Source organism: Heteronotia binoei, chromosome 4 (genome assembly GCF_032191835.1).
Source record: "Heteronotia binoei isolate CCM8104 ecotype False Entrance Well chromosome 4, APGP_CSIRO_Hbin_v1, whole genome shotgun sequence".
In the NCBI taxonomy this organism is placed as follows: domain Eukaryota; kingdom Metazoa; phylum Chordata; class Lepidosauria; order Squamata; family Gekkonidae; genus Heteronotia; species Heteronotia binoei.
The window spans coordinates 23,800,877-23,871,909 of record NC_083226.1 but is presented as its reverse complement, the minus strand read 5'-3'; the positions used below and the strand labels follow the sequence as shown (position 1 = coordinate 23,871,909).

The following is a 71,033-nucleotide window of genomic DNA, read 5'->3' as shown; positions in this document are numbered from 1 at the left end:
ATCACTTGATCGACCTGGATATTTGGACAGAAGTGGGGTAATGTACGTATTCCAAGTGTCCTGGTAAAATTTGCAATGTTCGATTGTTTCTACATGTCCAATTGTTTCTACCATTCCAGACTAACATGGGCAGTGACATCGTACATATGGTGGCATGTCAATATCTCCCTTCAAGAAGGGCAGGCGGGAGAACATTCAAACAGGTCAGAGTGAAGGCTCTGCAGTGTTTGGGGGGATTCCAATGTATAAAGCTAATTTGATGGAACAAAGTTTTTGTTACAGTTCCCTACTGCCAGGGCTTGAAGGGCAGTTCCCTATAGTCTCTGTTTGATTAGTGCTCTAGAAGCAGCAAGGCTGTACAGGAGAAACCAAATAATTGCAATTTGTCCTCTACTGCTCTCACCCACCTTGAGAGAAACTTGTCTGAGGGGATTAATGAAGTTAATTCAGCGGAGGGAGGAGAACTTGAGCCAGAAACATATAGCTTGGCATAAAATTCAAGTAGAACCAAGCCTGTTTCTAGTCTAAACAGGACACTGGGTACACAATGAGGACAGTGGTGGAATTCTAGCAGGAGCTACTTTGCATATTAGGCCACACACCCCTGATATAGCCAATCCTCCAAAAGCTTACAAAAAAGAGCCCTGTAAGCTCTTGGAGAATTGGCTACAGCAGGGGGGTATGGCCTAATATGCAAAGGAGCTCCCACTAGAATTCTACCCCAGGGTACTTCAAATAAGGGTAATAGGAATTTGGATTGCATTGCTTCTAGTTTATGATAATTATGGTACAGACATGTCTGTGAATCATGCATCAGCTGGGTTAGGGTTAGGGTTTCAATGCATATAATATGTAAGAATAGGCTTGCCAATCCCCAGGTCCCAGCAGGGGTTCTTCCACTTTCCCAGACTCCTTCCCGCCCCCAGTCAGCTGGCCGGCAGGGGGAAACTCCACCCCCAGAGGACCATGTGCCTTTGGAGGCTTCAGTCTCTGAATGAAAGGCTTCCTCTTGGGATGGTGTGTCTGTGTTACTTTGAAGAAGTTGGCACCAACTCATGAGTAGAGATGCCAATCCTCGCTTTGGAGTAGCCAGAAACGGGGTGGGGGGGGGAGGGAAATGTCTGCTGAGCACTTCATTATTCCCTATGTGGAGATCGATTCTCATAGGGTATAATGAGGAATTGATCTGGAGGTTTCAGGGGCTCTGGGGGAGCTGTTTTGTTAGGTAGAGGCACCAAATTTTCAGTATAGTATCTAGTGCCTCTCCTCAAAGTACCCCCCAAGTTTCAAAATGATTGGACCAGGCGGTCCAATTCTATGAGCCCCAAAAGAAGGTGCCCCTATTTTTCATTATTTCCTATGGAAGGAAGACATTTAAAAAGGTGTGCTGTCCCTTTAAATGTGACGGCCAGAACTCCCTTGGAGTTCAATTATGCTTGTCACACCCTTGTTCCTGGCTCCGCCCCCAATATCTCCTGGCTCCATCCCCAAAGTCCCCAGATATTTCTTGAATTGGACTTGGCAACCCTATGTAAGAACCCTATTTTTTGAGGAAAAAAATAGTCTCAAAGTTGCTGTGGCAGCTCTTTGGGCAGACTCAGTTGCAAGGGAAAGCTGAGTTGACCCTGAACCAGATGGTTGGAATACTGCACATAAATATCTGAACACTTTAACTTGTCTGATCTCATGGCCATTAATCTGCCACCTGTGTTTGATAAACCCTTTAAAAAAGTAAAGGTAGTATCCCTGTGCAAGCGCTGAGTTGTTACTGATCCATAGGGTGACATCACATCGCGACGTTTTCACGGCAGACTTTTTACAGGGTGGTTTGCCATTGCCTTCCCCAGTCACCTACACTTTCCCCCCATCAAGCTGGGTACTCATTTTACCAACCTTGGAAGGATGGAAGGCTGAGCCAACCTTGAGCTGGCTACCTGAACCCAGCTCCCACCAGGATCGAACTCAGGTCATGAGCAGAGCTTGGACTGCAGTACTGCAGCTTACCACTCTGCTCCACGGGCTCCCGGATAAACCTTTTAGGTAGGGCTTTTTTTGAGCAGGAACACACAGAAACACAGTTCTGGCTGGCTTGGCATCAAGGGGTGTGGCCTAAAATGCAAATGAGTTCCTGCAGGGCTTTTTTTGTAGAAAAAGCCCTGCTTTTAGAGAAAACAAGAACCAACCTTTAAAACAGAAAACAAGAATCAACCTTTAGAAGAGAAAACAAGAATCACCCTTTAAAAGGTTGATTGTTAAATGCTCCTCTTTGCAGTGAGCCGTAAATGCTTGGAGGGCTCTTCTGAGCCCTACTCCAGAGTAAGATAGAATAATTCTATCATCTGCATATAATAGTGTGGTCTATTTGCCATATTGCGCGGATGCAAGTTAGAATTGGGTAAGGTTTGCACCATGGATTTATATAGAAGTTAAATAATAAGGGAGCAAAGATGCAACCTTTCTTCAAACCTCTCCTGACTGGAACCATGTGGTACAGATGGCCTTGTGGGTTGTATCTCACTGACAAATAGTTGTTCTCACGTAGTCTGCATATAAGGGCCAAGAAGAGGACTTATTTCCCGACTGACTACTTCAAACGAGTGATCATGATGACAAACTTCATTCTAAACACCCCTACTATTTAAGCCGTGATAACTGCTACTAACTAAGAATACTCCTACCTTCCAACTCCAAACGAAGACATTTTCATCAGTGTTTTTAAAAGAGCCCCAAAGAGGACAGATTAAAAAAAAAAAGGGGGGCACATGTTACACCTGGCAACCCTAACTAAACAAAATGGACATGGGTTGATAAAGCAAAATGAATGTTCTTATGATGCATCTTACAAAACAGGAAAAGAGTCTGCATCATCAAGAATAGTCATCTGAGGTAATGAGCCTACATGTGAAAGAGGAAGGAACTGTGCAACTGAGAGAGAGAAGAACTGGAAGAATGTCATTCTCGGATGTCAGGCGTGTAGATCGAAATAGAAGTGCTACCCAAGTGAAGAAATCGTCACTAATTATATGGGTTGTTAATGATCCACTGATTAATTGATGGTATTTATTATTTAATTTTTCCTTTCTGGAATCTGCTAAGTTACATGTTGAGTTTTGTTCAGGGCTTTTTTGGTAGCAGGAACTCCTTTGCATATTAGGCCACATCCCCTCATGTAGCCAGTCCTCCAAGAGCTTACCGTAGCCCCTGTAGTAAGAGCCCTATCTATAAGCTCTTGGAGGATTGCCTATGTCAGGGGGTGTGTGGCCTAATATTCAAAGGAGTTCCTGCTACAAAAAAAGCCCTGGCTTTGTTTATTTGTTTATTTATGTGTTATTTGTTTATTTATGTATTTGGCATTTCTATGCCACCTTTTCACCCATTTCAGGGTCCCCAAAGTGACAAATATTAAACATTAAAAGAAGGCATTAAAATTACATACAATAAAAAACTTTAAAAATACACCAAGACAAACACACAGATAAGCTGGAAAGCCAATAAGAGCTAATGGGGAATGACAAAGAAAACAACAAGGTCTTCACACATTGGGAGAAGACAAAGATAGAGCGAGACAGATGAATCCCTTTTAGGAGGGTACCAAAGTCTGGGTATCCTGACTGAGGCATGCTGGGTATTGATGCTGTGGTTTTGGGGTAAAACTCAATGGCAGAATTAGCTACAAATCAGAGTTTTGCCCCCAAAACAGAACATTGCCACCTTATGTCCCTGACATACCTACATCACTTCCAGGTTAAGTAGGCATGTTATGGTTATTTCCAGCTTCTCAGAGTTAAGAGGGCATAATTTGGGGTAGGAGTAGGGTTGCCAAGTCCCCTCCACTCTCCGGTGAGGGACTTTCGAACGCGTGCGATGCAACAACGTCACCGTGGCTGCTCTAGGAGTTTCTGGGAAAACTCTATGGTTTTCCCAGACACTGTAGTCATTTGGGAGGGGAAAACTCTATGGTACCTATTGTGACGTCATTGTGCCAATGATGTCGGGGGAGGTTCCCCCCGCTGGCCCAATGTGGGCCGGTGGGTTGGGAACCTCTCGGGCAAGGAAACCCCCACCTGGATTGGGGACTTGGCAGCCCTAGGTAGGAGAGAGGAACACCCAAAAGCAGGAGACTCCCTACTCAGACCAGGGGATCTGGCAACACTGATCTTTATTGTGAGGAGATCAAGACAATTCCAAAACCCACCTGGAGGTTGGTAACCCTAGGCCAAGCTCTGGCAATACTTGGGAGTACCAGGGAGGCAGACTATGACATTGGTTCCACATCTAGGAATTTCCCAGTTCTCTATGGCTTTTACCATAGAGATATAGGGCATGGAGCATTACCCAGCACTGTGACCTCCAGTTATGCAATTGAAAGTGACACTGTGGCATTGCATCATGCCAGTTCCCTCCCCTCTTTCCTTCTCCCTGTGTTTGTCCAAGCAGGGTGTTAGCCAGAGCCAAGGGACCTGATGGTCTCCTGCCAAAGTGGGAGACCTAACAGCCATATTCCCGCACTTGTCCTTTTTTCCTTGAAAGCACTTATTTGAAGCTGTTTTACTGTTGCTGGGACAGGAACTCCATTCCTGGAGGTAGCCTAAACCAGTGGCAACCTTTTTGGCACCAGGGACTGGTTTCATGGAAGACAAGTTTTCCACGGACCAGTAGCGGGGGAGCTGCTGGGTTTTTTGCTATCCCAGGCTGCCTCTCACCACTGCTCTGTCCCTGCCCCCCACAGGGCTCTTTAAATGAGGGATAGGCAAAGGTTGCTGCCACATGGCAGGAGCTGGGCAGATGAAAGAGGTGGTGCTTCAAAATGAGGCCATGCTGCTTCTTTCATCTGCCCAGGTCCTGGGCGGGTGAAAGGGGTGGTGCAGCACCTCTGCCTCACTCCGTGACCTGGTTGCTAACAGGCCACGGACCGGAACTGGTCCATGTCCCGGGGGTTGGGGACCACTGGCCTACACTAGTGAACAACAGTTCAGGAGAAGCAGTTTTGGGGAGTAAAGCAAGGATGATGGAAGCTTCAACTTCCCTCTTGCCCCAGCCTTGTAGGGAATTGGTGTGCCTCACTTTGGATGCTGATGGAGCCGTGCTTCAGTGGTAGAACATCTAGGCTTCAGGTGCAGTAGTCCCTGATATCTCCAGTTAAAAGCGATGTTCCCTCTAAACCGCAGAGTCCTGTGAGCAAAAATTCTACTTTGTGAGCTACTGGCATTAAAGTTGCGAGCTCCTGCATAAATTATTGTGTTCTGGGGTCATCCTTCCAGAGCTAAAACAAAAATGTATGAACTGGAGGCTAAAAATCTGTTTAGAGGGAACACTGGTTAAAAGAATCAGGTAGTAAGTGATGCGAAAGTTCCCCGCCTGAGACCCTATAGAGCACCTGCCCATAAGGAGTGCGTTCACACTACACTAAATAATGTGTTTTGCAACTGCTTTTTTACTGTGGAAGAATAGCAAAAATCCACTTGCAAAACACATTATTTAGTGTCGTGTGAACGCACCCAAGAGTAGGCAGTCCTGTCTTGGATAGACCAGTGATCTCTGTAGAAGACAGTTTCAAGTGTGCTCACGGTGTTCAGCTGCATGCCCAGGAGGCAGCTTCACACATTTACCTAGTATGAGCAGAGATATGAATAAATATGATGGAAGAACTCACCCTCGGAAGGAAAAAGAAAGAAAAGCAGCTTTCTGAAAGGGACACTCTGTGTCTTTGTCTTCACGTCCTTGTTTTCTCCCTGTCCTCTTTGTGCAGATCTGGCTCTGTTTCGTGGGCCTTTGTTATTCTACTTCACTGAGGCCTTATTTTCTTCCTTTTGGTTGCGTGAAATGACAAACTGTTAGGTGTCCACTCCTTCCGCAGCCTGTTAATGACTTGGTGGGATGGTTACTCTTGTAGAGGCTGTCTTGAGAAATTCACCAGTCTGACTTCCTCATTTCATTGTACAGACAACTGTCTCAATTGTGGGGTGGCAAGGAGGGCGGGATGTTTTCCTGTATTGCTGCTTGCTCATTTTTTATAGAATCCTAAAAGAACATCAGGAATATTTGAAAATAGATATCTGCAAGTGGTGGCGGTGGGGATCTTGTTTCTCCCTGACCTTCTATTTCATCTTTCCCTTCCCTGAAAGCCCCCAATAGCCTTTCCACTTGTCCTGCTTACTTCTCTCCTCACGTACTGTCAGCTTACGTTTATCTGCCCCGTTTCCAGTTTTTTCTCTCTTCCCACCTTAGCAGCCTCCACCTAGGAAACCAATGGCACAGTTGTGTGGTGACAGCTATTGGGCCAGGCCAACTTTCATGGTAGAGAACCCTCAAGAACTTGTGCGGGGAGGATCTTGCTTTCCCCTGTAACCCCCTCCCTTGGGTACCCTGCACTATTTCCTCTTTCCCTCCTCCTGGGAACCCTCATATCCTCTCCCCTTTCCCTGCTTCCTTCTCTCCTTTTCAGCCATTCATTTTTATCTGCCTCCCATTTTCAGCTTTATCTGTTATTTATTGACTTCATTTATATCCCCATCATTCTTCACCTTTATCTGTCTTCAGCTTTTCTCCCCCATCATCTTCTATCTGCAGCTTCTTCTAACTATAGCCCAGTTAGGGGGGGAACCAGCGAGGATTTATGGGTAGGTTTGCCAGGTCTGGGTTCAGAAATTTTTGAAGATTTAATTAATTTAATTCATTAATATCCTGCCTTTCTACCTGATGGTTACTGTCATGATCCTGGGCCTAGCGAGGCCTGCAGGCCCCAGGGAAGCCTGCTTTGGAGTTACTGGGAAAAGCCTACAACTCCCAGGATCCCCTCTGTCCTCTGATTGGGTAGCAAGGGGTTTGGAGGAAAACAGGCCCAGAGAGGGGTGGGGCCTGGGAAGAGAATATAAAGGCCGAGCCCAGGAAGTGGGTGTTTTTTCCTTGGAAGGCTTAGCTGGGGGTAGGCTATAGCCTGTAGCTTGGAGAGCTGGAAACAAGAGAGAGGCCCTTACCCAAGGGAGGGGGGGGGGTAAGTGTAGTATTAGAGTAGGGACTGTAGAGATAGATGGGTTAAGTCTTTTGTATATTTTCTCTTCACCCTTTTACTGGTTAATGCACCTTGTTAATTTATATTGCACTAAAATAAACCTTTTTGTTGTTGTTCACTCTGCCTGGTCCTCACGCCCATTATTTGGCCTAAGCTAAGGTAGACCTGGGAAGGCTTGGGAAGGTACTCTGGGCCTTCTCAAGAGAGACCCTTAACCCAGAGTGGTGGCAGCAATTGGTAAGACCTCCCTGAGGCGTGACAGTTACTTAAGGTGGCTTACACCATTCTCCTGTTTTATCCTCACAACAACTCTGTGAGGTAGCTTAGGCTGAAAGAATGAGACTTGCCCAAGGCCACCAAGAGAGCTTCCATGACACGAGTGGGGATTTGAATCTGGGCCTCCCAGATACCAGTCCAGCACTCCTAACTACTACAACAGACTGGCTCTCATTCAGGGCTTTTTTGTAGAAAAAGCCCAGCAAGAACTCATTTGCGCATTAGGCCACACCCCCTGGCACCAAGCCAGCTGGAAGTCCATTCCTGTGCATTCTTGCTCAAAACCCTTCCCTGTTCTCATGAGATATGGGGACAGTGGGGTTTGGGGAGGGGATGAATCTCAGAATGTTATAATATCATAAAGCCCATCCTCTAAAGCAGCCATTTCCTCCATGGGAAATGATCTCTGTAGTTATAATTTTGGGAGATCTTGAGGTTCCCACCTGAAGGTTATCAACCTTACGTATGAGGGCACCTAACATTTCCCTATCCCTCTCTGCACATTATTTCCCTCCTCTTGGCAGAACCTGCATTTTTATAAGGGCAAGAGGGCAATAGTATAATGAAATGTTTCAGGAAGTTGATTTTATAAAAAGAACAGGACAGTAGTCAATGACATTGCTTATGGCAACTTCCCTCCCCAATCTGTTTTTCATATGAACATATGAAGCTGCCTTATACTGAATCAGACCCTTGGTCCATCAAAGTCAGTATTGTCTTCTCAAACTGGCAGTGGCTCTCCAGGGTCTCAAGCTGAGGTTTTTCACACCTATTTGCCTGGACCCTTTTTTGGAGATGCCAGGGATTGAACCTGGGACCTTCTGCTTCCCAAGCAGATGCTCTACCACTGAGCCACCGTCCCTCCCCTTGAAAGGAAAGCTGCCAGGGTTCTCCAGCATTCATAAGAGATGATCTCACTTCCAGGGGAAAATGGGAAGTGATAACATGTTGTTCTAGGAATTGTCAGAAACTCTATGGGTGACTGGTTCTGTTTTTCTTGTGGGTTACGAATAAATCATTCTCATTCCCCCCCTTTTATCTTGATGTTTAGTTATATGAAGTTTTTATAGTAGAGTTAGCTTTTGTCACTTTCTATATTGCTTGTAGTTTGCTTCTACATGGCTTTTGTGGCATTTAAAATGCTCCTTCTCGTTGTTGTTGTTGCCATCATCATGACTTTTTTGTAGGAGGAACTTCTTTGCATATTAGGCCAGACCCCTCTTATGTAGCCAATCCTCCTGGAGCTTACAAGGTGCTTATGACAGGGTCTACTGTAGTAGTGCCAAAAAGGAAGAAGATATTGGATTTATATCCTGCCCTATACTCTGAATCTCAAAGTCTCAGAGTAGTCACAGGCTGATTCCGCATTTGGCGTTTGCCTCCGTTTTGCTCCGTGGTTGTTCCATGCGGGCATGATTTCCTGATTCCGCACTAGAGGATTTCTCCCAGATTCAATTCCCAATCTGTTCCATGTGTTCTGATTCCGCATTACTGCTGCTCCTGGAGTTTCCCCCACAATCGTAGCAATTTCCCCCTCCCTCATACATTTCCTTACAACGTGATCGTCTTTGTTTGCATTACAACATAATGCCAGAGAGGCATAATACTGGCAAAGTCACGTGTTTTCCTTTCGCCCTGCCATTGGCAGGTTATCTAAACCCCAGGAAATCTGAGTTGATGATCCACCATTTTTATCCACACATGCTGAATGTTAACTACACAGTTTTCCATTAAAAGCTATAACAGATTACAAATAGATGCATGAAGGTGGAGGGAAGGGGAAAGAGATTTATGCCGAGGGGTTAAGGGAGAAAGTTTCCCCAACCTATCAAAAATATAAACCTATAAACATAATCAAATTCCTGTTCCCGTTTGAGGCCATACGAGGGGGGGGGGGGATCGATAAATGTGGCAATCGTGCATCTTTAAAGTAGTTCATGTAACATCGCTATTTATTTAGTTGCGTTGTAACTATCTTATTTTGAAAAAAAAATTATAATAGTGATTTAATCGGAGGGGGGAAGTAATCACAATGCAATGACACATTATCAAAATCACGTGAAATACCATAAAGAATAGGGGCGGGTGGAAGCAAGGGATGTATTCAGTAAAAGAAAATCGCATTACATCGTTATATATTTTTCGCGTTATAACGCGAAACGTGATTTGTTTAAAATATTACTTTATTTCAGGAAAATACTGGATAATTTTCATAAAGTAACATTAAGAAAGTATGAAGAAATAACTGGGTGGAATCATGGGCGTGGAGTTATGTGGGTGTGTTCTACTGATGCGAGAAGTTTGATGCTGCATTGGCGTGAGTTCCGCACATAAATTTCAAGCCCCAAAACCGCATCAAAAATAAACTTCTCGCATTTTGAGAATCTCCTAAATGCGGGGCGACATTGCTTTGGAGGTGAGTTAAACTGCCGCCCCAGGTCAAGATATGTGGAAACCCAACATCTGCCCTGGGGGAAACACAGTGCTGGAGCTGGAAAAAAGGCTAATGTGGAATCCGCCACAATCTCCTTTACCTCTCCTCCTCCACAACAGACATCCTGTGAGGTGGGTGTGGCTGAGAGAACTCTTCTAGCAGCTGCCCTTTCAAGAGAGCTATGGCTGACCCAAGGCCATTCCAGCAGCTACAAGTGGAGGAGTGAGGAATCAAACCCGGTTCTCCCAGATAAGAATCAGCGCACTTAACCACTACATCAAACTGGCTCTTAAGGGGCTGAGAAGTCCTCCTCATTGCCAAAGGGAACACCCCTGGAAACTAGTTATGAGCCCAATTGAGAACTGGTTGATGGCACTCATGTTAATAAATCACAAACTGCTTAGGCCTGAGATGAGTTTTATGATAGACTAGTTTCACCACAGTATGCAGATAAAGTTTCCTGCACAGGACCTATTGACATGAGCAGGAGCTGTGAAAACCAGCTCTCAAACCTCAGGTTGCCAGAGAGAACAGGGAGTGGAAAAGTACCAGGTTAAGAGAGAAGGTTACATGGTATAGCCTGATATCATCTGATCTCAGAGGCTAGGCAGGGTTGGTACTTGGAAGAGAGACCACCAAGGAGGTCTTTGCAGAGGAAGGCAAAGGTCTTTGCAGAGGTTGGTACTTGGAAGAGAGACCTTTGCTTTTCACTGCCTTGAAAGCCACTTGCTGGGGTCGCCATTGGTTGATTGCGACTCAATGGCACGCTTGCACATTAAATTTTGTTATAAATCATTTTCTAGTTTTTACAACTAATTTGTTTAAGTGGCCTTTTTTTGAGTAGATGCAAAAATGTATCTGTTATGAAAATCTGAACACACGATCCTTCAGCGGTTTGCATCTTCATCGCACAGCTGGACCCTTGGGTTCACACTGACATCTGCTTTGTATTTTGAAAGCGGTATCTTCTTTTATTTTGCAAAGCAGCGGTGGAGATTGCCTTATCATTCTTTCAGACTATTTACTTTAATTGCAGCCTACCTTTCCCACCAAGATTCATTTTGGGGAATTTGGGGTCTGGTTTGGAGACCCGGGTTTGGAGATTGCAGACTGTCCAGGAGGCTCGGCTAGAGGGTGCCTTTCTGGCGAAGACGTACGTCTGGGTTTGGGGCCCTCTGGTGCGTGCCTCCCTGCTGGGCCTGCATGGAGGGAACTGAGTCGCTCAGCTCTGGCTGGGGAACTGGGTCTCTTGCCCGTTAATGGCAGATGAGCGGTCGCGGTGACCCCTAGCCCTGACCAGGTCGCTGGTGGGGTACCCTTGCTGTTTATGCTGTTAGTTAATAAAGTGGCCCAATTTTTATTCCAATGCATTGTGTCTGACTCTTTATTCCGACCTTGGGGGGCAAAGGTCCCTTTTGCAAGCACCAGTCGTTTCCGACTCTGGGATGACGTTGCTTTCACAACGTTTTCATGGCAGACTTTTTACGGGGTGGTTTGCCATTGCCTTCCCCAGTCAGTTACACTTTCCCCCCAGCAAGCTGGGCCAGCTACCTGAATCCAGCTTCCGCCGGAATCGAACTCAGGTTGTGAGCAGAGAGTTCAGACTGCAGTACTACTGCTTTACCACTCTGCGCCACGGGGCCACTTTTATGTAAGAGGAACATAATAAACAATCAGATGTTTGAGAGCCACAAGACATGATCGTCAGATGTTTGAGGGAGGAAGGAAGGAAGGAACTTTAACTTGGTTTCAAGTGGAGGAGGGCAGAATCGAACCCAGTTTTCCAGATTAGAATCTGTCGCTGTTAACCCCTGTACCATGCTGGCTCCAGCACAGAAAACGATTACAGAGAGAGACAGACAAATCTTCTTCGGTTGCCCCCTATGGTGGGGCCACCTGAAGTAGGACCTCTGAAGATGACCAGAGTGGATGGATAGATTCATATGGAAGTAGGCTGGTCCCAAGCTGCATAGGGGCTTTAAAGGTCTATACTGGCCTTGGAAGCAAACTGGGAGCCAGTGTAGATGGAACAAGATTGAGGTTATGAAATCGGAGTTATGACCCACTCCGATCAACATTCTGACTGCAATATTCTGTACCAACTGTACCTGTAACTGTAGGGGAGGGACAGTGGCTCAGTGGTAGAGCATCTGCTTGGGAAGCAGAAGGTTCAATCCCCGGCATCTCCAAAAAAAAAAGGGTCCAGGCAAATAGGTGTGAAAAACCTCAGTTTGAGACCCTGGAGAGCCACTGCCAGTCTGAGAAGACAATACTGACTTTGATGGACCGAGGGTCTGATTCAGTATAAGGCAGCTTCATATATATATATGTCCATATGTACCTTCCAGATAGTTTTCAAGGGTTGCCCCACATAGTGTGCACTGAAGTAACCTAAGTTAGATTTAACCAGAAGATGCACCACAGTGATTACTTCTTCTTTTCTTCTTCCCATCATGTCAATTAGACTTGTTATTTATTATTTATTTATTACCTTTAATTTGTACCCCGCTCTCTCCGCAAGCGGACTCAGGGCAGCTAACAGTCAGTTCCAAGTTTCAGACAATAAATACAATCAAACAGTCAAACGTCAAACAATAAACACTATTAAAACATTTTAAAAACCATTTAAAAACCATTCTACGGTGCTGTTAAATAACTACCTAGGTGGGACTACCTGCCTGTTAAATAACTACCACTTCTGGTGACCTCCTAGTGGGGCTTGAAGGCAAGGGACATTCAGAGGTGGCTTGCCATTACTTGCCTCTGCGTCATTACCCTGGACTTCTTTGGTGGTCTCCCATTCAAATGTTAGCCAGGGCCCCGGCTCTGCTTAGCTTCTGTGATCTGATGAGATCAGGCTTGCTTGGGCTATCAGGTCAGGGTCACAGTTACAAGATCTTTTCTGCCCAGGAAGGGTCACAGTTGGCTTACCAGCTGAAGCTGCTGAAAGGCACCCCTGACCACTGCTGCCCCTCTTTTATCTAAGAGGAGGTCTGGGTCCAGGAGCACCCCTAAAGCTACTTTTTCTGGGGGTTCTCTCCTCTGATGTAGGCCTGGCAAGAACTGCTCACCTTCTGTGGGAACCAATATCTGGAAATAAAACAGCCTTACTGTGGTGATTCCTGTAAGAGGGTTGGATCTCAATCTGTTTAAGAACTTTGAGTCAAAAGAACAGTAAGATAAGAAGAATAAGGGACCTTAGTATCATTATTTGAGAGGAAATGTCAGCAACACCTATAATATTAACCACCAAATCATCAAAGGTTCAGCTTCTCAACTGTTGAAAAATCAAATAGACAAGGTTTCTGAAAATAGATGGAGGTATTGTGTTCTATATCTGTACGGATTTCATAGTTGCTTCAGGTGCCTCTTAGGAAAACCAGTAACTAGAGATTGCTACACATTTGCATTAATGAACCACTTATTTTAATCAATTGCCATCTGTGAGCATTTTCCACATTGAACCAGATAGTATAAAGTTCCATGTTCCATCCACAGGAACAGAAGTAAAATAGCATCACTATGGAATTTGTTACACCTAGAGAGCGGTTATTGGTACCCTCTTCGCTTGTGACTTTCTACCTTACTATTGCAGGCATTGCCTACCTCTTGGTCATCATGACCAATGGGTTTATCTTTGTGGTGAATCTCTCTGACTGGTCCAAAGGAAGAAGCTTGATGCCAAATGATGAGATCCTGTTGAGCCTTGTGCTGTCCAATCTTTCCTTCTCCACTTCGTTGATTATAGACTATTTTTGTTCGCTCATCTGGGATGAGTTCTACAGCATATTCTACAGTGTGCAAAGAGTCATTTTAACCCTCGATATCTCCACAAGCTTTTTGAGCTTCTGGTGTAACGCCTGGCTCAGTGTCTTCTACTGCATGAAGATCGTCAGCTTCAAGCAGCCACTTTTGCTGAAGATGAAATTAAAGTTTCCTGGCCTTGTGCGTTGGCTTCTCCTTGCCTCAGTGTTGGCTTCATTGGGAGCCGCGTTCCTATTTCAATGGGATTTTATGATAACATCACATCGCAAACCAGTCACAGACTCAACCAATCATACCACCAGTCTTCCCCCTGTCTCTAATTGTACAAGCAATCATTGGAATGCAAAAACCATACTTGTTCACTTGTCCCCTTCTTACAAAACCCTCATCATTATCCTTGGCTGTTCCATTCCCTTTATGGTGGTGGTTTTCTCTTCAGTTCTGGTTCTCTCCTCCCTTTTTAGGCACACCCAAAAACTGGAGCAAATTTTGTCTCCTTCCCACTTGGAAGCTCATGTCAAGGCAGCCAAGACTGTGATGTCTCTCCTGCTATGTTACGTCATCATGGTTGTTTGTCGGATGTTACTCAGAGTGGAGATCTACCGCAACTGGTACTATGAGTATTTTCTGTGTCTGATGGTGCAGCTGGCTACCTTACTGGCCCAAAACACCATCCTAATCCAAAGTAATCCCAGACTGAAGCAAAAGGCCACATACTTTCTTTCCTACCTGCCATGCCGACACAGAAAAGGGAACGGCCGAAGATCCGCAGAATTGCAGGAAGTATAAAGTGAAGATTTGTGTAATATTTCTGTAATGGTGGAACTGACATAGAAGAAACATTTAGTATGAATCAACTTTTTCTTCTCTAGAATTGCACTTTGAAATAACCTTTTCTTCATCTGCAATAAAAGCTGGCACTGATTCACCAGTACCTGTGGTGTCACCAAAACAAATTAATCCTCAGAGCCCTTTTGTGACTACTTTTAAAACTTTTTTTTAAACCTTGAAGGAAGGGGAATGAATGGATAGGCATAGATGTAGCCAGGGTTTTTTTCTCCCCTGGAAAAAAAGGTGCCGGAACTCTCAAGAGGGAAAGGAAAGAGAAACGCACAAGATTCTTTGCAACAATATTATTTTCATGCACTACAGGCTTTCCTCTACTTTAAAGCCGGTTCCAAACTTTAGACATGTCACCAACTTCCTCAGTTCTTTTTGAATCTTTCCTTTGGTGCCTAATGCTGAATGATGACCTTGAAGCAACCATGTTTTAACATACTTTGTTGGATCAAAGACTGTTATGCTCCTCTGGTGCCTTGCATGAACTTTAAGACTTTTTTTTTTTTTGAGAATTTTGTTTCCACAAAGAGGCTCCAGAACCCTGTTCTGGAGTACCCCCCCCCCCAAAAAAAAGGCTTGGATGTAGCATTAAAAATTAAATGGTAGGTAAAGGTCAAGATGGACGACTGATTGAGCATTTGGGTTAACAGAGTGGGACAGCCAGCCTAAGAAGGTCTACTCAAAAAGGTCCCAGTTTCTTCAGTGGTGGTTACTCCCAAGATAAGTGTTCTTACGATTGCAGGCTATACGTCAGTGGTGCCAGATGTGAAGTTGGGAGGGAACTGGGTTTATGATGCAAGCAAATATCATCTTGTGACTTCTTTCAAACATCACATCTATTCTCATCCTTAGAAAAGTTTCAATGGCATGGAACCAAGAGAAGCAGGCTTTACTGGCAGAATTGTTGCTAGGTTACATTGCTGTTTGCCACAAATCCACCCAGTAAAACAGAGTAATTTCCAGATGCAGATCTCAAGGCCCTGAAGATCAAAATGCTTTGTTTTGAGAGCTAGGCAATAGACAAAAACTGATACCCAACTAGCAATAGACAAAACCTGATACCCAGCTGGTTTTGCAAATGAGCAAATACCAGCTTTGCAGAAATCTCAGTCACCAATTGTACTGTGAAAACCTTTTTGAAAACTACTTGTGTACTTTAACATGGCATAGCTTTTAGACCATGGGATGAATTGCCTGAAGAGATGATGGTTTCCCTTCAGTTCACTATCCTCTGATCTCTAGCTTTTTACAATGTTAATTTGAATTAACCACATAGTCCCTTGTCTTGGACAATAGACCCACGAGCAGTGAGCAGCCAAAATGTAAGTTAAATATGAGAGATCACCTTGCAGGGTATCCCTGTTTTCATATGTTAAATGTTGTCGGGTGTGAATTAGCTCATTTGCAATGCAGTTTTACACAGAGTAACACTCACCTAGTTCCCATTAAAGCAAACCGATTTAGAACTGCAGTGTCAAGTCCCGCTTGAGATGAAGGATTCACTTAATCTGGCATTTTAGGGACCGAACTGATTCCTCTACGGTACTCACAAGGAAAACTTGATGCTGCTGACCTTGATCTGTATTTCCCCCTAACACCAGTATAATATAGTGGGTCCAATGCATTGCAGAGGCGAGGTGGTAGTGATAATCAGCTCTTTATTAGATACAGCACGGTAGAAGACTGCACTAAAGAAAAAACTGAGGAACGGGGCCAACTATATACAACCCCGGGCAAGCACGTTATTGGATCATACAAACCAGCAGGGGGCCTGTGATTGGAGCAGGGCAGTGGGGATTTGGATCCTGCTGCCCATTGTTCCCAAGTCCCCCAAGCTCAGTCCTTCTGGCTCCAATGAGCCAGGCAGGAACAGTCATAACAGTCTACACTTTGGTCTGCATACATAACATCCAGCTACTTAGAAGGCTATAAAAATGTCCTTTCAGTTATAAGAAATTTCTTAAACATGCCTTGATAGACATACTAGTAGCTTCCAGCTTCTTGACATGCATTTTTTTTTTTGCCAATTATATCTTTTGTCTCTGTTTTTTGAGCCATGTCGTTTGTTACTCCCAGGCATTTAATTTTCTTTTCTAAAAGTAGAGCCCACTGGTTATCATATTTCTCTGTCTGAATAAGACCGAGTACAGTAGACCCTCCTTCAGATTTTAAAATCTTTATTTTAAAAAGAAATGCCCTCATCCAAAAGATCAGAAGAGCTTTTACTCTGGCAAGCAAGAATGCCCTTCCCTCGGTGGTTTTGTAGATAGTACCATATGCAAATAGAACATGTAGATGTTCATACGACAAAGTAGAAACTATTGAGCATATGATTATAGAGTGCCCTGTATATGGTGAGTTGAGGGCTAATTTAATCACCCCTTACTTAAAAATACGGAATTGCTTAATATGAGACCCCAGGTAACATGACTACTATCAGACACAGATGATCTTGTCACCCTTTTGGTGGCAAAATTTATAGGAGCAAGAATTAAATATTAGGGAAATAATATTAAGTAAGGCTTTTTCTGTTTTAATTTTTTTAATTCTAATTTTTGCTTATGGTGATAGTTGTATGAGCAGTACTAGAAGATGATAGATAGATAGATAGATAGATAGATAGATAGATAGATAGATAGATAGATAGATAGATAGATAGATAGATGGGGAGAGAGAGAGAGAGATGCTCCAATAATCTGTGGGTAATTTGTGAAAACCACGAAACATTTTGAAGAACACCCTTATGACTTTCTTTGCCATTTGATAACAAATGTGTATGCAAACCTTCAGGGTTCATGTTCAGGACCATAAAAGTAAGGCAACAATATATCAAGATTGTGGAAATTGAGCAAAATGTTGAACTTCGTGCAGAATCTTATGTACAGAATTCACCTTTCTCAGAATTTCAGTTTTCAGAAATGGCATACAGATGACTTGCAGATGTGTGAGATATTTAAAAAAATGTTTAAGTTACACGAAAGAGGACTTGTGTTGGGCTACACTTGAATGGTTTATAATTGGGGAGGGATGGTGGCTCAGTGGTAGAGCATCTGCTTGGGAAGCAGACGGTCCCAGGTTCAATCCCTGGCATCTCCAAAAAAGGGTCCAGGCAAATAGGTGTGAAAAACCTCAGCTTGAGACCCTGGAGAGCCGCTGCCAGTCTGAGAAGACAATACTGACTTTTATGGACCAAGGGTCTGATTCAGTATAAGGCAGCTTCATATGTTCAATTGGAAACAAGCGTAATGGGGCAGGAGTGGTTCAGTGTCACTGCACTTCTTCCCAGAATGCACCACTTCATATTGCAAGAGCCGTCTCTAAGTGGTGATGAGCATGAGAAGCCACAGCTAACACTGCAGATTGACCTTTTTTGAAGACATCTTTTGAGGCCTGGAGGTAATTGGTGATGGGAAGTGCTGTCAAGTCACAGCTGACTCATGGGGACCCTGTACGTTTTTCAAGGCAAGAGAGGAACAGAGATGCTTTACCATTGCTTTCATCTGTGTGACAACTCTGGACTTCCTTGGGGTTTTCTTATCCAAGTTTAAACCAGGCTGACCCTGCTCAGCAGCTTCTGAGATCAGGCTAGCCTGGGCCATCCAGGTCAGGGTATGGTAAATAATGATCATCTTAAAATCCATCCATTGGCCCTGAAAAATGTGGCCATGTTATAGGTGAAGCAACCTTTTGATATTTGAAGCACGTTTCTTTGGCTGATTTTAACACTGCCTGAAAATGGCGTCGCTCTATAATGGATGAAGACAAAAATGTTAATGAAACGGAATGTTTGGCTGAAAATATGATCTGCCTTTATTATCATAATCGTTATTTGCATCATCAGTGTTCAGAGATTTCATTAGATTAATATTTTGATACGGTATAATAATAGTCAGGAGTGAAAGTAAGTTTAATTTCTTACTGTTTCTTCGGGGACTTGAAGATAGCAGGCAGTTCCTTACTAGTACTCTGTGTTGTCTCATTCTGGCTTACTTTCATCCCTGAATAATAATCATTTCATATTCTCTGTCAGAAAGGATTGCCGTATGTAATTAATACATAGCGTTTTTCCACATTAAAATTTTCCTCACTTGTGTGTTCCTGTTGCTTTGTTGCTGTTGTTTTCTGTTCTGCACATGTTTTGCTCCCTCTTGTGGTCAGTTTGATATGACATTGTTTTATGTCTGGCATAAAAACCTTCTGTTTAAATCTGCAGGGAGATATGCCGGACATAATGTAATGTAATACCAAATCAACCACTAGAGGGAGCAAAGCAGGTGCAGAAGAGAAAAACAACAACAACGCAACAGGAACACATAAGTGAGGAAAATGAGGATGAAGAAAAGCCCATAGGTTGCTTCCACATGGGTTTCTCGCTTTGATTTTGTATCCAAACTGGAGTGAGTACTTTTTTTGGGGGGGGGGAATCACATGACATTGCCCTCTAACCATCCAAATTCTAGGTATTCTCCTGTTTTGTTGGGATCTTTCAAAAACCATACCAGGTTTTCACTTCAGCTTAGCTTCTTACCTGCATTGCTTCCTCACCCACCATGCACAGAATCATTTGTTAGTCATTGGTCTCCTGTTGCCCCAAAAGTGGTCTGAAAAAATATAGGAAAACCTCAAAGAAAAAAACAGGTCAAAAAAGAAAAGAAAATGATACTGAATGTAAGGAAGGACTTACACCTATGCAGGTAAGATGAGAAGCTGGAGCAAAACCCCTGTGTGGAAAATCATGGTAAGATCTTTTTTGAGCAATCACAATAAAAGCACCATTTCAAGCCATGTGGAAGGAAAGGTGGGTTTTTTTTGTGTAGTTTCAAGCACATTGGCACAATTTTCCTCTGCCTCACTCCCAGTACCTATGGTTTCCCTCTGTGCCATCAGACAGCTTGTTTTCAGAGTTTTAAAAATGTTCTTGGCATATTGCCATAGCATAATAACTTTATTAAAAACCAATCTACTCTGAATCCCCAGTTTTTACAGTTTTTAAAAAGTAAATCTTTAGCCCTTTCTGTTCTGGAGCTGTAAGTGCTCCTTTCCCTTTATATCTCTGCCACAAAAGAACTAGAGACTTATTTTGTCAAAAGAAAAGAAATTCAGAGGAATGAGCAGATAGATCATTATAATGTTATTATGAGGTAATATACAGCAGACCCTTGCAAGGGGCCCACTCCCAGGATATATCCGTGCATATAAACCCACCAAGTTTCCTGCACGATTTAACCTGTGATACCTATAATGGCACAGAGGGAGTAAAAATAGCCTGGAGATTGCCTTCTACAACTGGATCATGGACTGAAGGGAAATGAAATTGTAAATGGAAAAGTCATACTGTAAAAAGGTAAAGGTACTAGGTAGTCCCTTGTGCAAACATCAAGTGATTACCGATCCATGGGGTGATGTCACATCATGACATTTTCATGGCACACTTTTTATGGGGTGGTTTGTCCTTGCCTTCTCCAGTCATCTACACTTTCCCCCCAGCAAGCTGGGTACTCATTTTACCGACCTCGAAAGGATGGAAGACTGAGTCAACCTTGAGCTGGCTACCTGAACTCAGCTTCCGCTGGGATTGAACTCAGGTCATGAGCAGAGCTTGGACTGCAGTACTGCAGCTTACCACTCTGCACCATGGGGCTCCTTAGGTCATACTATACCAAGTGCTTTTTTAAAAATCAAAAACTCCTTGGGTAGTGGGGTAGGACAGGCAAAGAAAGGCAGTGGAAACTGCTGTGCCACTGCTTTGTAGCCACTACAAGAGATGCATGGAGACTTGTTGCCATGTGGAAGCAGCCATATATCAATCTTTTCCTCTATGATAATTAGATCACACAACATTTAGAAAGTACTTTTAGATGATATTAATCAGGTAGACTATTAAGAATATTAATTGTCACAGATTTCAGTTAGAACTAAGAATGATCTTTCTACAACAGAAGGCGATTCCATTGGAAAAAAATTGATTTCCCCCCTTTCTGAAATAAATATAAACACAATGTAAATCAATATAACGTTTCATTTCATCTCAGAAGGCTATGGAATTTGTATAAATATTAAACACATTGATTGGAAGCTAAAATGATCCCAATTTGAAAATAAATATTTTGCGTTTGATCATGAGTTGCAACAACAACAACAAAATCTCTATTTTGTACCATGTTCAGTTTTCTAAATGTTCATTTCAATACAAAATCAAAATTTTTATTCTGATTCATAACCTGCAAAAATCAGTAAAGCAGAACAAGAAACTCTAAATCAACAAAGAGCTATTTTTGAGCAGGAATACACAGGAACACAGTTTTGGCTGGCTTGGTGGTAGGGGGTGTGGCCTAATATGCAAATGCATTCCTGCTGTGCTTTTTCTACCAAAAAGCTCTGTGCAAAACACTGGTGATGTCAGGGGTGTGGCCTTATATGCAAATGAGTTCCTGCTGGACTTTTTCCTAAAAAAAAAAAGCCCTGCCAAGTGCCAACAATACTTTCTCACTTTTCTCAGCTTGATTTCTGAAACACCCCAAAAGTCCCCTGTGCAAGCACCAGAGTTTCCAACTCTGGAGTGATGTCGTATCATGACATTTTCAATGCAGACTTTTTTACGGGGTGGTTTGCCATTGCCTTCCCCAGTCATCTACACTTTCCCCTCAGCAAGCTGAGTACTCATTTTACTGACCTCGGAAGATGGAAGGCTGAGTCAACCTTGAGCCCAGCTTCCGCCGGGATAGAACTCAGGTCATGAGCAGTGCTTAGACTGCAGTACTGCAGCTTACCACTCTGCGCCACAAGGCAGAATCCCAAAGACCTGCCCACACAAGTAGGTCTTATAATGCTTTGGAAAGTACCCAGGCTTGGGACTTTGGAGGATCTATAGTGGGAGGGAGTTCCATACTGGGAGAGGCAACCGACTGAGAGATCTCATTGTCCGATCTGACCCAATTGCATCAATACAAAGATGGATTTGGTGGATTTCAGGACACTTAATAGGAATATTAACTGTGCAGAGTTATTCCAGGCTGTTGATTTCTGCATGGCAATATACTGTACATGTAATTTTTTAACCATTTATATTATTTAAATATGTGAATTTCTCCTCTTAAAAATATATTACAGTTGACTAGCTATGAGTGGGTATTATCTTTCCTCTTTGTTTCCTGTACCCAAGTTTCTTCCTTGGATCAATTATTGCAAATGGTTTACTGGATTAATCTATAGCCTGTCCTTTTCAAACAATACTTGTCTACTTTTCTTTTGGTGGTGTGCTGATCATTTGATTTGCACCCTTGTGCATAGGCAGACATAGGACTCTGTGGAGATGTTCTTTCCCCCACCTTGCTGTAAGGAGCACTAAAGAGGAGAGTTTGCTAGACACAATCAAAACACATGTATAACCTGTATCTGAATGGGGCTTAAAGCCTATTCTGTTCCTTTCATTGGGACCTTTTCAGATTCAGTGTATCTCACCTTCATTATATGGGTTGGATCCAGCCAACTTTCCCACTCAGTCTTCCCCAGTGCTGCTCCATACTGCAAGCCCCATCCCACATAGGTTTTATCCATGCAGGTCCTATGGTTGCCAGGTGGTCAGAGGAACCTTCTCCTTTTTTCGCCAGCAGAAAAGCTGATTGGATCCAACTCTATGTACTTCCAAAGAAGTAAGTTTAGGAGTTTAGGATAGCACAGGGGGATGGAGGTAGGTACAGATTCCATCTAAATGGGCACCTTGTTCCTCAGCAGGTCATGAGTGAAAATTGCAAATCCAGGACAACCCAACATGTGCTAAGACTCCTGCCATGGGGAACCAGGTACACACAAACGGGTACACACACCTTGCAACACAGAGGAGGAAGCTTCAGTTCCTCAGATAATCCATAAAACAAGTTGGGTGGACTGAGGTTCATGCATTGGACCATAATTCCAGGGGATCACCCTAGCCATGACCCTAACAGTAGCTGAAGAACAAGAAAAGCTTGCTCTTATACCTGCTGTTCTCTACCCTAAAGAATCTCAAAGCAGCTTACAATCTCCCTCGCATCCTCTCCCCACAACAGGCACCTTGTGAGGTAGTTGGGACTAAAAATGTTCTGAGAGGACTGTGACTAGCTCAAGGTCACCCAGCTGGCTTCATGTAGAGGAGTGGGGAGTCAAACTCAGTTCTCCAGATTACAGTCCACTAGTCATAACCACTGCACCATGTTGGCTGCACAGTCATGAGCATATAGGTGAGAAACTGAAGGTCCAGGGATACAGAAAATGAGGCTGGGTGGGCCAAGTGTTTAAGAATGACACTCAGGACCAGTCCACATTCTACAAAGTCCTTGTGTCCGCTCCTGTGGTGCCCTGTCAATCAGATATTCTCTGGGAGTCCCATTTGCAGATCTTTAGACCTAGACTAGAGCTGTCAGAACCCCTGGTGAAGGCGGAGGTCCCCCGCTGCAAATCCTTTCCCCCCCAGCAGCTGATCAGCTGGCCAACAAGGAATTACCAGGAGATGATGGAGGCCCAGGTCACATTGCCAGTGTCATGCAGGAAGTGATATCATCACAGGCAACACTCTGATATTTGATTGAAATCATTTTTATCATAGAGTTTTTGTCTAAATACCAGAGCATCACACAGATGTTGCAGTGTGATGATATCATCAATCGTCATCATCATCATCATTTCTGGCATGACTCCAGTAATGTGGCCTGGACCTCCTTCTTTCTCTTGGTAAATCCCCTCCATCCCCTGCCAGTTGCCAAGAGGGACTTGGCAACCATAGCCTAGGCACAAACAGGGTCCATTTGGATTGGAATGAGGGGAGACGGGGCTTATTCCATCCTCACTGCACTAAAACACTCAACCTAAAATGTCCCCAGGAGGCCGCTACTTGCCTTGTTGGAGGAACATACGTTGAACACAACAGAATATGTAAATGTCCCCGATGGGGAAAGAGCCAGTTTGGTGTAGTGGTTAAATGCGTGGACTCTTATCTGAGAGAACTCGGTTTGATTCCCCACTCCTCCACTTGCAGCTGCTGGAATGGCCATGGGTCAGCCAGAGCTCTCGCAGGAGTTGTCCTTGAAAGGACAGCTGCTGTGAGAGCCCTCTCAGCCCCACCCACCTCACAGGGTGTCTGTTGTGGGGGGAGAAGATATAGGGCAGGGGTGGCCAACAGTAGCTCTTCAGATGTTTTTTGCCTACAACTCACATCAGCCCCAGCCATTGGCCATGCTGGCTGGGGCTGATGGGAGATGTAGGCAAAAAACATCTGGAGAGCTACCATTGGCCATCCCTGATATAGGGGATTGTAATCTGCTCTGGGTCCCTGATTCAGGGAGAAGGGCGGGTATAAATCTTTAATTCTTCTTTGTGGGGGCTGTTTAAGAGAGGGGGAAAGGTGATGGTGGGGAAGCTTAAATCTTCTTGCCCCACCATCCCAATCTGGATTGGGTCAATGTGTGGCTGGGAATTCAGTTTTGAGCCCAAACTCGCAGAGAAGGTCTGCCCAACAGGACTTGTGGCAGCCACATGGGGAACACAAAGACTTTGTAAAGTATGAACTGACACAGTGCTAAAACACTGTTGCCCAGCTGGGTCACTGCTGGATGCCGGACAGAATCTGTCCATAGGTACAGCGATCTGGCTGCTGCGGTTTCCATCTCTCAGAATTCTGCTGTTGGGTGAGCAGAGGAGAGGAAGTTCTGTAGGATTCTCCAGCTGCCCACCCACTTCTCCCAGGCTGCAATAGTTTATCTGGGGTAAGGTTGCTGACCATTGGTGAGATCTGAGGTGGCAGGAACATCGGGGGCTCCATCAGCCAATGGGGATTTTTAAAACTTCTCTCACCACCCACCAAAGCAGTGGCAGGAAATAAAAGCTGTGGGTGGGTGGGGGGGGGGTCCTCTCCTGGTAGGAACATGGCACCCATTATCTGGGGAGTTGTAGTTTCCCTCTCTCTGTTGGTGAGATCTGTTGGGGTGTGTGCGTGCTTGCTCATTCCCTTCAGCAGGATTGCATCAAAAATGAAAAGCAAGACCAGTCATCTCTAAATCCAAGGGATTGTAAGCAACCATAGACAGCTTCAAGAGGGGATTGGATAAACATGGAGCAGAGGTCCATCAGTGGCTATTAGCCACAGTGTATTGATGGAACTCTCTGTCTGGGGCAAGTGATGCTCTGATTCTTGGGTGCTTGGGGGGGGGGCACAGTGGGAGAGCTTCTAGCATCCTGGCCCCACTGATGGACTTCCTGATGGCACCTGTTTTTATTTTTGGCCACTGTGTGACACAGAGTGTTGGACTGGATGGGCCATTGGCCTGATCCAACGGCTTCTCTTATGTTGGATTTCTTCCCAGCCCTGATTGGCTTGCCCTGGGTCTCCTTTTGCTTGGAAATATATTCCCACCCACTGGACCACTTACATCTAAGAAAAAGGAGAATGCACGAGCCACTGTTAAAAAAGCAATCCTATGCATGCTTACCTAGGAGTAAACCCCATTGAGTCAAGCGGAATTTAATTTTGAATAAGGATGCATAGGATTGCGCTCCTGGTAAACAGGTGAGGATATCCTACCTATGGCATTAGTGCCAGAGATTCAGAGCACACGCAGGAAGAAAGTGAGGAGCCAAGGAAAGCCCAAGTGTATGAAAAGCAGGGCAGGAAACGGCAGGACGGCCTTGGTGCTGAGAGTGCTGCTGGATGTGACAGCTGCCTGGAACTTGGCTTGTCCTTCTGGCTCTGCTGACGACTCATTTTGGATACTATTTTTGCAGGGCATTGGCCCAGATTCGATATCTCGGATGAAGCCAGTTTCATTAACAACCACCTCCTGGAGAGGAAGAAAGGAACACAATAAAAGATTTGTTTGCTTATTGGGCAACCTGGATGACTGGGTGACAGTTTGGGCTTCTTGGCCTGGTGAGGACAAAGGTATTTCTTGATTAAGTCAGGAAAAAAGATGGATGTGGTTCAGAAGATGTGAAAGTGTCTTGCCTTTAAAGAAAACTGAGAGCCAGTTTGGTGTAGTGGTTAAGTGTGCAGTTAAGTGGTTAAGTGTGCGGACTCTTATCTGGGAGAACTGGTTTTGATTCCCCACTCCTCCACTTGCAGCTGCTGGAATGACCTTGGGTCAGCCATGGCTCTTGTAGGAGTTGTCCTTGAAAGAGCAGCTGTTGCAAGAGGTCTCTCAGTCCCACCCACCTCACAGGGTGTCTGTTGTGGGGGAGGAAGGTAAAGGAGATTGTGAGCAGCTCTGAGATTCAGAGTGGAGGGCAGGATATATGCACCCAATGGAGCAAAAGATAAGTTTTCCACCTTGAGCCATTTGAGCAAGTCGCCTTTTGTAAAGTACATACAAAAATCTCTGACCCCAGCTAAGAAAATCTTCAGAGGAGTATATAGCTTCATTGCTTTATGTGAGTATGACTTAACGATATTTTTGCAAATTACCTTTGTGCCTTTTGAATAGTTTTGAGATTTGAATTTTTATTTTAGTAATCCCTTGCCTGATGAAAGAACACTGAAACAAGAGCCAAATTGACATTCTTGTTGCGACAATTATGTGATTATAACACGTTTGGAATGACAACTATAAAACTGACTTTTAAAGAATTTATTTGTCAGAGAATTGACTACTCTGGAAGAAAACAAGGACTTTGCACCTGTCTTCTGGATTCTCTGATGTTCATATTATACTATCCATGATTAAGTTCTGTTGGAATTGGATCTTGGAATTTTGTACTTGTAATATTATGTACTTTGTTAGTTGTATATTTTTGCAGGGGTGGAATTCTAGCAGGAGCTCCTTTGTATATTAGGCCACAAACCCCTGATGTAGCCAATCCTCCTACAAAAAAGAGCCTTGTAAGCTCTTGGATGATTGGCTATATCATGGGGGTGTGGCCTAATATGCAAAGGAGCTCCAGCTAGAATTCTACCCTTGTAGTTTTGGGTGTAGAAAATTGAAGTATAATTTTATATTAGTAAATACTGTCACAGTGTCATTTTTTTTCTACACATCTTGCTGTGATGGCTCTCATATTGTTGTAACTTCCAGGTAGCACCTGGAGATCTCCTGCTTTTACCACTGATCTCCAGGCAACCAAGATCAGTTCCCCTGGAGAAAATGGCTGCTGTGGAAGGTGGACTCTATGGCATTGGACCTCATCGAAGTCCCTCCCCTCCTCAAACCCTGCCTTTCCCAGACTCCATCTCCCAAAACTCCAGGAATTTCCCAACCTTGAGCTGGCAACCCTATGGGATGAGCATATCACATGGGAAATAACCATAGCAACATGGAGAAAAAAATGGCTATGTCATCATTTCTGGGAAAAACCTGGAATTAGGCCAGTAGGACTGCCAACTCCAGCTTGGGAAATTCCTAAATATCTGGGAGCCCAAAGTTGGTGGAAGGGATGGAAGCAAAATAGGGATGTGCCACAGAATCCACCCTCCAAAGCTGCCATTTCTGCCAGAAGAACAGGTCTATGAAGGCTGGAGATCAGGTGTAATTCTGAGAGATCTCCAGGCCCCACTTGGAGGTTGGCAACCCTAGATCCACTTCCTCTTCTTTGGGCCTGAGTAGAGTGAGAGAAGGCACAGGCTGAGAGAACTCGGTAAAAAAAGTTATTCAAATAAAGCTCAATGTTTGTTTGAAGACAGGGAGTCTTTCTGTAAAGACAGAAAGAGAATACTTCGAACAGTAACTGGCCTCCCTCAGACCTTGAGCTGTGCCGCTCAGCTGTCATAAAATCATAGAGTTGGAAGCGCCCATACAGGCCATCTAGTCCAACCCCCTGTTCAATGCAGGATCAGCCTACAGCATCCCTCACAAGTGTTTGTTCAGCCTCTGCTTAAACACTGCCAGTGAGGGGGAGCTCACCGCCTCCCTAGGGAGCTAATTCCACTGTTGAACAACTCCTACTGGAGAAAAAGTTTTCCCTAATGTCCAGCCGGTACCTTCCCACCCTTAATTTAAATCCATTATTGCAAGTCCTCTCCTTTGCTGCCAACAGGAACAGCTCCCTGCCTTCCTCTAAGTGACAGCCCTTCAGATACTTCAAGAGAGCAACCTCCTTGTCTCCAGACTGAACATTCCCAGATTCCTCAGCCGTTCCTCATAGGGCTTGGTCTCAAGAACTATATCCTTGTTGGCCTTCAGAACTGCACACAATACTGTCATTGCATCTCTTTATAGAGGGAGGATCCCCATATAAATGTAAACCTCCAGTATGTCACTGCTCAACTGTCATTTCTCCAAGCAAAAAGCCCTAACATCTTCCTCTTCCGTTTCCTGCCTCCCTCCTCTATGAGGCGATTGCCACTCCAGGACTTATTGCCATCTGGTTTAGGCTGCTGTGTTTTTATGTGTTATTTTAATATTGAAACTGTTTTGGTAAGATCTGTAATTTTATCACTGTTGTGTGCCACCCTGAGCCCTGTCTCTCAGGGGAGGGCATCCTAATAGTTGAATTTAACAAATAATAAAATGGAAATAAACAATAGGTCCGGGAAGTGCTGGATTAAATCCTGTGGAGGCCCTAGGCAGTCAAAATCTCGCGGGCCCCCTCACAAATTATTTGCTATGAGGGCAGGATCTGACATAAATGAGACCTTGTCGGGCCGGGCCATGTCAGGCCGGGCCAGTTATGTACCTACTTAAGATTAGGTAGCAGAGATATAAACTTTATAAAGGACACAAACAAGATTTTAAAAAAATCTTAAAACATGCTTAAAACATTAGCACTTGTTGGTCTTAAAGGTGCTGCTTTGTATCTCTCCTGTGAGATCCAGGGAACTGGGCAAAGGAAGCTCTGGCTCTTTCCCTCCCTCCCCAGGGGACCAGGAGGGAGGGAGTCTCAGCCAGTAGAAGGAAGAGAGGCTTGGCTCAGTAGCTCCGCTGTGTGATTGAGAGAACTTGGCCAAGCAAGCTCTGTGTTCTCCCCTTCCTTCCCAAGGGGGTAGCCTCAGCCAGTGGAGAAAGTAGAGTTTTTTCTCTGTAGCTCCTGTGCAATTGAACAAGCCTGGCAAAGCAAGCCGTGATACAGAAGAACGTTAAGGGAGAGGGAGAAGGAAGCAGATGACAGCCAGTTGCTTGGGGGCCCGATAGGAGCCCTCTGGGGGCCTGATTTGGCCCCCGGGCTGCATGTTCCCACCCCTGCCCTAAGGCATGGGGGCCCATAGGCCAGTGCCTACGTGACCTAATTGGTAATCCGGCCTTGGGTCTGGGAGTCTCCCTGCTCCTGGCAGCAGGTGAGTTCCACTTACATCAATTGTTTTAATGACGACGATCTGATCGGCTTCCTTGCAGGCCTTCTCTGCTTGTTTGGCGGTTTCGTTGTTCCAGTCGACCATGTTAATGGCCATCATCCCTTCCATAGCACTGTGGAGGAGAAATCAAGGAGATTAATTACTAGGAGTGAAGAGACAGGCACTGGGCAAAGCATCGAAAGAGGAATGCATCTTCAGGTGAGGCTAACTCTGGGCAGAGAGAGAGAGATGCCTTCTAAGAATCAGTTCCATTTGTTTGCTTATTTAAAATATTTCTGTCTTGCCTGTCCATAAACCCAGGGGTGGAATTCTAGCAGGAGCTCCTTTGCATATTAGGCCACACCACCCCTGATGTAGCCAATCCTCCAAGAGCTTACAGGGCTCTTTTTTATAAGCTCTTGGAGGATTGGCTACATCAGGGAGGTGTGGCCTAATATGCAAAGGAGCTCCTGCTAGAATTCCACCCCTGCATAAACCTGCATAAATGTCACAGTCAGTGCTGATTAAAAAGCAATGAACAACAAACAACACTGTGAATGATGGCTAAAAAGGTAAAGGTAGTCCCCTGTGCAAGCACCAGTCATTTCTGACTCTGGGGTGACGTAGTTTTCATGGCAGACTTTTTACGGGGTAGTTTGCCATTTTCTTCCCCAGTCATCTACACTTTCCCCCCCAGCAAGCTGGGTACTCATTTTACTGACCTCGGAGTCAACCTGGAGCTGGCTACCTGAACCAGCTTCTGCTGGGATCGAACTCAGGTTGTAAGCAGAGTTTGACTGCAGTACTGCAGCTTTACCACTCTGCGCCACGGGGCTCTTGAATGATGGCTAAGTGTAACACACACACATAGAGTTTCACAACAACTTATTCAGTGACAAAGATATCCCCTCAACAGAGGTGAACCTGTAGCAAAGCTCAGAAAAGTCCCAGCTTTGTAATATAGCTAAACAGCTTCTGCAAGGAGTCTCAGCCTAACGAGCATTCAGATATAAGCCAGTTTTGTGGGGAATTTTTTTCAGGATTTGTTCTTAGTTGGTCCTCCTCTGGAGTAATATCCTCTTGTTTTTAATTTTGCATTCATAAAGCCATTTAAAATTATGTTGATATAGCTCAAACTGATTCTAACACCACTTGGGAAAAGGATGTGGAGGGGGAGGAAAGGCTGAAGCCCTTTATGTGTGCCACGGTCCTTTATGATTCCTGAAAAATATAGATATACTATGAACATGGCCCAATATCTTAAATATATAGAATACCCCCCCCCCCTTATAGTAAAAGTAGTTCCCTGTGCAAGCACCAGTCGTTTCCGACTCGGGTGACGTCGCATCATGACGGTTTCAGGACAGACTTTCTAATGGGGTGGTTTGCCATCGCCTTCCCCAGTCATCTACACTTTCCCCCCAGCAAGCGGGGTACTCATTTTACTGACCTCGGAAGGATGAAAGGCTGAGTCAACCTTGAGCCGGCTACCTGAACCCAGCTTCCCCTGAGATCGAACTCAGGCCGTGAGCAGAGAGCTCAGACTGCAATACTGCTTTATGACTCTGCGCCACGGGGCTCCTAATACCCCCCCTTATAGAAGGGCTTTTACTTTTGCCAGGCGTGATGTTATGCCATCTAAGGTAACAAAAAGGAGATATCAAAGGACCCCATACAGCGAAAGAATCTGTACATGCCCCATTGGTAAGGTGGAAACACTGGAACATATTCTTATTCGTTGTCCCCTCTATGAGGAAGTTAGGGACAAGACAATTCTCCCTATTTTGGAACATTATAAGGTGCTAACAGATAAGATATCTCTGGGGAAACTGCTGGTTGATGAAATACCAGCAATTGCTAGAGTGACAGCTAGGTTTTGTGCCAAAATGATCAAACGGAGGAACATTTTAATGTTGTATTATAGGGACATGTATTTTGGTAGTGCACCTTTGACAGAGTTGTACTTTTTATTACTGACAGATTTGTGCTTTTTACTGGTCTATGACTGTTATAATAAACACTGACTATCAGGGGTATCAAAGTCATTTGTTATGAGGGCTGGATCTGACATAAATGAGACCTTGTTGGGCCGGGCCATTTCGGGTTGGGCTGAGCCATGTTGGGCCAGGCCATGTGTGTACCTATTTAAGATTAGGTAGCAGAGATATAAACTTCATGAAGGGCACAGACAAACATAATTAAATATACTGGTATATATTTTTAAAAACTTAAAACATGCTTAAAATGTTAGCACTTGTTGGTCTTAAACGTGCTTTCTTTGTATTTCTCCCATGGGATCCAGGGAACTGGGCAAAGGAAGCTCTGGCTCTTTCCTTCCATCCCCAGAGGACCAGGAGGAGGAGGAGCCTCAGCCAATAGAAGGAAGAGAGCTCTGCTGTGTGATTGAGAGAGCCTGGCAAAGCAAGTTCTGCCTCCCCCTCAAGGGAGGAGCCTCAGCCGATGGACAAAATAGAGGTTTTGCTCTTTAGCTCCTGTGCAATTGAGCAATCCCTGCAAAGCAAGCTGTTATGCAGACGGAAGCAAGATATAAGGAGAAGGAAGCAGATGACAGCCAGTTGCTCAGAGGTCTGATTCGGCCCCCAGACTGCATGTTTGACACCTGTGGACTGTGTTCTATGTCTGGTCCTGATCTGAATCAGGCACCTCTACATGTGTGAACTGAAGAGAACTCACAGTTCACAAATGGCTGTTATGTCTGGCACAGGGCGGGGACCCCAGACCCAACCTGTGTACTCCACAAGGTGTGAATTGACCAAACTGAGATCACCACTGTTGTGAGGGGCGGTTTCATCAATCCAGAAAGATATGATGGTGGTGGCCATGACCGTGAGAGGTGAGGTGGGAAGCAGAGGCTGGATTAGGGGGAGAGGAATAGACAAAAAGCAGCAAAGGGAAAGAGGGGGCAGAAGGAGACAGGCAGAAATATTAGACAGGTGGACGAGTAGGGTGGGAGGGAGAAATGTGTGAGTGTGTGAAGGAGGGAAGTGGAGACAGAGCTGATGGAGGGGAGGAAAGTGGAACTAGAGTAAGAGTGGTCAATAGGGATGGCATTTGCCTGCTTTTAGTGGGCAAGCCCCAGCTGACCTTTCTGTTCTCCATCTGTTCTCAGATGAACAGGAGGAGGAGGAGGAGGAGAAGAGATTGGATTTATCTCCTGCCCTTCTCTTTGAGTCTCTGAGAGGCTTACAATCTCTGTTCCCTTCCCCTACCCACAACAGACACCTTGTGAGGTTGGTGGGGCTGAGAGGGCTCTGACAGAAAACTGCTCTTGAGAGAACAGCTCTGACAGAATTATGACTGACCCAAGGTCAGCAGTTGCACGTGGAGGAGTGGAGAATCAAACCCAGTTCTCCCAGATAAGAGTCTACGCTCCTAATCACTACACCAAACTGGCTCTCTCCTAACTACTACACTAAACTGCAGGGGGGGGGATATTGTCAATGGATCAGTATCATTTCTGGCTAAAACCCTGAGATAACATCACTAGTTCTGACCGCTACAATTTTTACCACAGATATCCGTTAAATCCTAGAATGTTGATGATGTCACTTCTGGGTTTCAGTTGGAAGAGATGTTGATACTACAGTGATGTTCCTTCCCCCATATCCTGTCCCCCAAAGCCTCCCAAGGGTTCCAGGCATGTGGAGGAAGCAGGGGCCGGTGTGTACATGTGGGAAAAATGGGACTTCACACCCCCTACAAATCATTGTGGGTTCTCCTTTTTCTTAGACCATTCCCACCATATTTTAGAATGACCGATTTCCCATTCACCTTACGCCACTCTCACATTCCTCTTCTCAGCGGGGCTTCCTTCCGATTTCACACTATCTGCAAGTAACGTTGGCATTTTCATGTGGCAAACAGAAACTTGTTTTTAGGGGTTTTGCCGATGTTACCTGCAGCCCTGGGGTGGATAGTGTGAAATCGGAAGGAAGCCCCACTGAGAAGAGGAATGTGAGAGCGGTGTAAGGTGAGTGGGAAATCAGTGAATGATTGTCTTCATTCCAGTTCTGATCTTAATCTGCAGGTTCCCAAGCACACCACTCACGCTGTTTGAGCCCAATCCAGGAACACTCACTCTGCAGCTGGCTGGCCAAGTGCATGGGCGACATATTGAATGTTTGGGTATCCCATGCAGCTGGAGATGTTGTTGCGAGGGTAATAGAAGAGGAAGGCCAGGCACATTTCGTTCAGAGTACTCGGCCCGCCCTGAGGAAAAGGGAGCAAAAAATGACCAATCAGCTAAGATACATTTGCTGCAAACAGCTGATTTCCGTGAGGTAAAGGCTCCAGAGTACCCGAGTACAGGCCTTTTCAACAGCGGCCCCCGCCCTATGGAATCAGCTTCCTGAGGAGGTGCGGGCCCTGCGGAACCTTGATCAGTTCCGCAGGGCCTGCAAAACCGCCCTCTTTAAACAAGCATATATTGACTGCTGCTGTTAATTAAGGACACGCCAACATGGTCCTGTCCAAGGACCTATGTCAATATGGAAATAATTATGCTGGCAGAAATTAGCATCAGAATGTCACCATTGCTGCCAGATTAAATTAAACTATGAATTTTAAATACATTAACGGGTTTTTATGATGTTAAGTTTAAGTTAACATCATTGTTAAGTTATTGTAAGCCGCCCTGAGTCCGCTTACGGAGAGGGCGGGATATAAATGTAAAGTAATAAATAAATAAATAAATAAATTTTATTGTTAATTTTAAGCTTTTATATTTATTGTATATGTATAGATGTTGTTAGCCGCCCTGAGCCCGCCTAGGCGGGGAGGGCGGGATACAAATAAAATTTTACCTTACCTTACCTTACCTTAGGTAAAGTGTTTGGATGCTGAGGGACAGAGGGGATTGGTGGGAGGTGGCCAAATGGCTTCCCTACCCCCACGCCTTTATCCCAGCCTGAAATGATTCTGTGGAACTGCTTTTTTCTACCATTAGGGAAAGCTATGTGGATCCCATCAATATACACAGAGCCCTCAGTACAGTAAACAGCCGTTCCTTGGGGCCATTTCAGTTCAGAAAAACAGCATTAGACAGAGAGCTGAAAAACCCTCTATTTGCATGGCATGGCTCCAGTCCAAATTGGGCCCCTGAATGCCTTGGAACTGAGTTTCCAGTGATGAACTGGCAGGGCCCCTCTGTCAAAAAGTCCTTGTGGCAAATCTGGACATGATACAAAGATTGCATAGCATAGGGGACCCCCATGTTGTACACATGGTACTTAGAGTTCCCTGGTTACCTCACATTTCCAGTGGGGGGATTTTTTTTGGGGGGGGGGTGTTCTGGAGGTGGGTAGGTACATCGTGCAATGTCCTTAATGTGATGATGAACTGGCAGAGACTGACCAAGAGAGAGATCTTGGGGTCGTGGTAGATAACTCACTGAAAATGTCAAGACAGTGTGCGTTTGCAATAAAAAAGGTCAACACCATGCTGGGAATTATTAGGAAGGGAATTAAAAACAAATCAGCCAGTATCATAATGCCCCTGTATAAATCGATGGTGCGGTCTCATTTGGAGTACTGTGTGCAGTTCTGGTCGCCGCACCTCAAAAAGGATATTATAGCATTGGAGAAAGTCCAGAAAAGGGCAACTAGAATGATTAAAGGGCTGGAACACTTTCCCTATGAAGAAAGATTGAAACGCTTGGGACTCTTTAGCTTGGAGAAACGTCGACTGCGGGGTGACATGATAGAGGTTTACAAGATAATGCATGGGATGGAGAAAGTTGAGAAAGTAGTACTTTTCTCCCTTTCTCACAATACAAGAACTCGTGGGCATTCAATGAAATTGCTGAGCAGACAGGTTAAAACAGATAAAAGGAAGTACTTCTTCACCCAAAGGGTGATTAACATATGGAATTCACTGCCACAGGAGGTGTTGCCGTCCACAACCATAGCCACCTTCAAGAGGGATTTAGATAAAAATATGGAACAGAGATCCATCAGTGGCTATTAGCCACAGTGTGTGTGTATATATATATATATAATTTTTTTTTGGCCACTGTGTGACACAGAGTGTTGGACTGGATGGGCCATTGGCATGATCCAACATGGCTTCTCTTATGTTCTTATGTCATCCAAAAGTGACATCATCATGTCAAGTATGTTGCATGGGGACACTCTGGTATTTGGGTGAAACTCTATGGTTTTTTCCATCCTCAAAACCATAGAGTTTGCCCAGATACCAGAGCGTCCCCATGTAATGTCCCTGTCTGGGGATGGTGTCTTTTCCTGCCAGCCAGTTAGCTGGTGGTGGATCAAAGCCACCAAAAGCTGGAGATCCTTAGCTGAGATCTCAGGGCTGGCAACCCTATTTATGCCATTGTACCCATTAGTGTGTTTCATACTGTACACTTGCCTCTTCCCCAAAGCAACTCTTTCCCAAAGCAGAGAACCATGCCTCCATCTCACTAGAGTATGAGGTGTTCCAGAAGAGCCTAGGAGTCTTATCTCTGAATCTCCCATTTAGAAATTTAAGAACATAAGAACCTAAGAGAAGCCATGTTGGATCAGGCCAATGATCTATCCAGTCCAACACTCTGCGTCACACAGTGGCAAAACCCCCCAAGTGCCATCAGAAGGTCCACCAGTGGGGCCAGGACACTAGAAGCCCTCCCACTGTGCCCCCCCCCCCAAAGCACCAAGAATACAGAGCATCACTGCCCCAGACAGAGTTCTAACGATAAACTGTGGCTATTTCTGCCTCCATAGTGGAACCTCCCAAGGTTTTACAATTGGTCCCCCGATGGCAGCCATTTTATGGTGGTTACCATTACCAATTTTCTAGATCCCCACAGTGTTCACAGGCTCAGCAAGGCTGGAAACCCTGGCATGTAGCAGGACCCTTAGAGCACATCCTCAGAAGCGCTTGCAGTTTATGTTATAGTAAGCTGGTAGTGGCAAGACTTCTTATCAAGCCGGGAATGTATTTTCACCCAACCCCTTCCCCTCCATGCTCAGCCTCTCTTTTTCCTTCCTTCATTGCCGTTAATGGAATTGGGTAGTTGTGGACTGCAAGCAGCTATTAAGATATTTGTAGATGACACGAATCAACACTTTGATTTTCTGATTTGCCCCCATCATTTTTTAATATACATAGATGAATTAAAGACTTACAAATGTCAGACTTGTCCGATCGAGTGTTTCATAGCGGCATTCCACCAGGAACTCATCCCCCTGTTAGACAAAGCAGGCCACAAGTGAGAGCTCTGGGAACTGAAGACTATCACAACAAAAGGACATGATTTGTAGATTTATGTGTATATTTCCATTGTTATTGCTATTGTATTGAATCTGTTATACCCTTTTGCTTTACTTTATACTTTGTATGCTCATTGACTTCTAGTTTGCTTTTCCTTGAGGTTTTTGTAGACTTGTAACAGTCAATGGTTAATTACAATAAACGAACTGAACGAATGAACGAACAAAAGGACATTGCAAACTCATATACCGCTTTGAGAGTGACGACTTCCTTCAAGCCTCTTGTCTCCTGAAGGTTGAAATCGTACTTATTATCTTCACAGAGGATTCGTAACTGCTTTCCGTCCCTGGAGGTAGAGACGCAACAATTGGCAAGTGTGTCAAGTGTGTCATACTGAAGAGCCTAGCTACATGTTACGAAGCCCTGGTGTTTTTGCTGGTGGATGACACAAGAGTTTTGTATCAGGCATGCAATGGGAATATTGTGACTCCCAAATGCACATCAACCCTTTTCTGATCATGACAGCATAATGCAGAAAGAATTGGCTTCAGTCTAGGGTGCTTTTTTTTGTAGAAAAAGCCCAGCAGGAACTTATTTGCATATTAGGCTACACCCCTTGTTGCCAAGCCAGCCAGAACTGTGTTCTTGTGCATTCCTGCTAAAAAAAAAAAAAAGAGAGAGTCCTGCTTTAGTCCCACCTCTCATGTTTTGTCCATGAACCACCCAGTGAAGCTGCTATTGGGTCTGTTGCAAAAATTATGCATAACTTTGGGAGTAATGTCATTTTCCCCTTAGGGAATTTATAGATTAGAATGTATATCTCTCGTCTGGAGACATTACATATAGTCAATCACCCCCCTTCATAGTCAATCATCCCACTTCAAAGAAGAAGAAGTTTAAGAGGAGAGGGATGGTATTTAAAGGCTGAGTTTCATTCAATTACTCTCAGCATTCCACAATTAAGGATACATCTGCCCATCCATCTCCAAGGCTGACATATTTCTTTCCTTCACTGTTTTCCCCTGGAATTAAACCCAAACAAATGGTGACCATATAAACTTAGCTTGTTATTCCTGTTTGGTCCTTGAATTTGTTCAAGATCTTCATTATGTTGCATGCTAATTTATTGCACACCCTGTACCTATATGGATGGACTGGTAATTTCCATTTCATTGTATCTGAAGAAGTGTGCATGCACATGAAAGTTTATACCTTGAATAAAGCTTTGTGGGTCTCAAAAGGTGCCACGGGACTCAGACTTTGTTCTGCTGCTTCAGACCAACACGGCTGCCCACCTGAATCTATGCAAGGATAAGTCCCTAAGGAGCCAGTGGTCTCCTGTTTCATTTTGCTGTTACAAATTGACACAGCTACCCCTCTGTAATGTGCCCAAGAAGGTGAACAAGCAGCTAAATTTGTGAAGGAAGGAAGGAAGAGAAAGAAAGAAAGAAAGAAAGAAAGAAAGAAAGAAAGAAAGAAAGAAAGAAAGAAAGAAAGAAAGAAAGAAAGAAAGAAAGAAAGAAAGAAAGAAACAGACATAGGAGAAATTGTAAGGTGTAGCCGAGCCTTTAGCTTAAACCCCATGAGTGACCTTGACTTAGAAAGAATGACTGCAGGGGAGATATGCTGGAGGTAGAGGAGGGTTCTGCTCAGGCCCAAAATCATGGGAGGGGGTCCCAAGGGCGATGCCGCCTCCCAAGTTTGCAACACCCCATTGCTTCCTGCTTCCGTGGCCCATGCAATCCTTTGCCATTTTTTTGTTTAAAAATTCATAGCTCACTTTCCCATTGTGGCTCAAAGGGGCTTACAATTCCAAAACTGAGAACATAAAACATAACCCCATTTACCCCCCAAGAAAAATGCCAACAGCATAACCCCCATTTTATTATAATCATACCCCCCCTCCTTTTCTTTCTAATCTATTGGGGCCATTCTGTAATGAAATGATGGCTGCTCTCTCTACATATAAGTAGTCTTTCTTACCGGTACTGGACACCTCTCACTCCTCGTCCAGCCAAGTGAGTGTGGAGCAGGTAACCAAAGACGTACATATCAGGCACGGGGGTCCCATTCAACTATGATTCAAAAGAAAGAAGAAGGGTTTGTTAAGGGAAACTTGGACAGTAACAAAGGCCAGTGATTGTCATTCATGCACATGACAGAGGCTGCTATAACACATGGACACATTTTCTCTTTTTTTGGTTTTTAATTGTTTTTAATGTGCATTTATGTGTGCATGTTTGTTTGTGTGTGCTTGCTAGGGTTGCCAAGTCCAATTCAAGAAGAAGAAGAAGACATTGGATTTATATTCCGCCCTCCACTCAAGAGTCTCAAAGCGGCTCACAATCTCCTTTATCTCCCTCCCCCACAACAGACACCCTATGAGGTGGGTGGGGCTGAGAGGACTCTCGCAGCAGCTGCCCTTTAAAGAACAACCTCTCCCAGAGCTATGGCTGACCCAAGGCCATGCCAGCAGGTGCAAGTGGAGGAGTGGAGAATCAAACCTGGTTCTCTCAGATAAGAGTCCGCACACAATTCAAGAAATATATGGGGACTTTGGGGGTGGAGCCGGGAGACTTTGGGGGTGGAGCCTGGAGCAAGGTTGTGACAAGCATAATTGAACTCCAAAGGGAGTGCTGGTCATCACGTTTAAAGGAACTGCACACCTTTTAAATGCCCTCCCTGCATTGGAAATAATGAAGCATAGGGGTAGCTTCTTTGGAGGCTCATAGAATTGGATCCCCTGGTCCAAACTTTTTGAAACTTTGAGGGTATTTTGAGGAGAGGCACTGGATGCTATGCTGAAAAGTTGGTGCCTCTATCTTAAAAAAACCCAGTCCACTAGAACCTCAGATACCCACAGATCAATTTTCCATTATACCCTATGGGAATCAGTCTCCATAGGGAATAACAGAGTGCCCAGCAGACAGTTCCCCCCCTTGCTTTCTGATGACCCTGAAGCAGGGGGAGGGCCTCCAAAATGGAGGATCCCCTGTCCCCACCTGGGGATTGGTAACCCTAGTGTGACCTGGAAGTCATGGCAACCTCTGGTGGCTGACCCCTTCTGGGGGCTTGGAGGATATTCAGGGAGGTGGCTGAAGAGAGCCTGTCCCTGTCCTCCTGACTGCTGGTATTCCTTGAAGGTCTCCCATCTGAGTACTTGCCAGAGTCAACCCTGCTTAGCTTCTGAGATCTGATAAGATTGGGCTTGCCAGGGCTATCCAGGTCAGGGCTTCACACGCACACTTTCCTTGTGCACTGTCCATATAACCTTAACAACTTCCCAAGACTTGTTAGGAAAGCCATCAGCCCGGTTATTAGCAATGAGGCCTATCCAGGCACGGATGCATCCGGTGGTATGCGAACTGCACTGGCTACCCGTGGAGTACCGGATCCGTTTCAAGGTGCTGGTCCTTACCTTTAAGGCCCTTTACGGCCTGGGGCCTGCATATCTCCGGGACTGCCTCTCCCCATACGAGCCTCCCTGGGCCCTGAGGTCAGCTGCAGAACATCTTCTTGTGATCCCTGGTCCTAAGGATGCCTGATTGACTTCAACAAGGTCCAGGGCCTTTTCAGTCTAGGCCCCCACCTGGTGGAATGAGCTCCCACTGGAGATCTGGGCCCTGCAGGACTTATCCAAGTTTCATAGGGCCTGTAAGACAGAGCTCTTCCACCAGGTTTTTAATTGATCCAGCGGGTGTTCCCTGAAGTCATCGCTTCCCCCAGCACCTCATCATGTTGTAAGCCGTCCTTAATGTTGTAAAATTAATTAAATCAAATTAAATCAGCACCTTACCATCTAGGTGCTTAAGTTATGTTGGATACTATTTTGCTAATTCTGTGATTCTGTTATTTTACAGATTTTGTAATTACGATATTGTCTAGTCTGGATGTGGTTCGTTTAATGCTTCTGTAAGGTTTTTAATGTTGTAAGCCACCCAGAGCCCGCTTGCGGGATAGGGCCAGGTATAAATCAGAAAATTAAATTAAAATTAAATTAAATTAAATCAAATCACCATATTATAGAATGATTTCCTCCCTCTTTAAAACATTAGTGACCACAGCCTTCCATGGCGCTCCATTCTATCCTATGGGCCCATAGTATAGAATTGATTATTAGTGTTGGGGGGGGGCACAAGTAGAGTGCCAAACAGCCTAGAGTGCCAAACAGCCTAGGTCCAGACCTGGGAGAGATGGAGAGATTGGGCCGCTGCAGCAGCATGACACTAGAGGAGAGATTGGGCCACTGCTGTGGTCTGACCCCAAAGAAGAGGTTGCCCCGGAGATCTTTTTCTTGCTTTTGCACAATTACATCCAAATACTTAGGTAGACCCATTGATTTTTATATTTCTTGTCTTCTTGCTTATTGTTGTAATAAAACTACCCTCAAGATTTTGTGCACGGGTGTGTTCTTAAGGAAGCGACTGTTCTGGTATTTTGATCATTTTATTGTTATCGTTAATGGGTGAATTGCAAAGAACACTGGTTTTAGGTATCTTATGTGTACCATGCATTGTTGGGTTTTTAAAAATATTGTGTGTGTGTGTGTGTGTGCATGTGTGTGTGTGCCTAGAAGTCATGGTGACTTCTGGTGACCCCTAGTGTGGCTAGGATGTTTTCAGAGAGGTGACTTATATTGGCTGCCTCTGCATTGCAGCCCTGGTATTCCTTGGAGGTCTCCCATCCAAGTACTTCCCAAGGTCAGCCCTGCTTAGCTTCCGAGATCTGGTGAGATTGGGGTTGCCCGGGCTATCTAGGTCAGCGCTGATTGGGTTTTTTAAATTAGTTGATTGTAGATTGTAATAAATTACAAATACATGACTAAAGGAAAGCTTTGACCTGGAGCCAAAAGGAAAGGCAGGGTGTAAATATTTCAATAAATAAACTTCGCTCAGTGGAGTGGTAGGACAGGGGTAGGATCCACCCCGTGGTGTCCAGTATGTTAAAATAAAAGTTTCCTGGAGAACCAGAAGACTAGTGAATGGCTGAGAAAAGGGTAGCTGAACTTTAAGCCATTCACCATTCCAGTGCTCACCTCCTCAAACTGACTGGAATTGCAGAGTCCATAGGAGTTGAAAGCATCTACTCCTGGGGGAAGGAAATGGATGGGAAAGGTGAAGAGACCCGTCTGGAGCACCCCCATGTCGTATGGACGCAGCTCCGGAGTATAGTAGAGTCTTATCCCTGAATTGTCGATTAAGTCTATAAGAAAGGAAAACCATGAGCTGAATGATTGCTTCAGAGCAAGATTTTGTGCAACAGGAAGGGGGACAAAATTCTGAAAGACCAGCATACAACAGAGGCCCAAGCAGTTAGGCAAATCATTGAAATTCTTCACAGTGAGATGTTTGCCCCAATGACAAAGCGAGTTGGTTAGTCCGTGATTCGCTCTGCTAGTTCTGCTTGTGTAAGACCAGAATAAAAAACTAGAGATCATCCAATCAATAAACATAATTCTCTGTATCCAGAAGTGGTATTCTTCTCAGTGTACACACTCTTCACTCGCAAATGATGACGACCATCATTTCTACATGCCTGTTCACTCTGTAAATGTTTGTTCATTGTTTCTTAAATTGCTTAATGAGGTTCACAAGTATGCTTTCCATCAAATGCTGAAGGGTCAACACCAGTAGAATGATATCCTGGATATATGGAAAGAACCAAGATGGAACTCTATATTTTGTTCCTGTTCTCTCCTGGGCTGTCTGTTTTCACCCACTCACAAAGGATATGAGTAGAAATACAGAGGAGTAGTTGCCAGTTTTGACTAATTGGATCATGGAAGATACTTTCAGGGGGGTGTTGGTGTGCACTAGAAGAGCAAATCTGAGTCCAGTAGCCCCTTAGATTGCCAGGGGATCTGCTTTCAAGAGTCAAGCTCCCTTTGTCAGATGCAAAGCTTTGACTCTGGAAAGTTTATGCCCCCAGAAATCTTGCTGGTCTCTAAGATGCTACTGGACTCAAATCCAGATCATGGGAGCTGCTTCTGCAGGACAAAATCAAGGGCTGGCCTGGTCTTTCAGCTAAATACTGGGACATCCAAACAGGAAGTTAACAATGCAAGCCTAAAAACAGTTTCCTGTCATTATGCTTTATTGAATAATAGTAGGATGGAAATGGATGGGATTCTGAGTAGAATTCTGAGTGGACTTGTTTAGGATTCCTTTGTAAGAAACCTACAATAGAACAGCCCTGGAGATGGACAAAGAACAAAAGGAGAATTTGACGCCTCTATTAAATTAAAAACTCTTTAACTCATTATGCCCAACTGCGAGAAACATCTGAGAATGTCCAGAATGGTCAGCCAACAGAGAAAATAGATGCATAAAGATTAAAGATGGGGTGTTTGGGTTGGAGGGCAACAGATACATACGAGGAATCTGTAATTATTATTTGTGATATTTTTCTTATCATTAAAAGTAGCAAGAATGTACTAACACAGCATTTACATAATTTCAGAGTACGTATGAGTATAGATAGAGACCAGACCTTTGTTTTGCCAAGAAAATGAGAACCAATGAGGTCTTGCATCTCTGCCCACTTCTATCCTTTTGCTACCTTTCCTCATCAGATTCGCACGTGCTATTCACTCACCTGGAATTAAATCGAAATTGCTGTAGTGGACTTCTAATCGGATCCACTGGGGATCCCGTGGGGTCCCTATGGAGATTCCAGTTTCATCTGGGAACATGTAGGACTAGTTGGGCAGGGGAGAGGAGGGGGAGAGAGAAGAAGAAGAAAGAAATCATCACTTGACATCTGCACCATCTGGTTCATTGGATTCAGAGCTGGGTATCTTTAGAGGGGTCAATTTGGACTGTGACCATTTCCACGGTAGTGAAATTCCTCATATCGACAATTTAAAAACTGCATTATGTGAAATTTTCTGCAGTACATTTTTTCTCACCAGGCACAAACCTGAAATTTTCTCCTTACCCTACATTTTCAGAACTCGCTAGAACTGAGGATTCCAAAAACACAGAGTAAGAAGGAGAAGACTTCAGGCTTGTACCTGGTGATGAAAAATCTACTGCAGAAAATTTCACACAATGCACAGTTTTAAAAACATTGTGGGGAAGTTCACTACTGCGGAAATGGCTTGTAACTGCAAGTAGGCAGTCTTTGGTAGTGATGGGGAGGGTTGTGGCTCAGTGGCAGAGCATTTGCTTGGAACGCAGAAGATCCCAGGTTCAATCCCTGGCATATCCAAATAAGAGAATGAGGTGGTTGATGAGGTAAGACCATGGATAGCTGCTGCCGGTCAGAGTAGGCAAAGCTGAATGTGAAAGACCAACGGTTTGACTCAATAGTCAACAACTTCACAAGTTTGTGCAATGGCACTATTGTGCTTTGGGGCTTCCTCTGTTCATTTCAGTGGGGTGCACGCAGGGCTTTTTTTATAGCAGGAATTCTTTTGCATATTAGGCTACACCCACCTGACGTAGCCAATCCTTCTGGAGCTTACAGGGCTCTTAGTACAGGGCCTACTATAAGCTCTAGGAGGATTGGCTACATCAGGGACGTGTGGCCTAATATGCAAAGGAGTTCCTGCTACAAAAAAAAGCCCTGGGTGTACTTACGAGAATGCTTTGGGGGCCTTGGGAACTAGAAAGGGCTCAGCGCAGCAGCAGAGACTGAAGAGCGGCATGCAATTAGGATAAAATTGTATCAGGTTTCTGCAGTATTATTCTAAGAAAATGAACAAACAAATCCTCTTTCTTGGAAGCTGCTATGAAATCAATGGTTGGAACCAGGCCAACCCAGAGCTCCGCCCAAGATAAGCTTTCAAATTCAGTATGGTAGTTTGACAACTTTGGTTGCAGGCAGGAAACGATTTGCTGGACCCAGAAAATCCCACATACTCACCCCTCCTCCGACTGCCCAGCCCACGAGGATTTGGGAGCAGAGGGCAAAATCAGGATCTGCTCCATAGCAGTCGCTCACCCCATGGGGCAGCACACTTGCATTGCTGCAGGCATAAACCAGGATGTGATGCACCATGGTTTCGTTCCGTGGCGTGATTATGGCTTCAAACTATAGACAAGAGAGGAGACAGGTTGCCTGGGTTCTACTCAACATTGATGTCCTTGGTTGTCTGCAGCAGCAGTCAGCAGGGAATGGGCAGAGCTGCATGTGATTGGCATGAGTTTGCCTGGCGATTCACTCAGGCAATAGTGTCTGACAGGGCTTGTTTTTTGTAGAAAAAGCCCAGCAAGAACTGATTTGTATATTAGACCACCCCCCTGACATCACTGGAAGTCGGTCACTTTCCGCATGTTGACACAGAACGGTACAATGTCATCAGCTGCATTTCATGGATGGATGTTCTCACACAGCCCAATGAGAGACCTTGTTTCCGCCCCCCGCCTCAAACACGGCCGGAGAGAGTTTCACATGCAGCAGAGCGGGAAGTGGCAGGCCCAGCTTCTCCTGGGAAGGGACGTTTGTGAGCGGCTACACATCTCGTACTCTCTTCACAAGCCCATTGGAGGCTGGAGGCGGCAGAGAGGATGGAGAGTGCAGTCTGGGAGCACGTGGCTGCCTAGTGCCTTCCCTCTGCCAGAGACCATTTTTTGAGCTGGAGCCCTGGCCAAGCCAGCCAGAACTGCACTCCTGTGTGCTCCTGCTCAAAAAAAGCTCTGCTGTCTATGCAAAAAATAGCCACACTGTCTGAAGACTGCAAAGACTGATGACCAGGAGGGAGGGGAGCAGCAGTCACAATCCAATGCACTGTTACTTGGGAGTAAGCCCCATCGAGCTCAAAGGGAGTCAACATGCATGGGTTCAGGCTATAGCCAAAAGTCTGGCTCTCTCTTCTCAGCCTTCTTTCCAGAATATTAAGCCATGCTTCTTAATGTCCTGTGAGTTTTTGAAGGTGACAGTTTCCTTACAGAAAAATAACATGATGATTGAATCCATACTAGGGTTGGTAGCATCTAGGTGGGTCTAGAGTTCTCCTGGAATTACAACTGATCTCCAGGCTACAGAGATCGCCTCTCCTGGAGGAAATGACAACTTCAGAGGCTGGAGTTAATGGGATACTGCAGAAGAAGGAAGTACTTCTTCACCCAAAGGGTGATTAACACATGGAATTCACTGCCACATGAGGTGGTGGCGGCTGCCAGAATAGACAGCTTCAAGAGGGAATTAGATAAACATATGGAGCAGAGCCCATCAGAGGCTATTAGCCACAGTGTATTGTTAGTAAGTAAGTAAAATTTTATTTGTATCCCGCCCTCCCCCGCCAAAGCAGGCTCAGGGCGGCTAGAACTCTCTGGGGCAGTGATGCTCTGTATTCTTGGTGCTTGTGGGAGCACAGTGGGAGGGCTTCTAGTGTCCTGACACCACTGATGGACCTCCTGATGGTGCCTGTTTTTTTGGCCACTGTGTGACACAGAGTGTTGGACTTCATGGGCCATTGGCCTGATCCAACATGGCTTCTCTTATGTTCTTATTGTTCAAGAGTAATGGAAGCCCTAGAGCAGGGGTGTCAAACATGAGGCCTGGGGGCCGAATCAGGTCCTTGGATGGCTCCTATCAGGCCCCCAAGCAACTGGCTGTCATCTGCTTCCTTCTCCCTCTCTCTTGCTTCCTTCTGCATCACAGCTTGCTTTGCCAGGCTTGCTCAATTATGCAGAAGCTACAGAGGAAAACCTCTATTTTCTCCACTGGCTGAGGCTCCTCCCTTGGGAAGAAAGGGGGGAGAGGGAGAGCTTGCTTTGCCAGGCTCTCTTAAATGCACAGCTCAGCTACTGAGCCAAGCCACTCTTTCTTCTATTGGCTGAGGCTCTTCCCTCTTCTGGTCCCCTGGGGAAGGAAGGAAAGAGCAAGAGCGTCCTTTGCCCAGTTCTCTGAATCCCATGGGAGAAATACAAAGAAAGCACCTTTAAGAGCAACGAGTGCTAATGTTTTAAGGTTTTAAAAAAAACTTTGTGTTTGTTTGTGTCCTTTATAAAGTTTGTATCTCTGTTACCTAATCATAAATGGCCCGGCCCAATTCAACATGGCTTAGACCGACAAAATCTCATTTATGTCAGATTTGGCCCTCATAACAAATGAGTTCGACACCCCTGCCCTAGCATGAGAGAAAATCCCAAATGAGCTCCCTCCTCAAAGTCTCTCTATAAGGCTGGCACATAGGAGTAGAGCAGGTAGGTAGCTATCTAGGGTGCCACCTGGCCTACAAGGGTGCCGCTGGGAGCTCCTGCTCCCTGTCCCACCACTCTCCTGGGTCTGTGCAGACCATTTACTTGGCTAATCTTAGCTCACCAGAAATCACTCTGTTAGACCACTTTTGTGACCCCTTTGAAGGGCTCACCAAAGTAGTACCAAAAGAGGAAGTCCCTTTTGGCGTAGATGAAGATATTTGTGAGGTAGCTCCCTTCCCTTCAGTGGCTCAGCTGAACTTACAGTTTCAGTATGTGTGTGCTATGGATGCAGAATTAAAATGAACCCAGTCTTCTTTAGTTATGCAGGTAATTTATGCATATGTGTTCTAGGCTCGCCATCTAAATGGTTCTCTCAGGCAAATTCCCACTCATGCTGTTCCATCTCTGCTGGTCATGAGAGGGATGGGGGAGAAAGGGTTTTTGATTAATGTTGTGATGTCACTTCTGCATTTTACCAGAAGAGGATTGTCAAAACTCCTTCCATGGCAGGGGAGACTTCCTGGAAGCTAGGGTTGCCAGGTACCCCCTGGCAACTGGCAGAGGCAAGGGGGACTTAGTGGCAATGGGGGATTTTCTGGTGGCATCTCAGTGACATCACCGGCAATGTGGTGATGTCACTTCTGGCATCCACTGGAAGTGACATCATAGTATTGCCTGGAATTCAATGATACTCTGGTATTTGGGCAAAAACTGTTCTTTTGGGTAGAAGCTATTGTTTTGCCCAAATACCACAGCATCTCTGCCTTGATGGTGATGATGTCACTTCCTGCATGCACCAGAAATGATATTGCCGCATTGTCAGTGACATCACTGAGATGCCAGGCTAGCCCTCTCTTGCTGCCGGTAAGTCCCCCCATCACCCAGCTGATCAATGTTGGAGGACAGTGCCTTATGGCATGAAATATTCTGTTTTAAAGTTTTAACTGTTTAAATATTTAATTGTTTTATACTTAATATTGTTTAAATTTTATGTTTGATTAAAATTGTTGGAAGCCGCCCTGAGCCATTCGTGGGAAGGGCGGGATATAAATCTCAAATAAATAAAATAAATAAATAAAATTCTAGGAATCACCAAAAGCAATACAGTTTCACCATAGAGTTTCCAGTGATTCCTAGAGTGACATGATGTCACAGCTGGCTTTCTCAAAAAATGACATCAAATTTCATGTGATGCTAGTTCTATTTAAGAAAAGTTTTGCAGAATGATCTGCCTGTCTGTTATGCCCACACAGTCTTGAGAGGTGAAACACAAGGCTCCCAGTTTCTCTCTCACTGCCAAGCTACTTACCTTGTAGATGTGATGTTTTGTCTTGACTATGGGCAGTGGGATGAAAGTACAGGCATAGGTGGTATCATCCTCTGGAATGGGGAACTAGAAAACAAAGGCAAAGCACATACGGAAGACTGTGGAGTTGCCAACTAACAAACATAAATAGGGAGAGCATGGACTGTGCATACATTCTGCCTTGCAACAGTGGTAGAATGAAGTGTGGAGCCCCCCTGCAAGTCCTCAGTGCACTGAATAACCATTAAAAGAGGGCATAATAGTGAAGGGAGTGTGAGGGTGTAACACAGCTATTAAGCCACTGTGGGGACATCACATTTCACCCCAGTTATCTGTGTGAAACATATGAACATATGAAGCTGCCTTATACTGAATCAGACCTTTGGTCCATCAAAGTCAATATTGTCTTCTCAGACTGGCAGCGGCTCTCCAGGGTCTCAAGCTGAGGTTTTTCACACCTATTTGCCTGGACCCTTTTTTGGAGATGCCAGGGATTGAACCTGGGACCTTCTGCTTCCCAAGCAGATGCTCTACCACTGAGCCACCGTTCCTCTCCTAAAGTGTAAGCCTTTGCAAGAGGAAGGTTGATGATGAGGTGATCAGATCATAGATTTGAATGAAAAGTTGATAGCACAGCAAGTGGGACTCTCTGACAGTGATGTGGATTGGATATGCCAGAGAGACATCATCAGAAATAAAAGAGACACAGTTTTATTTTAACCAGTCATGCCCATTGAATTACAGTATACGTGTCACTACAATGACAAACAGGTCTACAGGTCACACAGTTATCTGTGTGAAAGTTTACACCTTTGCGAGAGAATGTATCAGAGTTCTAACTGAGAATAATGTGACTCTGCCATCTAACTGTTTTTGCTTTCCTATAAATAGCTTATGCATACTGTCCTGAGAGAAAAAAAACTGGCTTACTATAAAGCTTATCTGTTGTTTATGAAAAGGTACCGGGTCTCATGAATTGGATCTTAGGAACACCATATTGTTTTGGGGAATTGTGATTAGGAAAAGTCTTTATGAACTATAGAGAAAAAGAAAATTACCCTACAGTTGAATTTGCACTGTTGAAACGTACATAGGCTAAACTGAGGGCCAAAGTAGAGATGAGATTTTACCATGAGTCGGGGCTGGGTTCCCCCAATTTGACTCTCATACTCTCACTGTCAAGTGGTAGCTGCTAGAGATTAAATTCCCAAGCACTGTGAGGCCCCAATTTGGATTGGGACCCCAGTGCTGGGGGAGAAGGGATCTCCGGCTTCAAACCACACCCCCCCCCCCGCCTTGATGTTTTCTGGACCCAAAATGGCCCTGAGGGCAGAACTTTTTTGAGCAGGAGTGCAGAGGAACTTTGGCAGGTCTGAAACGGAGCTGGCCTGGTATTTCAGCTAAACACGCCAAATAGGGAGTCCAGAGATGCAGAATAGAATAACCATGGAGAAGGTTAAGGAACAAAGAAGCAACAGGCTTTTATAGATTAGAAGCAGTTTAACCCATATCAAAGGAGCCCTGTAGTGCAGAGTGGTAAGCTGCAGTACTGCAGGCCAAGCTCTGCTCATGACTTGAGTTCGATTCTGGCGGAAGCTGAGTTCAGGTAGCCGGCTCAAGCTTGACTCAGCCTTCCATCCTTCTGAGGTTAGTCAAATGAGTACCCAGCTTGCTGGAGGGAAAGTGTAGATGACTGGGGAAGGCAATGGCAAACCACTCTGTAAAAAGTCTGCCAAGAAAATGTCATGACACAATGTCACCCCATGGGTCAGTAACGACTCGGTGCTTGCATAGGGGACTACCTTTACCTTTAACCCATATCAATGGATAATATGAATTGTAAATGTTGAGGTGTACCTTTTGGCAGGAGATTAATGATGAACTGATAAAGGGTGATTTGATACTGACTTCACAAATGCACACCTGTGTTAGAACCAAGCCTCACCAAAGTCAACTGGAACATAAGGTTTGCGTATGTGTCCCTCACCAGTTCTGCTTAAAAATAGTTCCTTCCCAGCAGAATCTTGGTGGTGAGACAAGACAGAGGGAAAGAAAAAAACTCCAACTTTCGCCTTAAAATAGCCAATAAAAATATATGTGGTTTCTTTTATCTGCTTAAAATTCAGACTGAAGAAGAAGAGTTGGTTTTTATACCCTGCTTTTCTCTACCTGAAGGAGTCTCAAAGTGGCCTACAGTCATGTACCCTTCCTCTCTCCATAACAGACACCCTGTGAGGGAGGTGGGCCTGAGAGAGGTCTGGCAGAACTGTGACTGACCCAAGGTCACCCAGCTGTGGAAGAGTGGGGAATCAAGCCTGGTCCTCCAGATTAGTGTCTACCACTCAGGGCTTTTTTTAGCAGGAACTCCTTTTCATACAAGGCCACGCCCTCCTGAGGTAGCCAATCCTCCAAGAGTTTACAGGGCTCTTAGTACAGGGCCTAGTAAGCTCCAAGAGGATTGGCTACATCAGGGACATGTGGCCTAATATGCAAAGGAGTTCCTGCTACAAAAAAAGCCCTGGCCACACTGGCCCTCAGGTGGTGTTGTGGTGGTGAAGTTACGGATGAGAGTGTGCTTCCCCTTGAACGCAACGTAAATAGCACCTGACTACCCAGAACATGAGAGCCAGTGTGGTGTAATGGTTAAACTGCAAGACTAGGATCCACAAACGCCAGGTGAATCCCTGCTCCTCCTTGGAAGCTTGCTGGGTGACCCTCTCAGCTTGACCTGCTTCACAGGATTGTTATTGTGAGGATAAAATGGAGGAGAAGAGAATGACCTAGAATCCCTGCTGTGGAGAAAGGCAGGGTGTAAAGGAAGTTAATATATAATAAATATAGCTGAAGAGGGGGTGCAGATAAAAGGTAGGATTATTTAGTGGGTGGAAAGGAGAGAGGGAAGTAGGGAAAGGGGAGAAGAGACGGGATCAGACGAGGATCTGGGAGAGCCAGGTTCGAATCCCCGCTCTGCCATGGAAGCTTGCTGGGTTACCTTGGCCCAGTCATGCACTCTCAGCTTAACCTACCACACAAGGTTGTTCTTTGGATAAAGTGGAAAAGGGGAGACTGTGGTAAATAGCACTGGGTCCCCATTGGGGGGGATTTAAATAAAGGGAAATAAAAAAGTGACAAAATGTTTTTAAAGAACCCAAACAAGTTTAAAAAACGCACACGCATATGAATAAGCCAAACTCAAAGCCAAGCAAAATTTGCCTGCCTATTGATAGGGATACCTCTTGGTTGGGTCGTTAGCAGTTCAATACTTACGTCGTCTAGTTTGAGATCATATATATGGAAGACACTAGGTGAATGTAACTCCGCTTCATTTAAATATAACATTAAGTACAGAGATTTTTTGATGATCTTGCCGCTGAAGAAATCAATCGTGTCATCTGGACCAAAAGCAGAAATCAATCGTAGTGTATCGCCCTGTACAGAGACATGACAAAAAGTAAATCTTCCTTGAACTAAAATATTGTCACATTTACCAGAATGGATAGGCAAAGTGGCAACTCAGAAGGAGGTCAGCAGATATTTTCCACATTTTGCTCTAAGAACAGCTAAATTCCATTGTCAAATGCAGAGAAAACATATCTATTAATTTTCTGTCCCACAACATTCATAAAAATAATAAGCATACGTGATTAAATTTTGAGTAGGGTGCCTTAGCTGGTGCTATGTTTGGGCTTTTCAGCATCCTGATTTTCCTAGCTTTTGTGTTTAGGGTTGTCAGAACACCTGGTCTGGGCGGGGGTCCTTTGGGTCATTCCTCTCACCCCCAAATTTCCCCCTCTTACCTCCTAGAAGATGGAAATAATTGTGACGTGCCGCTTTAACTCAGAAGTGAAGTAGGCATGTTGGTGACATGCTCTGGTTCTTGGGCAAAACTCTATTATTTGTAGCTAATTCTACCATAGAGTTTAGCCATAAAGCCAGAGCATCACTGCCCAATGTCCCTGACATGCCTACATCACTTCCATCGCGGTCTCAATCCTGAAAAGTCCCCTCTCACCCCCTGACAGTGCATTGTTGGGACCTGGCAACCCTGTGTATGCTTCTGTTCTGTACATGCTTTGCTCCCTCTGATGGCCAATTTGATATTGCATCACTTTTTGTCCAGCATTTCTCCCTGCGGATTTAAACTGTAGGTTTTTATGTTGGACAGAAAGCAAGGTCATACTGAATCGACCACTGGAGGGAACAAAACGTATGTGGAACAGCGCCCCACCATTGTATACCATTGTACTTTGTTCAAGCAAATATAAAAGCTTCTTCTGCTTCCTCCAACTAAAGAGACTCCTCCATAGGGAAAAAGCCTCCAAACGTGACTGAGGAGCGTGGTAGGATATAAGCCAAGGTGCTTGTGGCTAGCCTTTCTGTTGGATAGAGGTTCCTACTGGGTTACCTGAAGCTACCTGAAAACAAGACACACAGGAGAGAGACATGAGCAGAAATACCAGAAAGGCTGCAAGGTGACCACATAAGAATGGATTTAAAAAAAAAATATATATATATATATATATATATATATATATATATATATATATATATATATATATATATATATTTTAAATCCATTCTTGTGTTAAATTCATTCTGAGAATGTTCACTTTCTACATTGAAATATATATAAATGTAGAAAGTGAACATTCTCAGAAGGAAAAAAAAGAATGAAATTTATTGTTTGGCATGTCCAGGTTCCCTCTTTCAGGTAGCAGAGTGTTTTATTTCATTCTGCCAGGGGTGGCCAAACTTGCTTAATGTAAGAGTCACATAGAATAAACATCAGATGTTTGAGAGCGGCAAGACATGAATGTCAGATGTTCGAGAGCCACAAGACAGGAAGGAAGGAAGGAAGGAAGGAAGGAAGGAAGGAAGGAAGGAAGGAAGGAAGGAAGGAAGGAAGGAAGGAAGGAAGGAAGGAAGGAAAGCAACTTTAATTTTAAATGCATTCTCCAAGCCACTGGCTGGCTTGGCTTGGAGAAGTGATTGACAAATACCTTCTTTGAGAGCCACACAATATGTGTGAAAGAGCCACATGTGACTCGTTTGTCCACCCTGTCATAAACTATTGGTCACACAGAAATCTATGACTACCATTCTGCATTTTTTTCCTTCTAATGGGGCACATTGTATTCCAGCTGCTTTTAGAGTTTTGAACTCAGTGGTTCACAATTGTTCACAATTGTTGCATGGTGTCCCTATCTGGATTTCTGCTGTGCACAATTCTATAAATAGAGTACAGTCCTCATTTCTTCAGGCAATTGGAAGGTTCCCCAGGTGCATTTCATCATCTGTCTTAGCTCTAGAGAAGCCTGTGCCTGCTTTTAATTTTTGGTTTCATTTCATTGGTTTCTGAGGGTCGCTTGGTAAGTCTAACCTTCAGGGACACTCATAGGGCTCCATGGCTCCAGTTTTTTTGAACAGAAGCTATCTCTTGTAAATCTTAAGGCAGAGGATTTTTTCCTCTACAAGTCAATGCAGAAAGGAAAAAGGAAAGGAAAGGTCCCCTGTGCAAGCACCAGTCGTTTCTGACTCTGGGGTGACGTTGCTTTCACAACGTTTTCACAGCAAACTTTTTATGGGGTGGTTTGCCATTGCAAAAAACATGTGGCCAAATTGATTTTATGCCAGAGATAAAGGTTATACTTGTTTTGATGCTCAGAGGACATGTTCTCCACCTGCCTTGGGCCTTTTGTCTAAGGGTAAATTCCCTTTGGTTAGCCTGAAGTTATATAGGACCTTTATGCATTCACGAATCAACTGCCCCTTTTCAATGGTATTGCTGGGCGGTCTGCTAAGAAGCCCCTTTTCAGATCGGCTGTGTCCCTGCTCTCTCCAATCAGAGGATTCTCTTGTACAGAGAATCATAGAGTTGGAAGGGTCCTCCAGTGCCATCTAGTCCAGCCTCCTGCTCAATGCAGGAAATTCACAAATACCTCCCACCCTCACACTTCCAGTGACCCCTGTTTTATGCCCAGAAGATGGCAAAACAACAACAACAAACCCAACACACAAAACCTCCAGGATCCCTGGCCAAATTGGCCTGGAGAAAAATGGCTTCCTGACCCCAAAGTGGTAATTATTTATATTATTATCGATTCTAGAATACCTCATTCTTCAAAAAGATCCCTGAAATGGTAAGATTATTACAACTATAGTAGTAATAAGATGGTTAACAATGTTAAGTTTAATGTTTTATGAGAGATTGCATAAATACTTGAACATGCATGAAAAAGTTCAAACATTCTTTATATGCTAGAAATAATATTATTGAGATTGTTTTTCCCTTTGCTTTCTGAATTTACCTTATATGTGAATCAGCGCTAACTGCTTTTGAACACAACACTGTGTATTAATGCTGTGATACTCTAGAATTCTGCATTATAGTTACTTGGAAAACTTAATAAAATTATGTTTAAGGAAGGGAGGGAGGGAGGGAGGGAGGGAGGGAAGAAGGAAGGAAGGAAGGAAGGAAGGAAGGAAGGAAGGAAGGAAGGAAGGAAGGAAGGAAGGAAGGAAGGAAGGAAGGGCTCTGAGAACTAAGCTGATGCCTTCATGCCTTCATCCTGCCCTTCCTCTCATAATCTACATAAACTCACAGAATCAGCATTGCTGTCAGATGGCCATCTAGCCTCTGTTTAAAAGCCTCCAAAGAAGAAAAGCCCACCATCTCCCAAAGAAGCCAGTTGAAGAACCTTTCTTCATAATTTACAGTCTCTAATCCATCATATATCATGAAAAGATGGTGGGTGCCACTTAGGCAGATTAAAAAAATCCACAAATATGGAGCTGCCAAGACCCCAACCATGTTTTACTGAAGCTGAGGTAATCCCTACGGGTAAAGGAAAATATAAGCAGCTACAGGGCTGTTTTTGTGGGAAAAGCCCAGCAGGAATCATTTGCATACTAGGCCACACCCCTTGACATCACCATCGTTTCACGCTGGGCTTTTTGTGGGAAAAGCCCGGTGGCAGCTAATTTGCATATTAGGCCACACTCCCTGACGCCAGGCCATTCGGAACTGCGCTCCTGTGCGTTCCTGCTCAAAAAAAGCTATATATGTAACAGCTATAAAGTTCTGGGGGAAAGTGTATTGGGGAGGGCAGGATGAAGGCATGTGACTGGGGTCATGCGTAAATTTGGCTATTAGAGTCAGTTTAGTGTAGTGGTTAAGTGCGCAGATTCTTGTCTGGGAGAATTGGGTTTGATCCCCCACTTCTTCACTTGTATCTGCTGGGATGGCCTTGGGTCAGCCATAGCTCTGGCAGAGCTTGTTCTTGAAAGGGCAGCTGCTGTGAGAGTCCTCTCAGCCCCACCCACCTCACAGGGTGTTTGTTGTGGGGGAGAAAGATAAAGGAGATTGTGAGCTGCTCTGAGGCTCTGAGATTCAGAGTGGAGGGCGGGATATAAATCCAATATCGTCTTCTTCTTCATAATCCAGCAGAGGAGCACAGGACACTTAAGACTGTTTATATGAGTTGCACACCAACTTGATCATGACCCTTAACTTTGGTTGGATGGCGCCCCTTGTTTATGCCCCAAGCGTTGCTTTACCGTGATAGGCTGGTCATGAGGATCACACGTCTGGAAATTACGCCAGAAGGTTATGGTGGTGGAAGTCTCATCTTCGGTTATTGCCAGCACTTTATAGTCCTGACTTTCATCCTCCACAATGGTTTTCTCATCCACAACATGCCAGTCCTAAAGGAGATAGCAAAAAGCTGCTCAGAAAAACCAGACAGTGAAAATTGGATAAAATGAAGCTTTTAGATCATGGTAGAAATAGGCAGGGCGTTGTTTTTTTTTTTTTTTGTAGCAGGAACTCCTTTGCATATTAGGCCACACATCCCTGATGCAGCCAATCCTCCAAGAGTTTACAGTAGACCCTATACTAAGAGCCCTGTAAGCTCCAGGAGGATTGGCTACACAAGGGGTGTGTGGCCTAATTTGCAAAGGAGTCCCTGCTAAAAAGCCCCTGGATATAGGTTTGTAATGTATCTCATCAACAAAGTTCCCTTGGTGGTCTTGGGTCAGTCATTCTCTCAATCTCAACTTCTTTGCTGAGTAGCTTTCAGGGCAAACTACTCAAGGGCTGGGAGTTCTTGGGAGGGATGGGGCATGTTTCAGCACCCTCCCACCCACTAAGCAGTGTGGTCTTCTTGATACAAGGCTTAGAAGGAGGGAAGGAAAGGGAAGGGAAGAGAAGAAGAAGATATTGGATTTATATCCCGCCCTCCACTCCGAAGAGTCTCAGAGCGGCTCACAATCTCCTTTATCTTCCTCCCGCACAACAGACACCCTGTGAGGTGGGTGGGGCTGAGAGGGGTCTCACAGCAGCTGCCCTTTCAAGGACAAGCTCTGCCAGAGCTATGGATGACCCAAGGTCATTCCAGCAGGTGCAAATGGAGGAGTGGGGAATCAAACCTGGTTCTCCCAGATAAGAGTTTGCACACTTAACCACTATACCAAATGGGAAGGGAAGGGACGAGAGAACTGGTAGTAGAGACAAAGACTTTGTAGGACATATACCACCTGTTGTCCCCTCACATTTCTCTAGCAATCCAAACACACAGGATGGTTTTGTGTCTGCAGGGGATTCTCTGATCTTAATGGAAGCCAGCCAAGTTTATTTATTTACATCATTTGATATCCCACGCGTCAGCAATTAAAACAGCATAATTAAAATTCCTCATAAAATCAGTTGTAAAGCAGAGCCAAAATTACATACATACAAGTTAAAGCGTAAGGCGGGAAGGAGGGATCATTGTGGGAAAACCAAACCAAGCAAAAAAAGTCAAGCAAGTAACGGAAGACAGTGTGATAGCAGGGGACAGATGAATATTCCTGGGAGGCATTGTTCCCTCGAAGATGAGCTAGTGTGAGCTAGCTCACAGGTTTTTTTAGCCCCCAGCTCACACAATTTTGTCTTAGCTCAGGGGAAATAGCCCCAAAGCAAACTAATTTATGCAGTAGTTCACAGCTTTAATGCCAGTAGCTCACGAAGTAGAATTTATTATTCTTTGTAGCTCTCATGCTAAGCAAGTTTGGCCACCCTTGCCCTATTCTTTCTTTAAAAAAGAAAGAGAAAAAAACATGTACCAAAATTGTTATGGTTTCCTCCTTAGTCTTTGATTGATTTCAGCTGCCTTTCTCCAGTTCTCCCTGAGCATTCCCAGGTGATCTGAGCGTGCTTAGAAAGGAAGCGTGGCCAAACTCATCATAGATTTTCTCCATCATTGGAGAAAGGCAGCTTTAAAAAATGACAAATAATGAATGCATGTATTTTCTTGAGCAACACCAGCAATGTGTAACATTCAAGGAGGTGAAGATGTGTGAGCATGGCCCAGTTAAAACGACCTGATGTGACATGTCACATGTGGTAGGGGGTGTATACAATCGAGATGGGATTAACAGTGGAAGCCCTGGTCAAGGTGGCAAGCCATGTTGGTCTGAAGCAATACAACAAAGTTAGAGTCCCGTGGCACTTTTAAGACCAACAAAATTTTATCCAAGTTGTGAGCTTTTCTGTGTGAGCACACTTCATCAGACAGTGTTACAAAAGCTCACACCCTGAATAAAACTTTGTGCCACTGGACTCTATTGGAGAGCCCTGGTTCCATTATAACTGGTAGACTTGCCAATCCCAAGGTCCCAGTGGGGGGGGGGTCTCCCGGTTTAGCAGGCTCCTTCCTGCTCCCACTCAGCTGGTTGGTGGGGGGAAGTGCCAACCCCACATCCACCATGTGTCTTTCCACCTCGGAAGGCTTAGAAGACACTTGGGAAAGGCTTGCTTTTTGAAAGGTGTGTGTGCCTTTAAATCTCCAGAGCCAGGCTGAATGGGGGGGCAGGGAGTGAGCCTGCAGAACAATGTGGCTGTTGTGAGAAAGGGAAGGGAAGCAGCTCAGTCCCTCTGTTTGTTTTACAGTTCCTTCAGAAGTCATTTGTGCAGTAAAATAGAGAGAACCTCTGGTTTCCCTGTGTTAGTCTGAAAAACTTGGTTGAGTATACAGCATTCAACAACTCCCATGTGAGTAAATTGCCCCAGTGACACCACAAAGTGTGTGCTTCCAAATTGTGTTTATTTTGGCTGCTTGGTGTGTGAGTGTGTGTGAAAGAGAGAAGGGGGGGAGTGGAAGTGCAGCCAGCTGTTGGGGATGAGGAAATGAAGACTGTATTCAGGGGAACTGCACTGCTGTATTTTTATTTCTTTCTTTTAGGAAATGGGAAAGTCTTCTGGCTCCACCCCCAAAGTCTCCCATTACCATCCCCAAAGCCTCCAGGTATTTTCTGAGTTAGACTTTGAAACCCTAATAACTGGGCAGGGGGAAAAAAATCATTTGCAGCTGCAGTTGGTGAGTGAACAATTCCCTCTTCCTGCCCCAGCATGTGAAAAGCAAATCCTGTTCGTGACTTACTGAGAAATACAAGTTGCCATCGGGAAGGACTCCGCCGATCACAACATCTGCCCCCGGCAGCTCTCCATGAGTGGTGAAGCCGAACGCCACCCATCCGGTTGACTGGACATGAAGTTCAAAGGTCATCATCTCTTTGGAGTCGTGATCCCATCGCAGGTAGAACTGCTGCTTGGGGTCCAGGTACGCTGAGAAACGCAACGGACGAGAGGTGGAATGGCTGGAACAAAGGCACAAGGTTGACAGGAGGAAAAGGAGGCTTTTCATACATGGGTGGCTCATCATCCTAGAGCCAAGGGAGCTCCCTTTCTCTCTGACCCAGCCTCTTGTTCTTGGGTTGGGTTTTCCCCCCAACTGAGCTAGTTACCTCATGGTGAGGAGACTCAGCTTATATGAAAGATCAGCAAGCCTGGGACCAGTGCCAGAAGGGAGGAGCAGTGCATATCCGATTAACAGGGTGGGATATTAGTGTCTTTTTACATAATCAAGTGGCTTCCTTCCCAAAGAGGGGCAGAGATTGCACCTTGTCTCTGTATTGTACATGCTCCAGTGCCTCGTTTCTGCATGAAAAACTCAGTTAAAACGAAGGTGTCCGAGGAGCTGGCCACTTCACAAGTTATGAAGTTCTCAGGTTTTTGGGAGGACAAGAGGACCTTGCGTCAGAGATTCAGCTGGGGTTTTGTGCATCCCAGGCTCAATCATGACCCTTTCTTCTCATGATTCACAGTGTCCGGCCTGGTAGAAGTGGATTTCAGCCTTCACTCCCCCCTAGGGGTGCCAACTTCCAGGTGGTGACTGAAGATCTCCAAGGAGTACAACTGACCTCCAGGTGACAGGGATCGGTTCCTCTGGAGAATATGGCTACTTTGAAAGTTGGACTCTGGCATTATACCCCACTGAAGTCCCTCCGCTCTCCAAACTCTGCCCTCCTCAGGCTCTGCCCCTGAAATCTCCGGGTATTTTCTAACCAGGAGCTGACAACCTTATCCCCCACTGTTTCCTCAAACCACCCCGTGGAGGTGTTATTGGCTCCACTGAGAAATCATATTTACATGTAAGGCTTTTTCTTTTTTTTGAGCAGGAATGCACTGGAACACAGTTCTGGCTGGCTTGGCACCAGTGGGTGTGGCCTAATATGGAAATGAGTGCCTGCTGGGCTTTTTCTACAAAAAAAGAGCTCTGTTTACAAGGCTGGAAGCATGTAATTTTTGCCACAGAGCCAACAGCAGCTTTATAGAATGGTTTGAGGAAATGAAAATGGTGCTACTTCTGCCCTCAAGTCATGGTTGTGAGCAGGGGTGGAATTCTAGCAGGAGCTCCTTTGCATATTAGGCCACACCCCCTGATGTAGCTTTGTAAGGTCTTGGAGGATTGGCTACATCAGGGGTGTGCTAGAATTCTGCCCCTGGTTGAGAGGAGAAAAGAGCATGTGTGAATCTGGTAGAGTAGCTACCTTCCAGGTGGCACCTGGAGATCTCCCGCTATTACAGTTATTCTCCAGGTGATGAAGGTCAGTTCCTCTAGAGAAATTGGTTGCTTTGGAGGATGGATTCTGTGGCATTATACTCAACCCCCTTCCAAAACCTCTCCATGCCTAGGCTCCACTCCCAAAATTTCCAGGTATTCCCCCCCCCCCACACGCAACCTTGAGTCTGGAAGCTACAAAATTCTCATTGTCTGCCTGATGCAAGATCCCCATGCTGTATCTCAACAAACATGAGAATAAGTTATGTGTCCCAGACCCCACCATGGGATTTACACGGCAAGAGAAGAGCAGAGGTGGTTTGCCTCTGCATGGCAACTTTAATCTTCCTTGGTGGTCTCTCATCCAAGTCCTCACCATAGTCAACCAGACTCTGTTGGGATTGGTCTAGTTTGGATTATTGCACTTTCTCGTTTGTTTGGTTAACATTTTTACTTGAATCTCCCCACCTCCAATTGACAGATCACTGAAAAAGCATTCTTTTGGCTGCTATGTTTAGAAAATGTAAAAATGTAGGTGTCCCTTTGTGTTTCATTGATCTGTTGAGATGGGGTGGGTGGGTGGGTCGGATGCAAATGAAAATGCTAACTGAAAAACCAACAAAATGCCAGACGGAAGTATTCCTGCCTTCAACATGCTGTATTGTGTCAAGAGTCACTCCATCTTTGTTCCTCTTGCCACATGTATCTAAACAGTTGTACAATGCTAATGCTTGTGCTTTGCTATGCTGGCTTTGAAGCATTTCTGCTGCTTATCTGAAGGGAGGGTGGCATGTCTGCGAACTGGCTAGTTGCTATGCAACCAAGGTCAAGAGAGCTGGAGAGATGTAACTGAGGGGCTACACCTGTGGTGATGACAGAATGGTAGTGAACCCACGCAAAATCCTCCGTTTTAGCTTGGCGCACTTGGCTTGAATTATAGTGGTCAGGGCAAAGGTTTATAAGAGCAAGGAACTAGCAGAATAGCCAGTTTCGACAACGCCTGTATCTGCCTATGATGCTGGAATAAAGATCTTGAATGCTACCTGTCTTATTCTTGCTTTTGGGTCCGACATTTTGTCAGAACTGCCATTACCTGCTTGGTGAGGAAGGTGCTGCAGACCCTGTATGAACACAAACTGTTTGCCAAACTGTCCAAGTGTGAATTCCACAAAACCGAGCTTGATTTCATTGGGTACCGCATCTCCACAGGAGGGTTGGGAATGGATCCCAAAAGTCCAAGTCACGGTTGACTGGGAACCCTCTAGAACCCGCAAATAGCTCCAAAGTTTCCTGGGGTTCACAAATTTTTATAAGGGGTTCATCAATAACTTTGCCAAGGTCACCCTACCCCTTACCGAACTGTTAAAAACAAAGGGGAAGGGGCCGCAGGCCTTAAAAGGCAGTTTTGGGCTTCTGTGGACGGGGGAGTGTCAGAAAGCATTTGATGAACTGAAAGCACAGTTCACATCCAAGCCCTGTCTAATACACCCTGATGAGAATAAAAGGTTCATGGTTCAATGTGACGGGAGCGACGTCGCCCGTGCAGCCGTGTTGCTTCAAGAAGGGCCAGATGGTCAATTGCACCCCTGTGCGTATCTGTCCCAAAAGTTCAGTCCAACTGAACGCAATTGGTCTGTTTGGGATAAAGAAGCCTCCACCATCAAACTAGAGAAATGGTGGCATTAGCTGGAGGGAGCCGTTTGAACTATGGACAGACCACAAAAATCTAGCCGCCCTCATTACCACCCGGAATCTCAACAATAAACAAGTGTGGTGGGCGGGGCTATTTCGGCGGTTCAATTTTAAATTGGACCACATCCTGGGGAAACAACTTCCTAGCAAATGCTTTGTCCCGCCTCCCCCAACCCGACAGCAAGCGGGAGGTTACTCACTCGCTATTTATGCCCTCCCAGCTAAGCGCTTTGGTCACCACCTGTGCACAAAGTAAAAGGGAAACAAAGCCCCCTGACGGATTCTTAATGGAACTGAAACAAGCGACTCTGGATAACCCGCCAGGAGGGGACTTGCAATTAACAAAGGGCGAGGACGGACTTTGGCAGAAGGGAGAGAAACTGTATGTGCCCCCGCCTCCGCAACGAAGTTATTCAGAGGTCACACGATTCCAAGCTGGGAGGGCATTTTGGATTTGTCAAGACGGTGCACTTGATTCAAAGACAATCTTGGTGGCCGGGACTTAGAAAAGACATGGGGGAATACACCATGGGATGTCCCACTTGTATCATGGCAAAGAAAAGGGGGGGCCTCTCACCAGGACACTTGCAGCCACTTCCCCCGGCCTCATGCCCCTGGGAATGCATATCTATGGATTTTATAACTGACCTGCCTCCCTCGATGGGGAAAACAGTCATTTGGGCAGTAGTGGACACTTTTTCGAAGCAAACTCATTTTATACCCTGCAAGCAGCTACCCAAGCAACTGGCCCAATTATTTATCCAGCACATCTTTCGGCTACACGCCTTCCTTAATAAGGTGATTTCCGACTGCGGTCCACGATTTGTTGCCAAATTCTGGTTGCACCTATGTGAATTGGCTGGCATGGAACAGGGGCTTAGTTCAGCCTATCACCCACAGATGGACGGACAGATGGAACGTACCAACGCGGTGCTGGAACAATTCCTATGCTGTTACACATCCTTCCAACAGGACAACTGGGTGACTTTTTTGCCTTTCGCTGAATACGCTTACAATAACAGTGTGCATGGCGCCACCAAAGTAAGCCCTTTCCAAGTAGTATATGGATACGAAAGTAAACTGTTCCTGGAAATTGCCCCCCCCCATCAGTTCCCACAGGCTTTACTGAATAGTGGAAGGGAATCGCGGGGGTGGGGGGTGGACAGTGATCAAACAGCAACTCCAGAGGGTGCAAGAGACCTACAAAGCCCAATATGACAAAAAGCACTCTGAACTTTGGGATTCAGCGGTGGGGGACAAGGTGTACATTTCAACCAAACACTTGCCCAACGCGCAGAACTGTAAGAAATTGGGGTTGAAGTATTTGGGGCCTTTCCTAATCAGACGTATTATAAATAAGGTGACTGTTTAACTGGAATTACCAAAAAGCCTTAAACATGTGCACCCTTGTTTCCATGCTACCTACCTGAAGAAAGATTCTGGGCCTTCGTCATGGCACCCCCAGATGAATCCGCCGCCCCCGACTCTGGTTCATGGTCAGATCCATCATGAGGTGCAGGAAATTCTCGACACCAAGATCAAGCGTGGGGAACTCTTTTACCTCATTAAATGGACTCATTTCCCATTAAGTCAAGCAGAATGGGTTAACTCCAAAGACACGAACTGTAAGGCCCTAATTAAAGACTTTTACAACAAATACCCCGACAGAATGTCAAGAGTCACTCCATCTTTGTTCCTCTTGCCATATGTATCTAAACAGTTGTACAATGCTAACGCTTGTGCTTTGCTATGCTGGCTTTGAAGCATTTCTGCTGCTTATCTAAAGGAAGGGTGGCATGTCTGGGAACTGGCTAGTTACTACACAACTAAGGTCAAGACAGCTGGAGAGATGTAACTGAGGGGCTCATAACTGACACCTGTGGTGATGACAGAATAGTAGTGAACCCACAAAAAATCCCCTGCTTTAGCTTAGCGCGCTTGGCTTGAATTATAACGGTCAGGGCAAAGGTTTATAAAAGCAAGGAACTGGTGGGATAGCCAGTTCTGACTACGCCTGTATCTGCCTATGATGCTGGAATAAAGATCTTGAACTCTACTTGTCTTATTCTTGCCTCTGGGTCTGACATATTGGACTGTAGCATGAGAGAGCAAATGCTGCCTGCTCTATTTAATGGTTTGTTCACAAATGTACATCCATTGCTTGATCACGGTAACATGGGATGATTGGTATGTTTGAGTAGAAAAGAACAAGAGTACTTAGCACCTTAAAGACTAACAACATTTGTAGCAGAACATAAGAACATAAGAGAAGCCATGCTGGATCAGGCCAATGGCTCATCCAGTCCAACACTCTGTGTCACACAGTGGCCAAAATCTGATGGATGGATCTCTGCTCCATATTTTTATCTAACCCCCTCTTGAAGCTGGCTATGCTTGTAGCCGCCACCACCTCCTGTGGCAGTGAATTCCACATGTTAATCACCCTTTGGGTGAAGAAGTACTTCCTTTTATCCATTTTAACCTGACTGCTCAGCAATTTCATCGAATGCCCACGAGTTCTTGTACTGTGATAAAGGGAGAAAAGTACTTCTTCCTCTACCTTCTCCATCCCATGCATAATCATGTAAACCTCTATCATGTAACCCCACAGTCAATGTTATATGGTCCCATTTGGCCCTAGGCTCTTCCCCTGCTATGTCTCCACTTAGTGGGAAGGGTGGGGGGAGGGGGTCTGGTTTCCCATCTAATACGATTTATCACAGCCTTCACATGCTAATCTGCTGGATGAGGAGAAAACTGAGAGAAGGACGCTTAATCTGTGTCTTTAGAAAAGGACATTTGGCTCAGATAGTCATATTTCTCTTGGAGTGTCCTTTGCCTAGATGGCAGCACCTTGTAAGGCTGGGTTGGCGTGCCAGTTTAGCATTCTTCTCCAGTTTGTGGGCAGAAAATTAACCCACATCTCTCTCTTTCCTTCCTTGTCCTTCATGTTCATTGCTCAGGAGAGTTCCATAAAAGCTGCAGCAGATCTAGGGCCAGAAAAACTAAGGCTGCGATCACACACACTTAAATAATGCACTTTCAATTTATTTTCAACGCACTTTTGCCAGTTCACACAGTAACATTCAGTTGAAAAGTGCACCCAAAGTGGATTGAAAATGCATTATTTAGTGTGTGTGATCACAGCCTAACTGAGGGTGGGAAATTTTAAAGCAGCCAGAAGGTAAAGCCAGGACACTTCTCACTGAATAGGGGAATACAACTTGTTTGGGTTGCCAACCTTCAGGGAGGGGCTACAGTTCTCCCTGGATTAGAACTGATGTCCAGACAACAGAGATCAGTTCACCTGTAGAAAGTGCCAGCTTTTGAGGGTGGACTCTACCCTCTTCTCTTCTCTCTGGTCTCTGCCCTCCTCAGACTCTGTCCTAAATATCCAGGAATCTCCCAACCTGCAGTTGGCATCTTTCACTTGTTAGGTGTTTTTTCCTCCTTATGCAAATTGATAAACAATTTTTTTATTGTTTTCTTTTTTCAAAAGTGAAGCTAAAGAATAACAGTCTGCAGAACTTCCCCTCATCTGAAGGATATTGCAGTGCAGCATAGTGGTCAGAGTTCTGGACTGGGCCTCCAAGGGAGATCCAGATTCAAATGGCCAAGAAGCTCATTGGGTGATCTTGGCCCAGTTGTGCTCTCTTAGCCTGACCTACCTTGTATAATTGTTGTGAGGGCAAGCCAGAGGAGGGAGAATCATGTCCATCACCTAAAAATCTTAGGAACAACTGGATACAGACATTGGATATGGAATACGGACATCATAAGGAAAAACTTACAAGCCAAGCCAAGATTGACTGCAGCATGAACACACATGCATAAAGCTGCCTTATACTGAAAACAGAACACTGGCCCATCAAAGTCACTCTTGTGTTCTCAGACTAGCAGCAGCTCTCCAGGGTCTCGTGCAGAGGTCTTCCACCTCACCTGCTGCCTGATGCATTAATTGGAGATTCCAGGGATTTCTAGCATGCGAAGCAGAGCTTCTTCCACTGAGCCATAGCCCCTCCCCAAAGGCTAACACAGATTTATTGCTGTATAGTGTGTGAAATGGCCATGAAATGCAAAACCAGAGAACCTGTAGGATATGCCCAAGGGTAATTTCCTAGAAAAAGAGGTGCCGGAGCTCATTAGCACAACTAATTTGCCTATGCTACACGCCCCCTGCCATCCCCAGAAGGTGTACTAAAATATATCAGCTCAGCATCTACCTTTAAATGCTTCTTGAATTATAATTGTCATCATAAAACTTTAAATGCTTCTTGAATTATAATTGTCATCATAAAACTTTACTCCCATAATACTTTTTAAATTACTTTCTCCTATGTGGCCACAGTGGCATGAGGAAGATTTCCATCTGCCGGCTTCATATGTTTTTATTTTCCCATTTTTTTGTGGGGAAAAATATTAGAAAGTTTGTCAAATCTTACAGTTCAGCAGAATTTTTCAGGGGGTTTAAATAATGAAGCCCAGAAGCAAGGTTTGTTTTTTTTTTTTGGTGGGGGGGTTGTTAAGAAAGAAAGAGTACAATAAAATTTAGAGGTTCTGGAGCTCTGCTCCAGTGAGCTCCTGCCCAAAATGAGGCCTGGATATGCCTAAGGGGTAGAGAAGTATAAATCGTTCTTTTTCATATGTTGTCATGGTGAACCTTGTTCCATCCACTTTCATTGCTGGTGTTCTCAAATAATTTATTTCTTTTCTATACCATTTTACACACGGGCAGAGAAGGCATACATTTAATGGGGAAATTTGGTATGAAACAACAGAGAATGGTGTAAAGATCATCTCAGCTTTCATTCTCACAAAAGAAAAGCAAAATCAAATGGAGGTCAAAGGAAAAGGAATATGAATGCTCTAATGAATCTGTAGGGCTCTTTGTATTTGCATGGATTTTATACAACCCCTTTTGTCTTCGGAATGAGATACAGAAAATCCTTCCTACAAATGAAAACAAACACTTGATCGGGGGGGGGGGGGGGGTTCTATTGAAACCAAGTTGGAAAGGAAGAATATGAAAGGATTATAGGCAGCAATGGTTTAAGAAGAGATAAGAACTATATAGGGGATTTTCAGGAAAGAGGCAACCTTTGCAAAGACTTAAAATCTCCATGTGGGTGTCTTAATGGCATCTGAGATGTCTCCAGGAAGAGGTACACATCTATGTGACAGCAAGGAGAGATTAAGAGATATCCAAGGAGATAAATAATAAAAAAGCACTCATAGAACACTTAAGATCTGGCACAGAACACAGTGCAGAGGGGAAAAACACTGAAACTCAAGTCCTTGTGAATGACAATGGAAGCATTGAGAATACATGCAATTAAGGAGAGGGAAACACGTGTACTGATACAAGCGGGGAAGGGCCGGTAGGGATGAAGGATGGGGGCTTTAGTTGGTTCATTCTCTGTATGAATGCAGCAAATGAAATTTAGGTCAATGGAAAGGGGGAGGTTGGAGTGGATCCAAGAGGTGGTGTAAGTTGTCCGGGCATTCCGGAAACACTTGTTCTGGTGAGCCTCAAGGATTTTTAGTAGGAGCTCCTTTGCATATTAGGCCACACACCCCTGATCCACCAAGAGCTTACAGGGCTCTTAGTACATGGCCTACTGTAAGCTCCAGAAGGATTGGCTACATCAGGGGGTGTGCGGCCTAATATGCAAAGGAGTTCCTGCTACAAAAAAAAGCCCTGATTAGAAGCTAATACAAAGATTCAGATGTTCAGAGTTGGTGCTTCAGTTTGGGTGGATACCCTGAGCCAGCCATGCCAGCAGTTGTTCGGGGCAGCAGAATGAGGCGGGTGCCAGTGGCTTGGCTTGCTTCTGGCCATCAATGACACAGGAAGTGATGGCATCTTCTCCCTGGAGGGGGTCCCCAACTCAACCCAGGTTAAGTAATGCAAGCTCTGCAGTGGGAAAAGCCAGGGGTGCAATTCTTGCACCTTTGCATATTAGGCCACACCCCCTAATGTAGCCAATCCTTCAAGAGCTTGTAAAAAAGAGCCTTGTAACCTCTTGGAAGATTGGCTACATCAGAGGTGTGTGGCCTAATATGCAAAGGAGCTCCTGCTAGAATCCCTGGGAAAAGCCATCAATATTTTAAAATACTGATCACACTCTTGTTATGCAGCTTAAATAATACTTATTGCCCTATATAGAGTGTGACAAAATTTAGTTGTTGGTAGTTGCAACCCGAAGGAATAATGCAATTTCTCGACACACAATTTCCAAGCTGAGACTCATCACAGAGTATCACTGTTGTAGGTTACCAAGGTACTGCTCGACACTTAAGTCCAATTAGAGCTGCCAAGCCCCTGGCCCAGATGTGGGTTCTCCCGCCCTGGAGGTTCCCAACCCGCAGGCCCACATTGGGCTGGTGGGGGGAACCTCCCCCAATGTCGCTGGCATGATGATGTCACCCGGAAGTGATGTCATTGCTCTGACGTTGCATGCTGGCAGCTCTAGGCGTTTCCGGGAAAACTCTATGGTTTTCCTGGACGCTCCTTGTACCCCCAACTCTCCCTTCTCACACTCTCGACAATGTCAAGACTTCCCCCTTCTTTTTTGTACTCAAGGCTTGAGGTACGGGTAGAAGCCACGTACATAATTGTGTCAACATCACCAGCCTGAGCATGGAACAACTCAAAGAAACAGTACAAGATCAGAAAGCATGGAGAGAGTTGGCCCATTGAGTTGGACACGACTGAATGGTTAACAACATCAATAACATATTTTCTTGTTCAGTGTGTGGAATAAGCAGTCAGGTGTCCTGGCGGAAGACCTCTGGTCACAGTCTGAGATCTTTAAGAGGAAAAGGATCTTTCTTTACCAAATCACAATCTCAATTGACTGGAACACAAAAGCACTTGGAAACTATATCAAAACTCTACATGGTGTTACGGAACTAAGAAAAGAATTAAAGCTTGAGGCTTCCTAAATTGAGCAGTCAGTGGTATTTTCTTGGCATTCCTTTCCCTGGAACGCATACAGTCTTGCTGGAATTTTGATAATAGAGGTTGGTCAAGACATAATTTGCTTCATTTCTCTCACTGATTCCTGCAACCTTGGCTTATGTGCTTCTAAGAGAGTGTCTAAAATTTTTAACCCTTCTTGTTTCAGCTGAAAGACTTCTGCTTCTGCCTATCATGAAATTGGTGTAGGTCTACATGTGTACCTTGGGTCAGTCACAGTTCTCTTAGAGCTGTTCTCTCAAGTGCTTTTCTCTCAGAGCTCTCTCAGCCCCACCTATCTCACAGGATGTCTGTTGTGTGGCGAAGAAGTGAAGGAGATTGTAAACCACTGCGAGTACTACAATCTCCTCCTCCTCCTGATACTTGTCTCCTCTCAGCCTGAAAACTGAGGAGTTTATTGGTTCATTCCAAGGAAAGAATATTGTCTCTGAGATCAGGGACTCCCTGGCTGGGTCTGGACCGGCATTTTAAGTCATCCCAGGGACACCTCACAACCAGCCAGAAAAAAGCACTTCCAAACGCACACATCTGGCTCTCACCCTGTCCTTCAGCCCCCTCAGAAAGCTACCACATACAAAGTGGTAGCAAACAGTTGAGGTGTTTCCAAGGCACCTTTCCCAGCCTTCTGAACAGCCAGGAAGTGCCCAGGGAGTGGCGGTAAGGTGCATGAGCTCTGTGAACGCTCCTCTGGGGTTCCTGAGACCCATCCCTGTTCTGCTGGCAGGCTGCGCATCATCTGACCACCCCAAGGCACTTCTCTATATGCTAACTCACTTCTGGGACAAGATGCTGCTGCCCCAAGCCAGCCATCTGGACTCAGCCCCTGAGTGTCTATTAAAGTGTTCTGTGTTTCTCTATCATAACAACCCCCACCCTAGTTTCCCCTTTCATTTCCTTTTCACCCGCTATCTTTCTCTTCATTCTGCATAATTCCTCCCATTTAGAACATCCATCACTTTTGATATTTGACCACATGCGTGCATTTCTAAAACTGTAGTTACGATATCTCATTTTTTTCTGATTAAGATGTTTCTATAGGGAGCAAATGAGAAGGGAGCACTCCCTGGAGAAGAGCCTGATGCTAGGAAAGACAGAAGACAAAAGAAGAAGGGGACGGCAAAAGATGAGATGGCTGGACAGTGTTACTGATGTAACAAACACGAATTTGAGCAGACTTCAGAGGATGGTGGAAGACAGGAGGGCCTGGCATGACTTTGTCCATGGGGCCGCAAAGAGTTGGACTCAACTGTGCGACTGAACAACAATAGGATGCTTTCCCAGTTCCTTTCCACTAGGGGGCAATGTTGCCTAACAGTCGGGTATGAAAAACTGCCTTGTCCTCTGGATTGGCTCTACTACAGGATGGCAATGAAAACACTGAGGGTGTTTTCGCACTCACGTTTTACTGGCGCCACGACCCTCCTGACGCCGGCGAATCTGCATGGATTTCGCAACAGAAGCGCCGGCGCTCCCAGAAGCGCCGGCGCTTTCCATCGCTAAGCCAGCGCAAACGTTTTCCTGCATCTTTGCGATTTCCGTTTGCGCTGGCTTAGCGACGGAAGTAGCCGGCGCTTCTGGGAGCGCCGGAGCTTCTGGTGCGAAATTCATGCAGATTCGCCGGCGTCAGGATGGTCGTGGCGCCAGTAAAACGTGAGTGCGAAAACGGCCTGAGCCATCCACCCAACAAAGGAGGTATGGGGACTGGGGTTCCCAAATATAAAGCTATATAGGGCATGTAGATAGACTCCCATGGGGATAGACTGATAGAGCCACTTCTAGCCCCCTCCCACCATTGTACACCTCCACCTTTGCTGTGAGATTGCTGGCTTGTGGCATTTCTCCTTCATTTCCTCCTTCCTGCCCACACTATTTCCTGTTCACACATCTGGATTCTCTTGCATTCACCACTTGAAGGGCATTAAGGATGTTGCTGTGCTGTGACTATACTCATCCCCGCCAAAGAAACGTCTGATTTCGCATCACAGCAATGAATTCCTATTTGTATGTCATTTTCTTCTTCTCCTCAGGTAAGTGAATCTCCACAAGTCAAATCAGTGGACTTCGACCTTGTCAGATGTAGAATTTGCCTTTAATAAACCAAAACAGAAGGGGGGGAAACCCAACCTTAAGAAACTATAAAGTTAGATACCCAAGGGTTAGGAGATAAAAAAAAAATACTTTGAGAATTAAATTAAATAACTTATAAGTATTTATTACAAAGTGCACTAAAACTATCCTTTAAAAATATTGGCACAATCTGCCCTTAAAGTGGCCAAGATTTGAACTAAGAAGCCTTGAATTTTTATAACCTGATATATTTCTATATTTCTAGGTTAAAAGCCTTGAACCAATAAAATGGGACCAATAATTCAATATATTGTCATAAACTTGAACCACATTAAAAGAGGACCAAACATGTTTCAGTTGCCAAGGCTTTCTCAGTGGTCAAATTTTTGTATATACATGCACACTATAACATAAACATGTGCTAGTGCTAAGGCAGGTTGATTATAAGGCATTTCAGATATCCTGTGTGGCAAAAGAATTGGGTTATGTGAGGGCTATCTTAAACTTTTAACCACACATATCCAAGGAAAGGCAGTTACAGGAATCTACCTTTAATCCCAGCTGGAAACATAGATTCCACTTCTAAAATTAATGTCCAGTGCTCAACGTAATTGGTAGGGAGTAGAAGGTGTAATTTCACATGGCATACATAATAATCCTTCATCCTGTGGTAAAAGATGCTCTGTGATGCTAGTGGGAAAAATGGGCATGTAATGTATGCCTGTATCAGACCTGTTCCTTCAGTTCTCTGTGAAAAACCATTATGATTCCCACCAAAGTCCATCTGCGACACATCTATTTCCTCCTTCTCCTTTTTCCCCTTCTCTTTCTCCACCTGTTTCCCTCCTTCCTCTTCCTTTTCCTCTTGATCCTGTACTTATAGAACAAAGCAGGATTGGTGCTAAACTTTAGGCCTTGGCATGAAGTCCAAAAGGGCAATAAATTAATCTTCACCAAAGTGGGATTCAGATGTTCAGCTTACAAATGGAAAACATCAAGACAAGAAATAACTTAAAGCCAATTCTGCTCAATAACAGAAGAATGGTGAATGTGGAAGCTGGGACGGGAATTTTTCTGTATGTTGATATATAGATATGTGGATAAAAGTATGTTTTTAATCCCAGGAAGTTGTCGGTGGATTACATGTCAAGGGGGGGCGGTATAGATTTCCTGTT

General features: G+C 44.8%; 1 protein-coding gene across 1 annotated transcript; it reads right to left on the bottom strand.

Moving 5' to 3' along the window:
• Positions 1 to 24,904: 24,904 nt before the first annotated feature.
• LOC132570084 (putative DBH-like monooxygenase protein 2) lies at positions 24,905 to 57,938 on the bottom strand. Its single transcript, XM_060236520.1, has 13 exons — positions 57,660 to 57,938; positions 54,799 to 54,945; positions 50,509 to 50,670; positions 47,245 to 47,328; positions 43,654 to 43,821; positions 42,382 to 42,484; positions 40,823 to 40,989; positions 37,771 to 37,862; positions 36,037 to 36,133; positions 35,703 to 35,762; positions 32,657 to 32,787; positions 28,576 to 28,690; positions 24,905 to 25,138 (listed from the first exon to the last, which is right to left on the bottom strand). Exons 1-13 carry the CDS (start codon positions 57,936 to 57,938, stop codon positions 24,905 to 24,907), a joined length of 1,839 nt encoding a protein of 612 aa, XP_060092503.1.
• Positions 57,939 to 71,033: the final 13,095 nt, after the last annotated feature.

What these genes read in the sequence shown, in the direction of transcription:
- LOC132570084 (XM_060236520.1), bottom strand. Translation starts at nt 57,938, where the DNA reads ATGAGCCACCCATGTATGAAAAGCCTCCTTTTCCTCCTGTCAACCTTG. An exon ending in CAAAACATCACATCTACAAG is followed by an intron (nt 43,822 to 47,244) that starts GTAAGTAGCTTG and finishes TCTTGTCTATAG; the next exon opens with TTTGAAGCCATAATCACGCC. An exon ending in TCGTCATTAAAACAATTGAT is followed by an intron (nt 25,139 to 28,575) that starts GTAAGTGGAACT and finishes CTTCCTCTCCAG; the next exon opens with GAGGTGGTTGTTAATGAAAC.